The sequence below is a fragment of the Spinacia oleracea genome, chromosome 5 (assembly GCF_020520425.1).
Source record: "Spinacia oleracea cultivar Varoflay chromosome 5, BTI_SOV_V1, whole genome shotgun sequence".
Classification (NCBI taxonomy): Eukaryota; Viridiplantae; Streptophyta; class Magnoliopsida; order Caryophyllales; family Amaranthaceae; genus Spinacia; species Spinacia oleracea.
This window is the reverse complement of record NC_079491.1, coordinates 123,307,895-123,361,670: the sequence shown is the minus strand read 5'-3', so window position 1 is coordinate 123,361,670 and position 53,776 is coordinate 123,307,895. Positions and strand designations below refer to the sequence as shown.

At 40.0% G+C, this 53,776-nt stretch overlaps 3 protein-coding genes across 3 annotated transcripts; 2 read left to right on the top strand and 1 right to left on the bottom strand.

Annotated features, from left to right (window-relative positions):
• Window positions 1–12,011: 12,011 nt before the first annotated feature.
• On the bottom strand, window positions 12,012–34,101 carry LOC110794987 (protein ABC transporter 1, mitochondrial). The gene is made up of 9 exons (XM_021999963.2): window positions 33,956–34,101; window positions 29,381–30,091; window positions 28,609–28,834; window positions 27,436–27,588; window positions 19,453–19,611; window positions 15,875–16,034; window positions 14,143–14,252; window positions 13,220–13,336; window positions 12,012–12,797 (listed from the first exon to the last, which is right to left on the bottom strand). Exons 2-9 carry the CDS (start codon window positions 29,932–29,934, stop codon window positions 12,405–12,407), a joined length of 1,872 nt encoding a protein of 623 aa, XP_021855655.1. The 5' UTR covers window positions 29,935–30,091; window positions 33,956–34,101; the 3' UTR covers window positions 12,012–12,404.
• Window positions 34,102–35,259: 1,158 nt separating this feature from the next.
• Window positions 35,260–37,619, top strand: LOC110794994 (mogroside IE synthase). The gene is made up of 2 exons (XM_021999968.2): window positions 35,260–36,184; window positions 36,711–37,619. The coding sequence occupies exons 1-2, from the start codon at window positions 35,474–35,476 to the stop codon at window positions 37,431–37,433; spliced, it is 1,434 nt and encodes a 477-aa protein (XP_021855660.1). The 5' UTR covers window positions 35,260–35,473; the 3' UTR covers window positions 37,434–37,619.
• Window positions 37,620–38,410: 791 nt separating this feature from the next.
• On the top strand, window positions 38,411–41,021 carry LOC110794986 (cell division control protein 2 homolog D). The gene is made up of 8 exons (XM_021999962.2): window positions 38,411–38,817; window positions 39,440–39,581; window positions 39,688–39,749; window positions 39,854–39,965; window positions 40,081–40,174; window positions 40,258–40,327; window positions 40,454–40,592; window positions 40,679–41,021. Exons 1-8 carry the CDS (start codon window positions 38,576–38,578, stop codon window positions 40,769–40,771), a joined length of 954 nt encoding a protein of 317 aa, XP_021855654.1. The 5' UTR covers window positions 38,411–38,575; the 3' UTR covers window positions 40,772–41,021.
• The last annotated feature ends 12,755 nt before the right edge of the window (window positions 41,022–53,776 follow it).

Below are 53,776 nucleotides of genomic sequence, written 5' to 3'. Positions count from 1 at the left end.
AGGTATCAAGTATGACCTGGCACGAACTTCTGGCAACCTGCAAAACAAGAATATTCCCGTAGGAATATTCCCTCCGATGCTTAAGTGTAAGCTAGAGAGATAAGTAATTTGTAGAGAGAAGGCAGAGCAAAGATAGGTTTTCTGTTGCTGAGCCAGAAAATGATCCCCTTTTACCTAGGGATTTGCACTATTTATAGTGCTAGGGTTACTCGGGAACTGGTCCCGCATGATTGAGAGTTTACCCAAGATTGGGACACGTGTCCTGCATTGGTTCTGTAGGCTTGTTTAGGCCCAATGTGGACCTCTTTATCGCTTGGGCCTGGGCTCTGTGCAGTTTTGGAGAATGCCCGTAGGCAAGCTTTTGGGCTCTTTCTTCTGGGTTTTGATATTGCAGTTAGGTGGCATTTTTTTAGGCCACATCATTTGCCCCTCAAGGAGGATGCCCCTTGTCACTGTGGGGTAGGCTGCTTGATAGGGAGGAACGCCACGTGTGAGGGCTTCTCCGAGCTTAGATTTTCCTTTAAAAGCTTCAATTCCCCTTTCATTTTTCTATTGTTACTTCAGAGCGATTTTTTCTTTTAGAGAGAGAAAGTGAATTCCGTTCTGCCAAAGATCTGCTGGTGGCTTGAGTGTTCTTGGATTTGCTGTCCAGTGTTCTTGAGGGTTTAGAGAATTTGCCAAGACTTCTCATCAGTTTGATCATTTTCTGGTAAGTTTTCTATCAACACCTTGTTGTTTGCATGCTTGTGGGACCTCTCTCATTTATTGTTTATAGTATTCTGTGGAGGCGTCTTGGGGGTTATGACACCTATCCCTTTCATTCATTGCTAAAGTCAGACGTCCTGTCCCTTATGCAGGACGGTATGGCTCGAATTAGACAGACAGCTAACGTGCGTGCATGGGCTGCACCGCGAGAGGGGGACGATAGGGTTCCTTTTTCGAACCCGTCCCAAGGAAGTAGGAGTGGAGTCTATTTTTCCCATGATACAGGAGACGGGGCCACTAGAACAGCACTTTCTCCTAGGAGAAGAAAGAATGTGGCTTCCCGTCCCCGCGTTCCCTGCGAGGATTTTGAAGATGACTCCTCTAGCTCCTCAGACGAGGAGTTTGCAAAAAATCTTCCTCCTATGGTTCGGGGGAAGGAAGATGTCAATCTGTTCCCGTCGGATATCTTTCCCAGCATGAAATGGCTGCGGTACCTGAGGGAGCAGGGTCGCGATTTTGAGCGTTTTCTGCTCTTGCCTCCAGGTTTTAGCCTTAGGAGCCCCCGACCTCATGACTCTGTGGACCAACTCTCCCAAGGGGAGGTAGCCGTTTATACTGCTGCCTTTAGGTTGGGCCTTAGATTTCCATTGCACCCTTTTGTGATGGACGTTTTAGAGGGGTATGACATTGGCCTAGCTCAATTGACGCCCAACTCCTGGGCAAATGTCTTTGGTTTTATTGCCAAGTGTGCTTTGAGCGGCGTCACCCCTTCCTTTCCTGCTTTCCTTCGTCTCGTAGTTATTGCCCCTTCTTCTCGTTCTCCCCAGGGATGGTTCACCCTTTACAGCCGTCGGGGATATAAGACGGTGGTGGGTAAGACATCTAGTTGGGCTTGGTGGAGGAAGAAGTGGTCTGTTGTCCGAATGGAAGACCTCTCCCTTTCCAGACGTCTTTCTCGTTGGAACCGCCGGCCCCGTTATTTGTCTAGAGCTGACGCCTACCCTCGCCTCTCGTCCAGGGAGTGGGGACTAGTGAAGCCCTTGTTCCAGGCTGAGATGTATCGGCTGTCGTCAAAAAGCCATGCCTGGGTGCCTAATGCTTGGCTTCCCCATGTCGGCCAGTTTACTAATATAGTCTTTCTTTCGGCCGTCGGTCTTTGTTCTTTTTTGAGTAGAGGTAGTTCCCCAGTAGATTTTCAGACATGTTTCTTCCATCTCTTTTTTTTTTTTTTTTTTTTTTACTAACCCTTGGCTTTGTAGGTTCTGCCATGGATCGCTTATCTCCCGAAGACAAGGGTGTAGTGGAAGTACCTGCTTGGCTGTCCGAAGTATATATATACCGAGGACATTCTCAAGGCTGTGGAGGCCAAGAAGAAGGACTCCTCCAAGAAGTCCAGTGAGGGCCTCTGGCGACGTCGCCAAGGTAATATATATATATATATATACTTTTTATTATTATTATTTTTTTTATTTTTTTTTTCATGATTTGGTCGCTGATTTCTTTTTCTTTTAGGAACCCATCTTGCCGGCTACTAAGAAGCGTCCGGCATCTTCGACGGAGGCTCCTAAGCCCAAACGACCCTTCTTTAAGAAGATGGGTCCGGCCGACGCTGTTACCAAGCCGTCGGTACCAAAACCGTCTGCTCTCCCAGCTGAGGGGGAGGTTCCTCCTATCCAGACGCCCATTCCTCCTCCTGAGCAAAAGGAGATTCCATCCCAGATGGACACCGAAATGGATGATTCTGTCGGAGCAGCAACTGACGAGGCAGCAGTCGATCAGACTGCGGCGGCTGACGCCGCCGCCTTGTCCAGAGAGGACAAGGGTAAAGGCAAGGAGACTGAGGCTCCTTCTACTGATAATGCCTCTACTCCTCTTGCAGCTTCGCCAATTGGTTAGCGTCTCTGTACTTTAAATTTGTGATAATCAGGTTGGGATTTGCACGATATTTATTAATCTTGGTGTTTGGTTCAGTTGAGATGTTCAAGCGGATGCGTCGGGCCGAGGTGGCGAGCATCCCTCCTTCTGCCGGTTTTAGCTCAGAGGCGAAGGATAAAATCCTTGCCGATGTGTATGCGGCCATCCCTAAGGAATACGTGAGGTCACTCCCCGGGATTGACTTGGGATTCTTTGGGTCCATTCAATCTCTCGTCCTTGATGTGAGACACTTACCCCTGGATTCCTGTGGTTATGATTATGTGTACGTTATTTTTTAATTCTATATTGTTTTTGGCAGCTTTTCATTCGCTGTGCCGAGAGTAGGAACTACCGGTTTGATATGCACAAAGAGATGCTCAAGCACAAGGACCAGATCGAGAATCATGAGCAATATGCTGAGAAGACGGCCAGGTTGATCAACTTGGACGAGGATAAGAAGATTGCCCTGAAGACGGAAGAGCTGAAGAAGGCCGAGGAGGACGCTGAGAAATATGAAGAGAAGCTGCGAGAACATGAGGGGCGGCTTGTCGAGCTGAGAAAGGAGTACTCTTCCGTTTTAGAACGGGTGACTGACTTCTCTTCCAAGGTGAATGCTCTGGAAGGTCAGCTCAAGGCCATGCAGGGGAAGATCGAGGCCGTGCGCAAGGAGGCTGCAAGCTCTTTTAAGTTGGGCGAGGAGTCCATCTTGGAAAGTGCCCAAAAGGCGTGGGATCAGTCTATGGATGGGATGGATTTTTCCTGGTTCAAACGCCGTATCTCCCACCAGATAGCTGTTTCGACGGCTAGGCGCTTGGGCTTAGATCCTCCCGAGTTTGTTAGTGACGGGGAGGAAGACGTCGAAGAAGACGAGGTGAACTCCCCTGAAGGCCAGGACGTCCAGGACGGGAGTTCCATTGCCCCTCTTCCTTGAGCAGGTTTTCTTGTAATTGGTTTAGATGACGCCGTGGGCGTTTGTAAAACTTTGGTGCCTTCGGGCATTTATTTGATTTGGTTTGTTTGCGCTTTGGGCGCTATGTATAAACAGTCTGTGCCGTTGTGCACTGTATTTTAATTTTATCAGTTCGGTACTGATTTCTTAAAATTTTTTCTTTGGGTCCAAATGTTGGACAGAAACCTCACTGTTTTAGGTGATCAGCCTAATTTGAAGCGCTAATCTAGGCCACTTCTCAGGCCGTCAAACGAATAGTCTTTTTAGACGGCATCCCAGGAGGAGGTCTTATGTCTGAATGCTTCGCGAGCCTATTTTGAGGTGCTAATCTAGGCCACTTCTCAGGCCGTCAAACGATTAGTCTTTTTAGACGCCATCCAAGGAGGAGGTCTTAGGTCTGATTGTTTTGCTCTTTGTTTGAGTCTTTTTGGGCGCTTTTCAAAGAAAAGGCGTCATGATGGGTGTCAAAACCCTTCGTGGTTATTAGCACTGGGTATTGTTTATTTAGCGGATAGGGACGTCAGTTTAGGAACTGTTTTCTGGTGAGTTTCTTTCAACAGAGACTTGTATTCGTCAGATAAGTGTTAATTTACTAAATTGCTTGCTACATTTACCGCGTCTTAGACGGGTATTTACAGGCCGTTTTGTAGGCTCTGAGTACAATAGCTTGGCCGTTTTGTAGGCTCTGAGTACAATGGTTACCCTAATGATGTTCTACTCTTAGCCACCTTCTTCAATTTTGACCGCTTCTACTTGGACGGGTCCAATTTCTTTGGTGACCTGGGATTCATCTTCATGCTTTCGTTTTCCTCTGACTTCAGCAGGATCTTGCTTCCATGCTGACGGGTTGAGGGTCGTCAGGTAACAATCCCTAGCCTGTTGTTGATCTCCACGTATGGTGCCTATGACTCCATCATCGCACACGAACTTCAGAAGCATCAGATGGGTGACGACTACAGCCTTGATCTTGTTTAAGGTGGGTCGTCCTAGGATGACATTGTATGCCGTCAGATCTTTGACGATTAAGAAGTCTACTTCCATTTTCCGCCCATTCTGCCTATCTCAAATTCGAACTGGTAGAGTGATAACGCCAACAGGATGAATGATACTCCCTCCAAAACCAATGATGGGATAGTGAATTCTTTCGATGGCTTTGGGATCGTGTGCTAGGCGATTGAGGCATTCTAGACTCATTATGTCGGACGAGCTTCTCATGTCTATTAGTATGCGCTTAACTCTCATGTTAGCTATCTTGAATTCAACCACGAGTGGATCATCGTGCGGCGTGGCTATCCGTCCACCGTCTGACTCACATATTTTAATCTTTGGGAATGGGTCCATGGGCGCTTTGGCTGACAGCAGCACCTGCCCTAAGCGGCGAGCATAATCCTTCTGTCCTCTCATGGTAGGTCCTCCAGCGGCTGGTCCTCCAGATATGACGGCTACAAAGCCTCCATCGCTATGTTGTCCCTTAGTCGGCGAGGCAGGGGACTTGTTCCTTTTGTATTGGTTTTTTCCAAAGCCTTGAGCATTCTTCCGTAGGTAGTTCTTGAGATGTCCTTTGGAGGCTAGACCATCTAAAGCCCTCTTCAAGCTTCTACAATTCTTGGTTTCATGTCCTATATCTTCATGGAACTGGCAATATAACTTGGGATCTCGAGTCTCAGCAAGGGACTTCATGGGGAAGGGTCGATCAAGGTCGTACTTTGCCCCTACGTCTTTTAGTATGGTGAGAAGGTCTGTGTTGTATTCGAAATATTCCCGCTCTTGCGGCCGTTCTCTCTTGTGCCCCGGAGAGTTGGTATCATGCTCTTTAGAGAGAGCCCATGTGCCATTTACCCGTGGAGGTTTTCGGTCCACCTTATCCTTCTTCCCGGAGGAGTCTGTTGTTTCTCCAATCCTCCCTTCCTTTGACGCGCTGCATATCTCCGTTGCATGGATAAATGCTTCAGCCTCGTCTAGGACCTCTGCCATAGTCCTTACACTTTTCTTAACTAGGTCAAACTTGAAGGAGCCCTTCTTCAATCCCCTGATAAAGTTATCAAAAGAGACACCATCGGGCAAGTCTGGGATCTGTCCCGCCTCCAGATTGAAACGCTTTACGTAGCTTCTTAGGGACTCGTCCTTCCCTTGCTGGATCCGTCCTAAATGCATGCTAGTTTTCCTTTCTTCCTTGTGTGCCATGAACCTTGTAGAGAACAAAGTCTGTAATTCGCTAAAAGAGGCAATTGATCCTGGAGGCAGCCGTTCAAACCATTTAGACGCTACTCCCTTAAGCGTGGCTGGGAAGTATTTGCACCAGGTGGCTTCATTGGTTCCCTGTACGTACATGTGGTGGCGGTATGCGACAAGATGCATGTCGGGATCAGTGGTCCCGTCATAAGCTTCAATGGTAGGGGTTTTTACTTTGGGTTCCTTCGGGGTGTTCATAATCTCGTCAGAAAAAGGGTACTCATGTGCCTTAACGTCAGGTTGTTGAATCCTTGCTGAATATGATAGGTTGGCTCACGGCGGCTTGATAGTAGGCGGGGGCGCATGCTTACCCTATGGGGCGTCATCTGGGTTGGTCCACGTGTAGTGGGATAAAATGGCGGGTCTTCCATCACAGGGGTGGACCCGGTGTCTGACAGTTCAGATTCAGCCTCATAGTGCTCTTGACGCCTTGCAGCTGGTCGCAAGACGGCTGGGGGACTTCCCCTAGATGATGGTCGTAGGACCGGGTCCCTTCGAGGTAAGAAGGTGGGCGGGTCACGGCCATATTCTGAGTGCTCAGGCACAGGGCTAACTCCCCTGCTTGCTTGTGGACGAGAACCTTCTCCAGCTCTCCAGACGTTGGACTTGAGCGGCATTCTGCTTATCCGATTGACGCCTAGATTGAGGGGCCTCTGCGGAGCCGTCCTCTCAGCGCAATAGATCAACATGTTCTTCCGAATTTCATCTTGCAGTGTAGTGCTCATCTGTTGTAGGAAGGTCTGATTCATTTGCTGTTGGAATCCTGTTAAAATCTCGCGTAGGGAGCCCACCGATACTGGCAAATCTAGATTCTCGTCCAACACGACGTCTCGGACGCTAGGGCTTAGATGGCCGCCTGGCGAAGACGCCTCGGTTATTGGTTCTTCTTCCACCACCACCTCAGCTTGCATTCGTCCTGGTGTGTTCCCTGCATTTGCAATTCGATTCGCTTCTTCAATGTGCCGTCTTCCTTCTTCACTAGCATGCTCTCTGTCAGGGTGTAGTTCGGCCATGACACTGTACCTCCCCACAGACGGCGCCAAATGTTGTGGGAACTTTTACGATGCTGACGTGGCACGCGCTCCTCGGAGGTATCAAGTATGACCTGGCACGAACTTCTGGCAACCTGCAAAACAAGAATATTCCCGTAGGAATATTCCCTCCGATGCTTAAGTAAGTGTAAGCTAAAGAGATAAGTAATTTGTAGAGAGAAGGCAGAGCAAAGATAGGTTTTCTGTTGCTGAGCCAGAAAATGATCCCCTTTTACCTAGGGATTTGCACTATTTATAGTGCTAGGGTTACTCGGGAACTGGTCCCGCATGATTGAGAGTTTACGCAAGATTGGGACACGTGTCCTGCATTGGTTCTGTAGGCTTGTTTAGGCCCAATGTGGACCTCTTTATCGCTTGGGCCTGGGCTCTGTGCAGTTTTGGAGAATGCTGTGTCCTGCATTGGTTCTGTAGGCTTGTTTAGGCCCAATGTGGACCTCTTTATCGCTTGGGCCTGGGCTCTGTGCAGTTTTGGAGAATGCCCGTAGGCAAGCTTTTGGGCTCTTTCTTCTGGGTTTTGATAGTGCAGTTAGGTGGCATTTTTTTAGGCCACATCATCTTCTATTTTTTTCTTGAGAAGATCTAAAACATATTGCTTCTGCAAGTTGGACGGGACTCCCAAGCTTCGGAAGGAGAAGTGTCATCTAACTTAATAACTTCTTCCAACACAATATTCACTTTATCGTCAATCTTTTGCTCCCTGTCTTCAGGTTTGGACCATGCATTTGCCATAGTTCCAAGATTTGTATTGATGTCCTCAAATATTTTCCCAAAACTACTGAAAGTACTACGAAGAGAAGCTACTAACTCATCACATCAACTACTTTATGTTGTCCCTTTCCTTTTCCCTTCAAACCTTTCAATTTTTTCCTTCAATGGGTACATTATCAAACTCTTTCTTCATCGGACGTTTTTGGATCGAGTTGTAGATTGAGTTAAATGAATAGAATGATGGTAGAATTTATATTATTTTCTTCATCACTCTCTATTGTCATTGCATTATTTACATCAGATAGCTTATTAGCTTAGACATACTACATCTGTTCTCTGCTGCCGGACTAAAAAGAACTAAAGCCTACTATTTGTTTGAATTTTCAAGGGTCTGCTGTTAAAGAGACAGAGAGATATGGAAGCCTGCTAGGATGTTGAGGATGTTGTTCTCTAGGTATGTTGCTAGCATGCAAATGAGGTTTAATTCTACTAATTTTCATGTACTCGAAACACCTGAATTGCATCCTGGGTCATCTTAGAATCAGCATAATATATCATCAAAAACTCGAAATATGCGAATTCGAACCCTGGTCATGATGAACACCAACAAGAGATAGTTCTTAAGAGCAATTTTCTGAAGCAGATTATATGCAATTCTGAAGTGTTTGTGTTTTGTTAACAAAAGAATCATAAACCAAGACTATCTATCAACCAATCTGGGATCAAGAAGATATTATTGTGGTGAAGAGAGAGAAATGAGGGTCATAGAAAGCCAAAGGTTACATACTTGCATCTAACATAGACCCCACATTATTCATCATAAGATGAAATTCATGACATGTACAACAACTAACAGCGAAGGATATATCAGTCCACGACATTATGAACTACAACTACTTCAATTTTATCAAACTCTTTTGAGCATTTCATCGAACATGTGGCATGCAATACAGGAAAAAATTCGAACAACCCAGTTTAACAGTGATATTTCACTGAACATCAAATGAACAAATTGAAAAAACATAGATGAAAAAATAGCATATTTGAAGCACAACAGCTAATTTAAAAGTTAGTGTTGATTAAATTCGAAAACTGAACAGCAATGCAAGGATTTTATTGCACAAATAGAAAGAACAAAATTATGAAACAAGTACAAGAGAAAACTTACAGAAACTGTGTAATCCTGTGAGATTCAATCGAATTTTGGGAGGAAGAGGCGAAGAGCTCAAAGGAGAGAGGAGAGGGGGAGAAGGAGGCGGTGTGCACTCTGCAGTTGTTGTTTGAGGGAGAAAGTCAGAAATGGTAATTGTTACCGTGGGCTTAACAGTAAAAAACTAGGGAATAAATTACTTAGGGGGTGTTTGGAGGAAGTCTTGGAAAACTTAAGAGTTTCAAACTCAATACCTCAAAATAGAGGTGGTTAAAATTCGGTTAGGGCCGAGTTTTAATACAAATAAATTTGGTGTGAACTTTTCAGGCCGAAATATTTTTTTAGGTCGAGCTCAAACTTTGGTCTACAAAAGCTTATTTGAGGTTGTCCTAACATGTACTCTTTCGGGTTAGGCCAACGAATTGGATTATAGTTGATCAGGTCTATCTCAAACCCCAAGATATGGAGTTTAGAAACCTAAAGGGGAGCAGTGGGTTTGGCTCATACCTTTACTCCACGTGTCAAATAAAAGGAAAAAACTCATCCTCACACTAAACCAAATACATGGTATTAAGAATCAAGTTCTAAACCCATACCACATAAATATCATTTCTGATTCCAACCCACAAGTGTGCGAACATAACCGGTATTTACCAATTCTTCCAAACCAAACTTATAACATAATCGGTTATCTGAATCCATACCAAACATCCCCAGAAGATCCATTTACTTTTAGAGGACGTCAAGCAGCTGCTGACTCATTTCGACTATACTGATTCACCACATGTTTACCAAGAAGCCAAACGTGCAGCCGACTATGTTTTATCTTTAGATCATCTTGTTCATACCAATCAAGATATTGACCCCTTTTTAGATTAAATTTTTTCTTATTTTCTTTCTTTAGATAAGTTAGATTAGTCTCGAGAGAAGACTTTTCAAACTTATGTATTTTTTTTTCATTGATTAATTTGAAATTGAAGCGTGTCAGCAGGTCTGCAGATCAAATTAAACGGGTCGGATACTTTTTACTTTTGAACACCCATTGCCTTTTAATGCTCTTCCCGTGACTAATCTATATAATTAAAGCTAAGTGGTGAGATTAATGAGAGGTGAGCAAACCCTCAATACTCCCCTCTATTACTACGTAGTATGTATCAAATAATATTTCTTTCAATCCAAAATTCAATTAGCAATCGTAAAATAATACAGTAGCATTAACCACTCCTATAAGAGTATAACGGTTTAAAAAAATAAAATAACTAGCATGTCAAGTACTAAAACAATAAATTACTTTATTTCAACATGACATTTTTTTTTTCTTAGGCGCAATGTTTAAATTGAAACATTTTAATTATTTGTAAAAAGTATCTAACATCGTAAGAAAAAAACATCGTTTACAAATGTCAACATATCCGCCGATCCTTGATTTTTAGTTTCATAACTACTTTCTATTCACATTATTTTTAATATTCCTAGTATACGAATTTTTTTTAATATAATTTAATGCGTAACTTTATAATATTGAAAAAATCCGGTGCTAATCTAGTTTAATTTTGAGAAACCAAATCTACTTGCATAGATTAAACGTTTCATGTTTCACTTTATTTCTATTTAAATAATATAATTCTTCCCACTTTTAGTGAAAAAACGTGAAGAAATAAAACATGATTGTTTTTTTCCCTTCCTAACCATCCCTAGTTCCCCACATCCTTTTTTGTGTTCTTATTCAACAAATAACATTAAATTTTGTATATTTCCAATAAAAGTACACAACAATGATTGATTTTTCTTACACATATTTGTCTTTTCTTAATACATGTGTTATTCACCAAACATGAAAAGTAATAAGAAATATAAGGAGTAAATTAATATTACGAATTAGTAATCCCCACACACACATGGTTATCAAACAAGGGGCAACAAAGATATTAAAAAAATATAATGGTATTATGGTGAAATAAAATATACTAGTACATAAAATAGAAATATTCAAAATTGGAAGAACTTTATGGAATACCATAAACATAATGCATAAAGAACAAAAGAAAACAAAGGGATCGAAGTATTATTACATATTAGGCGATCAATATTATTATTTAAATGTATCATCAATTAGTGTTAAGCAAAAATAAAACACTGTTTAAATTGTAAGACAATTTGCATAATACGCATGTCAATTAGGCAAACTGAATTTCATCAACTTTAACCAATATTTTGTCCTTTTGTAAGAATCATTATTATAATATAGAAAGTCACAAAAATTATCTCTATATTTTCAATCAAGAGTATTTGACATAAATATAGATATCCCGTGCAATATGCAATAGCACAGACACAACGTTTCAAGTTAATTCAAATCAAGTGAAATTCTCCAAACTTAAAATGGAAAGTCATGTACAAAACAACACTGAATGGTTAACAACTATGTTACTTAGACACGGGTGTCGGTGTCGTGTCCGACACGGGTGTCGGAGTATCTGACACTCCGATCCAAATATTTTCAGACACTCCGACACGGTCAAAGGAGTGTCTTGACTTGTTTTTTAGACACGGTTTCTATATAAAGTGTCGAGTATAAAAAGCGACACTTTTTATAAAAATACAAAAATAGTTGTTAAATTAAAAGAACAGGAAGATTAAAATATTAATAAAAGTTATTCAAAATATATAAATGCAAAATTTATTAAAGATGTGAGAAAAGTGAAGCTAATGAAGGAAAAAAAAAATTGGGGAAAGAAACCAAACAGAGTCACGTGGGTTTGTCCCACTACCCACTGCTACACACTACACAGTTCCACATGCCTATGTAGATGTGGTTGATGTGGGTACCTACCACATAGGATACCCTCCTATTCCAGATTTCCAAGTACCCTCCACAATTATTATTTATTTTTATTGTATTAAGAGAGTAAAGAACAGTAGATCGGCAGAAGCACACCAGCAGTTTTCCTTCCTCTTTTTTACGGTCATCGGCAAATAGGCCGGCAAGATGGCCACCAGATTCGATAAAAATTTCACCCTTGCACTCGCCTCAACCTCGCAAACAAAAGCCCTAATATTCCAACAAATAATCGAATATACAACCCTTCAATTTCCAGATCTAGGGTTTAATACTCTACTGTATCGCCGATTTCGACACTCAAATTTGGATCCTTTTCCGACATCGGTGTCGACACCTCCCCGGACACGTGTCGAGTGTCGTGTCGCGGGTCGGGTCGTGTCGACACCGACACCCACCTCCCACCGGAGTGTCGGAGTAACATAGGTTAACAAACAGAAAACTTTGTATAATAACACAGCATAAAAGAAATACCGGACGGTAAATGTTATACATGTTCGATTGTTCATTGCAAGGGGTTAAACTCTAATTCATGTGAAGAACATCAGCAGAATGGATGACCTCGTAAAAGGTGTTATCTTCAGCTCATCTATATATCTCATATGAATTAGGAGGGGATACAGTTTGTTCTGCAGATTGTGTTCTTCAGAATGTAACATATGAAAGAACATCAATTCTCCACCTCTTTTTGTATTAAGCCTTCTAAAAAACAAATCGTAATTGCAAAATTTCATCAGCTGAGGGGAAAATGAAAAAAAGTCTATACAGTTGAAGGACGCCCAATTACATCCTCAAATTATTACGTATAATAATCAATTGATCTAATGGCAGATATACTAGACATTTGCAGCTTCACTAAACTGATTCACTTGGCAAGATCTGACCACTATCTTCTCCAAAATTGTAATGCTCATATATTTCCAACAGCAATTCTCTACATGGCACAACAGCACCTAGCTTGATGCAAGCCAAAAAGGCACCAGAAAGTTTCCGGTGAAGACTGTAGGCTTCATCAGGAGGAGGCGACAATCTATGTTTTAGCATTGTTGCGCCTAGATTTGAGAGGCTGTGAGTAACATTGGTCGAGCGGAAATCATATCCACCAGATTTTGAGAAAGGCAGGCCAACAACAAAACCAGCCTGAACATGAGCGTCCAACATTATATCCGATTCCTCCCCCGCCAGGAACCCAAGTCTCCGAGACATTTCTAACACAGCATCTCTATCGCAATTCGCACAAGCAACCACCTTAAAAAAAAAAAAAAAACCTTTTTCAGATAACTGAAATAGAATTCGTGGATCGATAGTATTAAGCAGTTGTATTGTATCTAGAAATTTTAAGAGAGTTGGACAATCATGTTCATTTTGGTCTAAAAGAGTTCATAAAAATGCAAACATTTCTACATCTCTCAGAACTAAGCCTCAAGCCTCAGTCTACCACGTTTCAAATGTAATATGCAATTCCAGTCCAACACTCTCCTACACCTTTTTTTTACCCGCTGCTTTATTTTCATCTTTTTTTTTTTAATAGAAACTTCCTGATTATTGGATTCATGAATAACTTTTTACAAGATCTAGACAATACTCTGTATAAAACCAAGAATAATATAAACCTACTGCAAAGATAACCATCCCCCTTAGGTGGATGAGTGAAAGAACTAAGAATTTACCATTCTTAGATAATTATCTACAAAGGTCTTGGGATAATCTCGTGCAGCTCCGAAGTCAATCAAGTTGATCACTCTTGCTTCTTCATCATACAAAAAGTTGCCCCAATTTGGGTCAGTCTGCAGTGAAGCAAGGACAAATAAGAATATTTTCAGAAAAGAAAAAGGTGTGTTATTTGCAATAGAATAATAAGAGATGAACTAGAAAAGAACTGCCAGAATATTTTAGTTTACAAAATTACATAACTACAAATTTAGCAGAAAGCATCAAAGATGAAATTATGAAAAAGGGAACAATTTCCCAAATGTAATAGTAACACAACATGAAGAAAAAAGATTCACTATTAAATCATTGTTGTTTTAAAAAAAATTATTTAATCTTAATTTATTACAGACTTGCCTAGGCCATAAATTTTATAATACCAAACCCCATCTCAACACCACTAATGGGTAACCCTGAATGAGCAAAGCCCAGGCTTCAAATCACCCCTTCATTGCCCATAGACAACTGAGGCACCCAGTATAACGGACTCCTGGATATCTTAAAGAAAAAGCTCCTTTGTTCACATAGTAACTGCAGCCACCAATCTATACTTTCTTTGCGGCTAAACAACTCAAGACAGGTTCATGATCATGACCTATCATAGTTAAGGCAGCCCCAAGTTTTATATTTGGCATTAAAGCTAAGGTATAACCGTATAAAGACCTATCTTTCATAAAATAAATAAAGTATTATCAGTTGTCTTCCCCCTATCTCCCCCCTTTCCACAAAAGAGAGGATCTCCAAAAATGAATGTGGAAGCTAGGGAATCAAACTCGTCACCTCCATGTTGCAAAATGGAGTTCAAGGACTTCAATAATTAGTTATTACAAATATTCCTTGACAGACAGAAAAAAAAAAACCGAAAACGTAACACATAAATTACCTGCATGAAACGGAAGATAAATAACTCCATCAGAGTCAGCTCCAACAACTTCTTTCCAACGTCATTTCGAGTCTCCTGATCTAGTGATGCCACTTTATCAATGGGAATTCCTGTTAACAGTATTGCAGAATGTAACAAATTAATCAATAATGAGATTCAACAGAACTCTGACAAAATTTGCTGGAAAAGGTAATAACCTCACAACAATAATGACCTAGTATGACTGTATGCGATATACCATGGGCGGGGTTCTAGGTAGGTCAAATCGTATGCAGAGATTACAGTCTTACTCCTAACTAGCCTTGCCTCCCATAACAAATCTTTGATCGAGATACCTCCAACCTTGTCTTGTAAAAACTAACTTCAACTTTATGTCTAGGTAAAGGTTATATGATTCAAAGATCAAAATGATTTGATTTTGACTTTTGTGTTAGCATCATGCAATTCATCTAGGAATTTCCGTTTTTGGTGGAATCGTCAAGATCCAGGTTTGGGTAAACTTAAATTTTATTGTGTTGTTAAAGTGTGTCTCTCCTAAGTCTTCATATCAAAAAGAGAATTCTTCTATTGTCTTTCCTGCAGCACATTTTACCTGTAACCCACAAAATCTCAATCCATTTTCTTCCCCATGTCTTTATTTTTATTGGAGAATCAGTGCCCAAAAATGATCAAGGTACTTAAGGGGGTTATCGTTTAGTTAGAGCCAAGCTGAACTTAGTGGATCTAATCCTGTAAGGTTGTAACCTATATTTGTAATGGGGAGTCAGGGAGTGTGATAGTCATATGTTTGGGTAATCTGGTCTGTGTTCCTTCGAGTAAAACTTTGCGAATATCAGGTACAGGTGGAATTGTCGATGAGCTTTTGAAGCGTTGCAGCCCTTGTAGATCTGCTACTTTGGGAGACACGAGGGCAGAAAATCATTAAGACAGTGAGATAGCTCAGGGTGCTGTAAGCCTGCCATTGGGAAAAAATAACTGAAACTAACAGATCTCTTTGTTGGGAGTCTTTGTTGGTTAAACTTATGTTTCTGACTTCTTTATTGACTCAATCTAAAAGGATATTTTTAGCTGAGGTCTGAATATACACAGCAGGACTGGCACTCAATATTCTTTTATTAGGTCCTAGTGCAGATTCCTGATCGTCTTTTTCCATTCTTATTAAACTATTTTCAATTCATCTATAACTTTCTGAACCTAAAGATATAAACACAGAGAATGCATGTTTGCAAGACACACACATACGTAAACACAATGCATCATAATATACTTTCTGACTCAGCTCCTATGTGAATAAGTTAAGCAATACAAGACAGGACCACCAAATTACCACCCCTCCCTCTGCATTACCTCACAAGTAAAAAATAGGAACATTGCCACATCTATTCTATAGTTCAATACCTCTATGTTTCCCCTCGAAATTTGATAAATGTTATGGGTTATACAATTAGAGCCATCGTAATTTACAGTACTCAAATAGGTTTCGTGAGAGATCTTTGTCCCAGTTAGATCTAAGCGGAGGTGATTCCATGCATGCACATAACATGTGATCTTTAAGAACTCATAGCAGCCTTGAGCAGAAAAATATGGACTGCATAGGCAGTGAAACTCTAGATAACAAAATTTGGTAACTATTATCTTAGAATGACCAAAGTAAGATGTTGTACCAAAATTTCATGAAGCAGGACAATGTATTCAACGTAAAAACATTGTAAATTTAAGATCAAATAACTACCATAAATAAGTTCCGTAGTCAGGACTCTTTTGCTTGATAACTCATCCACAACCAAGGGTACATAAAGCCCTTGTTTTTCTGAGAGGAGATTCCTAAATAATTTTTGGTTACTTGCTTCCAACACATAGTCACATTCACGTGATAACTCTTCCCTTGCAACCTGCAGCAAATTAAAACGTAGGTGAGCTGAGAAATAGAACACTATCACAAATTTAGGAAGTCACTTAAAATGTCATCCACCATGACACCATCAAATTCAAGCATCTTTCATTCCACTATCACATATTGCCAGAGCAATGCATCCAAGGATTCATGCTACCACCAAGATTTTAGTATGGAAAGACCTAAATTCTTCCATACACAAAAATTGGGGTTTTGTGAAAAACTACCTTATAAAATAAATGTTGTAACTAACCATCTTATAAAAAATTGATGTTGTAAGGTACTACCTTTACCTGGATTATGAATGTAAAATCAAAATTCCGTGGTTGATTGTACTGTGTGTATCTCACGTGGCATCTCACGAAAAAAAAGTATAAATGGCACGTGAGATGCATATTGTAAAGTCAATCCCGAAATTTTGATTCAATTTTCATAAATTCGGCTAAAGGTACTATATTACAACATAAACTTTTTATAAGGTAGTTAATTACTCCCTCCGTCCCGAAATACTCGCACCGCTTTTCTTATAAAGCCGTCCAGGATTACTCGCACCGTTTCTATAAATGGAAAACTTTTATTATTTAACATTATACTTACCCTTGGACCCACCTATATCCTACTCCCTAACATTAAAAAGTGAGTCATTTTGTACTACCCCTTTAAAAAGTTGACACATTCACCACTATTTATATTAAAAAAATACCCCACTATCAACTACCATCTAATTAAATAATACGGTTTTTTCATGAAATGCCCCTGAGGTTTCACGAAATTCACCAAATACCCCTGCGCGTTTCAAAATACATAGTATACCCCTATTTTTTTCATACTGTTCACCAAATACCCCTATTATGACTTTCCGTTAGTCCTCCGTTAAGTCATGTTTATAATTCACCAAATGCACATATTTATAAACTTTTTGCATAATATACACTTATTTGTAAACTTGCTTGAACCAAATACCCAATCTGCTTTTAAACTGCAAAATTTGAATCTAACGGCTAGTTTACATATCTAATTTTCTTCGCAATGAAGTAGAGCAGTTTGTAAAAAAATTCCAGCAATAAACATAGATTATATTCCATCAATAAACAGGGATATTACAAAGTTAAGCCTCCTGTAAATTAAGAAATTGAGTATTGTATTCTTCCAAGATCACTTTAGATACATGACATTGCTTAAAAAGCTTTACAAAAATCTTCTTTAGGTTCGTTAACAAGATAAGTAAGACTAATGTTGGTGATAATCCAAGAACTTCTAGGCCTGCTGTCATGAAGACTGCAGCTTCCTCGACTGCCAAATTGTCTCTAAGGACTTCGAAAGTGGAGGTGAATAATCTTAAGGATCAAAAGCTGAGAAGCCAAGCTTTTTTCAAGAATCAGATAATAGCTAAAAGCTAAACTAGTGTTTCCTAACGATGACAAGGGTGAGGAAAAAACATTGCATAGAAGGAGGACTACTTATCAACTACCCCAAATGAAGGCCTCTTGGATCAATCGCTTTGGTCGCCAGAGTCACTCAATTTATCCTCCCAAACAAATTCTCTCTCTTTAACTTCTCATGGGTGAGATTCGGAGTACACGGACAGTGTGGCTGAGGTCTCGGTGTCCAACTACAGTAGTTCTGGTGATTCAAAAGCAGCCGATAGCTTAAACAAGGGAAAAGAATTGACCCACGCCTCTTTGGCAAACCACCACCACCTCGCAAACCTGGCCATCGACTTAACCTCGGCCCTCCCAGAATTTCCCAAAGCTGAAATAACCGAAATCACCATGGCAGTTTTAGGACTCAACCCATTCCCTGAACCACACCTAAAACCCGCAATGCCCTATCAACATCCCCTGATTTCAAAAACCCTATAACTAAATCATTCAAAAGCTGAAAAGATCTCAGCCAAGTTACAAATACCACCAAAGAAATCACCTCACTGTCATCTTCAGTGGGACTCGTTGGACCAGAGTTCATCTCCTTCTCTTCCCTCGAATTCTGTACAACATATGAGACAATTGTGCCAGAATTCATCCACAATTTAAAAGGAAGAGATGAAACTGAAGAAGAACTGGTGAATGAGCCGCCTCACAATACCCTCATTCGTCCACAATTTGGGCACCGATAATGCCATATCATCCCCCAATAATCCCTCATCTTCGCGGAAATACTCATCGGACGATTGATCAGAAGCCGTCAAATTAGCAGCAGCCGAAACAGGCGGAGATAATAAGAGGCTGAATGAGAGTGTAGCAGCAGCTATGGTAACACCAATTGAAGATTTTTGAGGCGATTCTTGATGACTGGAATTGAAATTAGGGTTGTAATTGTTGGTGTAGTTGTTGGATACTCCGTCATTTTTTGTTGTTGCCTTGTTGGTGATGATAATGGTGGTGTTGCAGGGGTAGGGTGAAATGAGAGAACAAAGACTCATCTTTGGAAAGTTAGGAAGAAGCGACGGTAGCAGGGGAAGGTGGTGACGACGGTGAGGAGTGGTTTTGGTTCAGTGGGAGGAGAGAGAGAGAGTGTTTGGGTGGGTTGGGTGGGATGAGAGAGAAAGTTTGGGTGGGTAGAGCTGTTGAGTGGGGATTTAAGTAAAGAATCGTACAAAACAACACATAAGGGTAAAATGGTAAATTGCAGCTAACGGAGGACTAACGTCCGTTAAGTCTAGGGGTATATTATGAACAATATGAGAAAATAGGGGTATACTATGTATTTTGAAACGCGCAGGGGTATTTGGTGAATTTCGTGAAACCCCAGGGGCATTTCATGAAAAAACCGTAAATAATAAGTCAATTACATTGCATTAAACACTATGCCGGTCAAACCGGTTCAATTATTCCGGACGGAAGGAGTACAACATTTAATATGATTTTACAAGGTAGTTTTTGACAAATTTGTCTTATACTAATGGAAAACCACATTATTTTAAAAGAATGTCAACAAAAGTGCATGCAGCCAAACAATTTTTTTAAAATTTGGGCTTAGCGGCTAACAAACAAGTAGAAAATTGGGACATCCAAAAGAGCGAAAGGATAGACCAAAAATTGGGATATAGTCCGTGTTACTAACTAATCTGTTTGTCCTTGTTAGGGATTTTGTTATTTTGATATACTCTCTCACCTCCACACCATCCTTCCCCCACCCCCTATTTCTTACCTTCCCCTCACCAATGATGTTGCTTTCTCTTACAAAAAAGGTCATGGCCCATGAGGTCATGACAATATTATAATTATGCTCCAAGATACTGCCGCACTGCTACATGCAGCCCCTAATTAGTAAACTACAGAGCATTTTCTTTCATAAGAATCATAAAGAACGTCTATGAATCCTACCTTTAAAAGACTAACCAAATTTCTCTATTCCCCTTAACAAAAACTTAAAAGGGTTCTAGAAATTCGGTAATCTAAAGATTTCTCACTCACCTTCATAGCTTGGTCTAGATAAAGTCCCTTGGGAATCAGGTTTGTATAGTCCAACAACAGCTTCACATTCTTGATGTCACTTTCAATGCTATCTGCTACCCCTGGGTATTGAATCTTCATCGCTACATGCATACCATCATGTGTGACAGCTTGGTGAACCTGAAGATTCCAACAAATATCAAAATACTGTTTGCTTTGTCAGAACAGGAAATCAAGATATCATATAATTACATTATAATAACATGATGTAAACAATTGACTCAAACAAACATCTAAAAGCCTTGGAAGCAAGTGCCAAACGGCCAACCTCATGTGAGCTCACAGGAAAAGAATTCCCATTCTTCAAACATAGTACAAACAGAGCACCATGAGATGTGAAAACTATATGACACACAGGGAAGACCCAGCAAAACAACACTAACTTCCAAATTCTCCCAAAAAAGAGACATTAACCTAATCCTAGTGGTTGCTCAATTGGCAAACCCTGGAATAAATTTATGGAGCACGCGGAGTGTATCACGTTATGTCAGTAAGTTTAAGTGTTTGACAAAGATAAGTTGCAAAATCAAAGTCTTATTTTATCATTCCATCCACCAGAACTGTATGTACTATGTACCAATACCATAATCAGGCCTTACTCAAACTTTATAAATGAAAGAGGTGAAGAGGAGTGGATTGACTTATAACGGTTCAAGTTCAAACCTCTCTAGAACTTCCTCTTTTAAGGATATTCCGTCGGAGGATGTCGCATCTTTGTGTAAGTAATTAAATAAATAGGGATGTAGTTTCCTAATGTCTAGCTAAAATATCAGTTGCAGATTTTGGTGTTGCTTTCCTATCTAAAGGCAACTTTGAAAGTGCTTCATTTTGGTAAGAGAACATATTATTAACGGTTTTTTCATGAAATGCCCATGAGGTTTGCAAAAACGCACCAAATACCCTCGCGTCTTTTGAATCACATAATATGCCCCTATTTTTTAGTACTGTTCATGAGATACACCTTCAGTTAACAGACGTTAGTCTGTCGTTAGTAGTATTTTACTATTTTACCCTTAATACATGTTTTTCGACATAAATTCAAAAAAAAAAAACTCTAACCTCTTTCTCTTTCTCTTTCTCTCTCCTCTCAGATGTTCTTCCTCCTTCTCTCTTGTTGCCGCTTGATTTAGATATCGATCAGAGTGGCTTGCCCAATTCTGTTTTGGTAAATTGATCTGCAATTGCAATTGTGTAATGATCACATTATGAACTATGGGCAGATCTGATACTCCCAGTAGCAAGCCTGCTTCACCTATGCCAAGAGTAGCCAAATTAGGTAAGGCAAGATCACTTAAATCAGATGCTGATGGTGGTCGACTTGGCTTCGCGGAGGGTGGTCGTTCTCCGGTGGCCGCGTTGCGAAGGTTATCGATTCTCCGGTGGCGCGGAAGTTTCGCGGCGGTGCGTTGGCTGGGAGGGGGTTGCTGATGGCTGCGACAGTAGGTTGGTGGTTGCTGATGGCTTCCAGAGTCTTCTAACAAGGTCCAATTAAACACCCATTCTTTTCTTTTCAATCAAATTTATAAGTTGTTTTATCATTGATTTTGTTTCTAAATTGCTTCGTTTATCTCTATTGCACCCACATCGTGATTTCAGTGATATAAGAGTAAATCTAATCTGGGGTTGTTGCATTTTTGCATAAATTTTGTTGCTTTTGATCTAATTCCTATTGATATAGCTAGGTTAATTGCATTTTTGCTGCATCTTTGTTCTAATCTATCTGAAAGAATGTTGTTCATAGTTGGTTGCAAATGCCCTAATTGTAACTTTTGGAGGGTGTTCTTGATTAATTTTTAGTGTTAATTGAAAATTAAAAAGATAAGTTTTGCCTAAAATGGTTAATTTGATGCAGCTGAACTCTGGGAAAGTGGTTGTTGTGGGTCCTGGAAGTGTTATAATGTGGGAATAGTAGTTTCAGACTACTTGCAATTAAATGGGATTTGTAGGAATGTAATGTGCTTTGATATGAATTGGTCTATTTTGTTATTATCTAATGTCAGTTTTCTGTTTTTGATCATTCAGAAGCCACTACCTCGTATGAGGCTAATGAGTTGAAAGAGAAGAATCATGCACTCAATGAGTTGAAAGAGGCAAATAAATAAGCAGATGAGGCTAATGAGAAACTTCAGGAGTCTTTGGTGGCTCAAAAGAGAGCTGAAGATACTTCAGAGATTGAAAATTTTCGAGCTGTTGAATTCGAGCAAGCAGGATGAAACAAGCAGAATGGAAAAAAGAGTTAGAAACTGTGAGGAGCCAACATGCCTTAGATATGACTTCTCTTCTCACAGCTAATGAAGAGCTTCAAAGAATCAAGCAAGAGCTGGTCATAGTTAGGGATACTAAGAATCAGGTGGCTGCTTGATTTAGATGTAATACTGCATTGACTAATGCACTGATTGATATGTATACCAACAGTATAATTCAATTCAATCAATTTCTTATTGGATTTGTTGTTTGAGCATTTCAATTTTCTTTGATTATTACTTCTATTTTTGTTTTAGGTTTAACTTTTAGGTTGATTAATTAGGTGAACGATTAGTGGAAATCAAATTCTGAAGTTTAAAAGCAGTTTGAGTATTTGGTGCAACTTAGTTTCAAAATAGGTGTATATTGTGCAATAAGTTTACACATAGGGGTCTTCTGTGAATTATAAACACGACTTAACGGAGGACTAACGGAAGGTCGGTTTAGGGGTATATGGTGCAAACTTGGGAAAAAATAGGGGCATATTATGTGATTCAAAAGACGCGAGGGTATTTGGTGCGTTTTTGCAAACCTCAGGGGTATTTCATGAAAAACCCGTATTATTAATGATGGTCTTTCATTTCTGTATTTTTTTTTAAAAAAAATTTACTTGGAATATAATTCATTTATTCCCCTTCAAGGTATTTAAGCTCCAAAAAAGTGGACAATCCGAAATATTTGAGCACTTAACCAAGAAACAACCTCGCTGCCTCTTCTACTGGACACACATTAGGTGTTGGGATAAATACAACATACTTCGAAAATCGATCAACCACCACCATTATCGAACGTAGCCCGTTCACATTGGAAATCCAGAAATAAAGTCCATCGAAACCGAAATCCATGGTTTTTCAGCAATAGACAATGGTTGGAGAAGTCTCGTCTTTTTCCGACGCTCAATTTTATCTAACCGAAACACATGGCATGGTTTCACATATACTTCAACTTCGGCCATCACATTGGGACAAAAGTAACTTATTTCCAGCATCGCTTGCGTTCTTTCCTAACCAGGGTGACCGGCCCAAACAGAATCATGAACTGATCTCAATAACTCGTGACGCAACTTGGGGAAGGAACATATAACCGCCCCTCTTGTGCCAACAAGGGCCCAGTTTTCATCCAATATCTACGAACAAAACCATCTTTAACTTGTTCACATAACTGGAAATACTCAGGATTATCTTTGCACTTACACGTGGTGCAAATTTTTCTTGAGTCTTCCTACTTAACGCATCAGGAATTTGATTGTGTCAACGAGGCTTGTGTTGCCATGCAAAGTCATTTCTTCCAAAAAAAAAAATATCCCATCCAACAACCCTGCTTCGACGATAAAGTCTTTTGTGATTGAAAGAATGTGGTTGGCGACATTATCGGTCAATAAAGTAAACTTTGTTCCCAAGAAATATTGTCACCAAATACGAAGGCAATGAACAACTGGCAACATTTCCTTTTCATGTGTTGAGTACCTCTCCTCCGCCTCTATGAGCTTTTGTCCATCGAAAGCAACTGGACGTCCATCTTGAATAAGAACCCCACCAAGGGCTCTTCATGACGCACCAGTGTGCACTTCAAATGGTTTATCGAACTCCGAAAGTTGTAAATTAGGTTCGGCTGAGATCATTGTCTTTAAGTTTTCAAAGGCAGATTAACACTTGTCGAGTTGTCGGACCAGGCCTAACCTTGTCCTTTTTTAAAAAATATCCATGAGTAAAGATACTTTTTGTGAGTAGCCTTGAATTGGCCAAACCCAGAAAGGATCGTAACTCAAACGCCTTCACTATAGACTCATCCATCCCGCTACTGATCTTATAACAATGGAAATTTATCTTCGTTCATGCGAACTCACATGTTCCTTTTTTTCACATACAGTTCATACCTTCATAACTATTTGAAAACTAATCTTAATGTTCCACATGATCATCTAAGTTATTTGAATACACTATAATGTCATCAAGATAAAAAACATAGAAACAATCAAGATACTCGTAAAGCACATCATTCATTAAATTACATAAAGTTGTCGGGCATTGGTTATCCCAAAAGGCGTTACAACGAATTCATTGGCTGACTAATGCCCCGACAACTTTCTGTAATTTAATGAATGATGTGCTTTACGAGTATCTTGATTTTTTTGTGTTTTCTATTTTGATGACATTGTAGTGCATTCAAATAACTTAGATGATCATGTGGAAGTGTGGAACATTTAAGATTAGTTTTCAAACAGTTAAGAAAGTATGAAGTGTATGTGAAAAAAGGAAAATGTGACTTCGCACGAAAGGAGATAAATTTTCTTGGTCACAAGATCAGTAAAGGGAAAGTCAAGATGGATGAGTCTAAAGTGAACGCGATTGTCAATTGGAACAGCCCATGTCTGTCACTGAGTTACGATCCTTTTTGGGTTTGGCAAATTACTATCGTAAATTCATTCAAGGCTATTCCCAAAGTATCTTTACTCACGGATCTTTTAAAGAAAGGACAAGGTTAAGTCTGGCCCGATAAATGTCAATCTGCCTTTGACAATTTAAAGATAATGATCTCATCTTAACCTGTTTTAAAACTTTCGAAGTGAATGGTAGCTGACAATTGTAAAAGTAAACAAGACAACTTTATTTTAAAAAAATATATAAAAAAAGGTAAAGAAAGGTATGTTTGCATCCCCGAAAGAACGCAGCCTCCCTATCTCCTCCTCCCCCTCCCTACAACATACATATATATCTTTATCATGCAAACACCATTTATTCGGGCGAACACACCGGTGGTCTCGCACCATTCAGGCGAGCAAAAACCTATGCTTTTGAGCTTCACAACTTTATCAAAGTGCTTCAATTGTAGATCTTGGGTTTTCAATTCGGTTCGTCCCATCCGGTTCGAGGCCATGTACCACGAACCGGGTAACGATGTGCTAAAACTTACACTCCAAATTTGGAAAAACATCAATACCAAGGCGGGAGAACGATCCCTGAATATGAGGTACGACGACCCATTCGACACCGTTCAGAAAGTTGGTACAACGGCCTACAGATGTTGGAGGTACATCCAACTTTTCATGTTAGTTAGTAGTTACTTGAAGCCATATCATGAGGAAGTAGAGGCCCTACATCCGATTACAAAGAGGAATCCACCCACAAGTGACAACCAAGAAGCAATTTACAAAGGGTGTTACAGAGAATGCTTGATCAATGTGTATTAGGGAAGAGTAAGAAAAAATGCCGCATTGATTGCTTGGTCCAATGGTAGAATGGCTCCGAGGCAGAAGCATTGTGGGAACGTGATACTACGTTGTAGAAGTTCGAGACTCTCATTGAAAGGTATCTTACGAGGACATCAGCGTCTCCAAGTGGGGGAGGTTTGTGAGAACTCTTTATGCCCACAGCTAGCATGGCGTGCTCTTGGCTCAGGCATGTCGCATCTTGCCTTGAAGAACTGAAAGGCAAGTCTATACTTACTAGTATTTGGAATGACTATGTGGTGAGTGAAGCTTGTGGCAGCTCAATGTTAGCTCGTCTAAGTTCTAGGGTGCAGCTGAGCTACTAATACGTAATGACAGTCAACACGGAGGACCTCGACGAAGTGATAGTGAGCTGGAAGTTAAGCATGGGTTACCTAAGAAGAATTCCCTTGAGCTGGATCAAGGTAATGTGGTGTGTCACTAGGAGCTGATGCTACTGAACTGAAGAGTGGCAGCTAGCTAGTGGTGGCGGGTCACCTGGCAGTGGTCGTCGAGCTCAGTCCGGGAGTTGATCAAGCGTGTGGGTGAGCTGACTAGCTGGAGTACCGTGGAGTACTGTGTTGCTAGCTGGCAGTCCGCAGGTGTTGGGCGCGTGCCTTGGGTGCGTGCAGTTACATGGCAGTTGGCGAACAGGCGCAATGGCAGTTTGTGGCGGTTGAATTTAACTCGTGCGCTGAGTCAGCAAGCGGTTGGGATTAAAGGATAAGAACACCACGCTGGACATGGCAGTTGTATTAATTATTTAAACGCGTATTTGATTGTCGTTTAGGCTTGTAAGTTGTAACTGCCACCCATGAGAGGGGCTTTGTCTCTCTCATTCACCTACCTTAGGAGTTTGTCCAAGGCATCGAATTCCACACTTACGCAGCTATGCTGTTGGAATTCCGCCATGTAAAATGTTGTATGTTTGGTGCCTTGTGAAATAATGTAGTTCACAATTAAGTGTTTATCGCATTATTATTCAGCAATTACGTACAAGGGTTGAATTACCCTCCTTAGTGCGTGAGTAGGCTGATTAGGGAGTGCTTCCTAGTGTCGCACAGTTTTAAAATTTAGGTCGTGATAGTAGGCCGCTATCCTACCATCACAAGCATTGTTACTAAATAAACAAAAAGATTAAAACATGAGTAGCTAGACATCCATCCACATGTAAAACCATAGCACTGGATCAACAGAGATACTTGCAACAACTTAATGGTATTTTATTTTTTATTTTGCTATAGCATTTGTCAAACTTTGATCTTAAAGTCTCTAGCATATGGTCATAACTAGAGTTATATAGTAGATACACTGTCCTAATTGTATTTCAACTAAATCATAAACCATTGTATAAGAGTTTGTCAATGATCCTACGAACTATCAAATACAACTGAGGACACCATCAGCCCTACCCTTGGTAAAGGTGGCTAGTGGGCTAAGTCAGGCGCCCAGACCACCTTGAACTGGCAGCGTTTTACCCCAACTGAGCTAGGCCCAGTCTTAAAACGGTTCAATGCAGGGCATGAACTGGGCGGTTAAAGCTACGGATTAAAAAAATTCACAAAAGGCAGCTTGGCCTTAGGTCAGGCTGGTTTGTTGACCCGATTGTTCAATTGAAATTTTAAGAAAATAAAAGAGAAAACATAATGTACCTCAGACTAATGTGATCTTCCGGTATTAGTCAAATATAACGACCCTTTTTGGTTAGGAGCTGTTAGCTGGTTTGACTAGCTGTTAGCGGTTAGTTGTTTGTATTAGCTGGTTTTACTAGATGGTTGAATTAGTTGCTTGTGTAAAAGTGTTTGGTAAATTAGTTGTTAGGTGTTTAATATGTAAAATGACCATTATGGACATTGATATTATTTTATTATTGGTTAGTTTGTTTCTTATTAATATTAGACAAATATTTTATTGTGTTATTTATTTTCCCTTTATGTTTTTAATAGACATTGAATACAAAAAAAAAAAAAAAAATTCAAAAAAATTATTCTTAGTTTAACAATTTAAATAATATACATTCTTTATTTGCAAATAGAGAAATGTCACTAATGATATTACAAGCATGACTGCAATAGCTTTCAAGTGTTTCAAAGTACTAATATAAAGTTTATTACAACAAAAAACGAGTCTAGTAAATAGGGTGAAATGAAGAAGGAAGCGAGAGTAACGGTTTTAGGAGGGAAATAATGTAGGGTACCAAGGTTAGTAGTGGTTGTAAATTTAGGTAATATTAGGAAAAAAATAGTCATTTGACATTCACTTTCTCAAACCTCTAATTACAAATTAGCTTTTTCACCCCAAAACTCTCTTCCAAACCTCTCATAAACAAACACTTCCAATTAACTTTTTCTAAAGGTCATACCTCTAATTCACTCCAACAAAATTCTTTTTCTCTCAAACCTCTCCTAACCAAACACCCCCAATGTACCTCAAACATACATTCATGGAAATTCAAAAAGCAAAAAAAATGCAACGTAACAGCCACAACATACCTGGCCTATACTTGCAGAAGCCAAGGGTTCATAGTTAAAACTCTTCAACTTTGAAGACCAATTAGACCCTAATTCGGCATCCAAGACTTGATTAATTTGGCTCCTTGGCATCACGTCAGCACCTTGACGGACTATCTCTAAAGCAGCCAAGATCTAGCAATGAAGGATGTAACCAAATACATCAGAACACCATGATAACATGATTCACTATTTTCCTTGAGTTTCAGATAAAGCGAACGTGATATATGATGTATCAGAAAAGGAAACAGTCCATGAAAAGAGAACTTAACTGTAAATTATTCTTTACTATTTACTTTAGATAAACGGAGAATTTTATTAACAAAAATATGAAGAGTAATCACAAAATAAAGAGAAGCCTTCACATTCAGAAGCATGTAGATTGTGGGTCAATCACGTTGCACAACAGGAAAAATAGTATTGTTTACTTCAGGTGGAAACTCAAATTTTCCAGAGAGAACAAAATTGACAAGAAAAAAGGTCAACTGAGAACCTTAACATTCACTAATCCCAATGAAGAAGAGAAAGAAGCTGGATCCAAGGCAATGGTGTTGACAACAAGAAGGGGGAGGGGGGGGGGGGGGGGTGGCTCAACTCATAGTTTGATGTTCCTCAATTTCTCTTCTCATTGCAACATTTCAAGATGTAGGTGTATCTCATTAGGAAATATACAACTGCTTTGCTTGTTTCAATTCACTTGGTGGCAAAATTTATGCACCGGTTTTGGGGTTATCTTAATTCATTGACAACAACAATACTGAAGGGTGTGACTCAAGTCACTCAAGTGATGGTTTGATAATCCTCCATATCTCAACTCATAGCAGCATTTCATGATGTTGGGGTATCCTACTTTTAGATAAGTACAACTCCTTTGCTTGTTTCAACGGCATATGTGATATGATGTCACAATTTAATGCACAAGAGCTGAGGTTAACTTTTACAATTGACAAAAAATACATAGGGGAAGCTGCATAAGGTTACTTTTCTGAATGAAGAATCCTTTTGTATAATAAGTATAAGAAGAAAAGCACCACTAGAGGAAAGGAAGCCCTCCAAAATCAGAACTATAAAGAAAACAAACAAACATCAAAACCTAAAGCTTCAAAGAAAATTAAATGATCATAGAAAAACTACAGACAATAAAAAGGCTAATACCGGAGCAGGAACGAGAGACTCGTCTTGTATACTCAACATCTGCCCTATCTTCAATGCTGCTCCACGCATTCTACAAAGAGCAAGTGCCAGCCGTTCTGCATTTTTTTCAGATAGAAATGAAGACGGGCTAGACTGCTTATCCTGTGTATCAGGCCTTCCTAAGAAAAGCGTCTTGGCAGATTCTTGGACACTTCCCCAGGCAAGACCAGCTCCTAGACTAGCAAACCTGCCAATTAGAAGGTATCTCATAGCGCTTAATGAAATTTAGTGTGATCCTGAGTGAATACGCAACATGGAAAGAGAGAACATATGTACAGAGTAATTTTCATTCATTATCATTACCCCATTGCCTCAAAGACGCTCCCACAAGAAGCGGGGTAAGGGGGGGTCAGGTGTAAGCAACCTTACCCCTGCAACTGCAGAGAGGTTGTTTCCAATTGACCCAAAAGCGATAACGGGACGACAGAGTAATTATCAACAGAAAATTTAAAGCATATGTACTTTAGTCTAGACAAGCTCAGCAAGCAACATGCACAAACACTCCCAAGGAGTGGTGAATACTGATTTACTGACTAGTGGGTAGTGTCGTATATGATTACCAATAACAACCGTAACTCATAAGCCATAACAATAACAACCTAACCTAACAGGATATCACATGTTTTGATTTAAATGAGAAGTTTGAGATCAAGTCAGGCAAGGCTGCATATGGTAAAAACTTTAGTGAACAAAACACCCAAAGGGAAAAGAAGGGAAAAAGAAATATACTGACCCAAGAGCTCTGGAGAAAGGTGTAGCAGGCACTTTTCTTTCTCTAGGCTTCCGCCTCTTTGAAGGGGTGGCAATGGTGGAGGCAGAGGTGGGAGTGTTGGCATTTTGAGCCTCTCCCACACCAATCACTTGATCAGCCACAAAATTAGCTCTTCCATCTGCGCACAAATCAGGCTGATTCAGAGATTCCAATGCTGGATTTGAGAGAGATTGTTCAGAAGAAGCAGCAGCAATTGAACCATCAGTAGAAGCTATCTCTGAACTTGACATGACCTCTTCCCTGGAGGTGGAACTACTACCAGTAGTATAACTAGCATCACTATTAAAGTAAACAACAGAGTCTTCCATATCCTTCATTGGCTTACTACCTAATGGTTCACGTTGGTGAACCTGTACCTTTCCTCTCGTAAGGCCACATATGCTTGCAGATTTCTTAATGATAGATTGTAGTGCATCTCTTGAACCCTCACTTGCCCCTGTACGTCTCACAACCTCCCTGGCTACTAATGATAACCCCTCAATGATCCTACGCATGTCTCTCATTTTTGAACTCATGGAGTCTGTATGCACCTTTTAGTGTCTAATGTACAATGCAGACACGAATTATGTCTGATAATATTCCTGCATCATCATCCTCACCCTCATTCCGACTGAAGGACCATCTTCCTTGACAAGACTGTATAATCTCAAGGCCGATCTTTATGGTAAATATCTGTCCATAAAGTTTAAGTACTCAGTGAACATTTTAATGCAAATGATGCATAATAAACAAGCATTGCGTGAAGATTTTAAGGGCTTCAACAAATGGCTGCATAAAGTAGCGCTGGAAATGAACCTCGTCACATTAAGCTACACAAAAATCAAATTGGGATATAGTGATTACTACATCACTTCATCCTACAATCCTAGTATTCAAAAGGCGAAGAGGGGATGAAGAAGAAAAAAATATATATAAAAAAAGAATAGTATTTCTGGAGTAATAAAACCTACCAACTGTGATCTCTAAGGTTACCCACAAGCTACAAATTTACAGAAACTTGAACAGGTGAATTTGATTCACACCGCACCTTTGTGAATTAAAATGAAGCATGAAGTCACATCAGGCTGTGGGTTGGATAGTTAGGAAGAACAATGGAATAGCCGAACAACTCAATACTCGAGAAATAAGAAGTAATCAAAGAAAAGAAACTAAGAAAATAAAAATATATAATTACTGGAGAAGAATAAGTGAGTAACAAGAGGAATGGTATTCCAGCTAATGTATGGACTTCCGTGGATTTCATCAGACTGCACCTAATGTTGGCTGAATGAACATTCAATATCATGCCACTCTGGGAACACCTTGACGTTGTAGAAAGTTCACATAGAATTACTTGGACATGTTATACAGGGATAAACAATTCAACGATTTGAAATACATCACCATAATTGGACGGGATATAAACTGGCTAATAGTTACAAGAGGTTAAGTTTCAAACTAGATCCCGGTTTAGCAAAAGGGATTATCTTAACCATGAACTAGCTATGCAAGGAAAACAGAAGCATATTGTATCCTTTTGTGTATGTGTATATTCTCAACTGGTTACCTCACACAATTAAGAAAAGAACCTTAATAAAACAAGACTGCAAGACCTTGATGTTTGTACATTGTTATGGGAGAAATTATCAATGCTGACATGGCACTTGGGCATGGATCGATGACATGGCAGGAAGGAAACAGAGAGGCGCAGATCAGTGATGTGGTGCTTACCTCGATCACGTGTCGCTTACTGGGCAGAAGTGGAGTCGTGCTCCAGTAAAACACGGTCAGGTCAGTAACATAGAGAAAAAAAGCGGATGCGGTCGCGTTCGTGGTAAAGGTCGCATTGTCGCGGAAACCGCTTGTAACTGAAGAATAGAAAAGATCGCGGCTGACGCGATGTGAATTTTTGAAAAAACCACATTAACATGTCTAAGCCTTATTACATTTTTAGTCTAAAAAGTATTATATCCACACAATATAACCAAATCTATCCTAATATGAGTGAGTATTATATTCTGTGAACAAATAAGCACTCGAAATATCATATTTCATAAACTACATAACTAATTAAAAAATACTTTTGGTCAATTTATGTAAAAGAACGGTGTAACGGAGAAAAAAACGTCAGGCGCGGCGAGTCACCATTACGTGACGGACGACACGGGGAGAAATACCTGATTTTTGTCAAACCGTAACGTAACGGGTTTTCGCGGAACGGCAAATCCAAAATAGGTTACAGAGCGGCCGTTACGTAACGGAACGGCCGAGTTTTAGTTCCATGGGTCAGTTGACAAGATAAGGAAGAATTCCTAGAATCACGTTACGTAACAGAACGGCCGAGTTTTAATTCCATGGGTCGGTTGACAAGATAAGGAAGAATTCCTAGAATCACGGATAGAAGACGGCTCCCTAACGGCTCTCTATGGAAAATATTATGACTCTAGTTATTTAGTATAAATAGACGATTAGGCGTAGCATATTTCCCTGTAACACACTGAATTCCAATTGTTCTCTACAATCTTTGCTAAAATCCATTGCTGAAATATATTCTCATTGTTCTTGTTTTTTATCTCACATTCAGTCTTCATAACCGCATAAGGAAAATGTATAAGCAAAGAGAGGTGCATTCCTCCACACTATAAAAAAGAACAAAGATTTGTACTTGTATTAATATTTCGCTGTGACGCTACTTCTACAATTTACACTATGATGTTCACAAAATGTACGTATGTAGCTTGAGTTGGTTGCTCAAGTTGTATAAAATCACTTGTAAATTGGAGACATAATGTGCAGAAACTAGAGAAAACATATTCGGTTGAGTTGAAAGTCATTCCTTGTTTCACAAAAGTGTGTTGTACTCACAGGGGCGGCGCTTGGGCGGTGCGAGCAGCGCGACCGCGCAGGGCCCCCCAAAATAAAGGCCCCCCAAATTAGTAAATAACATTATTGAGTTGCTTAATGTACAAGGAGTTATTAGTGGCGCAGTGGTAAAGAGAGAATACAAGCATGCAATGTTACCGAGGTTCGACTCCTAGTGCTTCCCTTTTTCCCGAAAAGATGCCATCTATATTTTCTCTCTCTTTCAATCCAGCTGTACTCCAAAGTCTTCAATACTACTAACCTCTTATTATTTCATCTCTTTTTCCAAGAATATTTTAGGTGCTTCCTATTAAAACTGAATTTCTAGCTTTCAATTTCTGAAGCTTTTAAAAAATGATCGATTAATACTCCGCATTTATTATACCTTCACTAATTTTTAAAATTTTTACGTTTAGTATCATGAATATGGTTTAACAACACCGAAAAATGAATTTAACTTCTTAAAATAATAATCAATTGTCACCAATTTTAACACGATATTAGGGGCGTAATTGTCCATTATGTTACAATATAAAAGAAAATATTTAAAACGTAAAGATTTTCTATATTTATGTGTCGTAACATTAATTTGTTTGTTAATCCTTTCAAAAAAAACTTGTGTTAGTTAATGATGGATAATTTTCTTAATAATTATTTTGTTTTGAAATATTTTTCCAAAAACTAAAAAGAGTACAAAGTATTAATTATTACTCCGTACTTTTTTACTTAAACAAATTTGTCACGTTATTTACAGTATACAAATGATTTTGAAAACGGGACATCCAAATACTTAATAGTTAAGTTATACGAATTACTTAAAATACAATTGTTTGTTGGTTCAATGGTGATTAAAGCTGAACTTGGTAGGGAGGACTCATGTTCGATCCCCACAACAATAATTGAGAGGGAATTGGAACCTATCCACCCACAACTCGCCTCGAATTCGGATTAACCCTAAGGGTGAACCGGGTGCTAACACAAAAAAAAAAACGAATTATTTAAAGTGAAACTTATAATACTTTGTATACACTTGTAATTTTTTTTATCCTCTTTACATATTTATTTTGATTCATAAAAAGGGCCCCAATTTGCAAATTCGCACAGGGCCCCCATTCACTTTGCCACGCCCCTGTGTACTCATTATGACATAGTTGGTCGAGTTGAAGTCATTCGTTCTAAAATCCTTCAACTTACGACCGGGTAATCACACCGGAAAATTGATCACAATATACGTGGTGAAGATATTTCACAAAATATTTCAGTCTTAGAGAATGCATAATCATATGGGCTACTTATGCTCTTTCTACAGGGAGTGCACAATTTACAAATTATCGGCAGGAGATCTCCTAACAAGTCCCAACAAACGTGAATATGCAACAAAATTCATCTTTAACGCATGCCAAAGAATCAAAATTCCGTCATAATATATGTCAAAAATTCAAATTTTCACAATACATGTAGGAAAACTGAACTGTTATTGCTGATTTCCAACCAAATGAGATCATATTATAAAATCAATTATAAGCCAGAATAATCAATTTGCTCATCACTATGAGATAAACCTAGAAAATTATTGAGTTCAATATGTTCATCCAAATTTGAAGAAATGGAGCTCTAAATCAGGCAGCTTTGTGATGGAATGTTTATGTAATGTTGTTAGCAGTTGAAGAGGAGAGAGAATTTGAAAAACATTACCTTTCCGACGGCGGCAAAGAGCAGCGGGAGATCACAGCCGGTGGTTGGCGGTGGTGGGAGAGAGGACGAGAAGAGAACGCGGGGTTGAGAGGCAGCCACAAGATGACAAGACCCACAAATTTTCCTCTAAAACTAACTTCTAAAAATATACTGACGAAGTAAGTTTCTTAACCTATTCTTATACAATAATGGGTGTACAATAAATATTGTACACCAGAGTAAAAGTTGACTCAAAATGCTTAAAAGTTACATTTATATATGTAAAAGTTATCTATTTTTTAATGATATATTTTTTTATTTGAATAAAAATTATTTCTTCAAAATCACTAATAATGTATAAATTAATCATTTAATCCTTTAAAATGTTTATCTATCAACTTTTTAATTTTATAATATAAAAGTTACAGAAAAATAGGTTAAAGTTACAAAAAACTGCATAAAAGTTATCTTGGTGTACAATAAATTTATTGTACACCTTGTGCGCGCAAGACCTTTTGTATGGAGTATTCCAACTTTCAACCAAAAACTAACACTACGTTTTCTCCTCGTATATAACTCTCTTTTCCGTGATCAACAACGGCTCAGTAATAAAAAATCATAATTGAGTGGTTGGATATGATTATTTATTTATTAGGCTTTTCTCGCCATTATTCATTTTCCCTTTTATGTTTTCATCTATGATCGATTAAATTCGACATCCTTGACAAATTTTTTGCACAAGTCAAAGGCAACAAAATGTTGAACTCTCTTATCTTCAGATTGGTTTACAAACTGGTTAACATCATCGTTTACTTTGTTGCTCACTCAATCTTATAACCTATTTGTAGCATAATGATTGTGAATCACTACACTCCACTACTCCAGCATAAATGACTAGACATTGTTATAACAATCAATCGTTTATCAATAAATCAATAAAGAATATTTATTTTTTGCTTAATATTTTTCTCACTTTGTCATCTACTCCTCTACCGGTTGCCTTAACTTAAAATATACTTTGTACTATATTATTTTATACCTTTTACCCAATGATGAATGATAAGTAAGTCTATCAAATAATTACTAGTTTTTGAGTTCAACTCTGGGCTGCTTTTGGTATCTTTGTAAAACTCTTATGTTCACCTATGAGGTTTTAGACACCTCCTTATAATATATTTTCTATTTTTGCATTAAAAAAAAAATTATTTGGTAAAATCTCAATGAAATCATAGTACGTTTGACTTTTTGTTTGGTAAATAGTCCGTAATTTATATATTTTTCTGTTGAGTTTTGCCGGTGGTCCACAGTAGAGATATGATTTTTGATTTTCCCTGAAAGAAGGTAGTTTAGTTTAGGTTGCGTATAATAAAGTATGTTTTGGATTAGTTAACAGAAGAGGAGTAAGAAACGTGTGCCACGATTTCCTCGCTATCATTTATATATGCAGGCAAACTGAAGAAGAGTCTCAGATTTGATTCAAACATTCACATCTTTCAATTGAATTCACCTTCAAAATCCAAAGAGAATAGTGAAGAAAGAATGATGGAGGTGATCTTGATGCCATTTCACAGCCAAGGTCATATGAACACCATGCTCCAATTCGCCAAGCGTTTAGTTTGGAAAGGCGCAGGCACCATACATGTGACTGTCGCCACCACCCTTTCCACCACCCAAAAAATGTCCAATAATAACTTGGAATTCATATCAATTGAGAGCATCTACAACGACACCGTCAACCAAGATCGTCTCAGCAACTTCAAAGCCCGTATGGATGAATTCGAGGCTGAAGCCTCACTCCAATTAAGCCGCCTAATCAGTATCAGCAGCAGCAGATCAAAGAAATGTCTGCTGGTTTACGACGCCAGTATGCCGTGGGCGCTGGATATAGCTAAAGAGCATAACATACTGGCAGCAGCATTCTTTACTCAGGCCTGTGGTTTTATGGCCTCTGTTTACCCCTTGTTCATACAGGAGTATCCTCTTATTGCTGCTGCTGCTGCTCATAATCATGGACATTCTAATTATCCTCCTTTGTTGTTGGACCAAACAGTTCTCCCTTCAACAGATGATCTCGAACGAGGTTTGCTCAACATTCTAAATCTATTCTCAAAACCTGATCAACCTGCTGCTTCTACTGATACTGCTAAGAAGCCGATTAACCCTGTCATAAAGATGGCCATTTCCACTATGAACAACCTTCATCTTGCTGACTACGTCCTCTTCAACTCCTTTTATCACCTTGAGGATCAGGTTACTTCCCTTTTCCCTAATTGTTGTCTTTCAGTATTGCCTTTAACTATATACAGACTACTTTGCACACTCACAACTCATAATAGTCACAATTCACAACTCACAAACTAAACCTGAACTATTCTATGATTTCTCGTTATTTTTTATACCTGGTTTAATTTCATATTAGTACTCGTACTTGATTTCGTGAATCCGTGATCTGTGTTTCTTTAGGATCGCTTAACAAAACGGCCAAAGTTTCAACTTTGCCTTAGTGATCAGTATAACATGTGAATTAGTCCTTAATTATAAATTTAGCCTTGAGTTGCATTTGGTCTTTTGTGCTATTTAATACATTGAATACCATTTCGGCCTTTGTAACTGTAGGTATCAGATTTTGTCAGCTATCAATTTTTCTTGTTTTTGTATCCATAATTTTCCAAAATTACAATCTGAAATCAGTCTGTTTATTTCAAAATCTTTTGTTCTGTTATGTTATGTAAAATTCCACTGCTATTTCTAAAGGTATATATGAATAACACTGCAGGTTGTCAATTGGATGCAAAATATGTGGAATGTGAGGACTATTGGACCTACAATTCCATCTGCATACCTAGACAGGCGTGTCAAGGATGATACTGACTATGGTTTTAAACTCTACAAGCCAAACAACGAAGCTTGCATGAACTGGCTAAACGCGAAACAAACTGCATCAGTTGTGTATGTTTCATTTGGCAGCGCAGCTGTTTTGAATGCAGAGCAGATGACAGAAGTAGCAGAGGCCTTAAAGAAAATCCGAAGCAGTTTCTTGTGGATAGTAAGGGAAAATGAACAGAAAAAGCTCCCAAAAGATTTCATTACAGAAACATCAGATAGAGGTTTGGTTATGTCTTGGTGCTCCCAATTGGATGTCTTAGCACACGAAGCAGTGGGATGTTTCATAACTCATTGTGGTTGGAATTCGACAATTGAGGCATTGAGCTTTGGGGTTCCGATGTTGGGAATGCCACAGTTTATGGACCAACACATTGATGCTCATTTTGTTGATCAGGTTTGGGGTGTTGGAATTAGACCTAATGAAAACGAGGAAAAGTTGGTTACTCACGAGGAAATCAAGCGTTGCCTTGAGGAAATTATGCATGGACAACGATCAGAGAAGGTTAAGGAGAATGTAGCAAAGTGGAAAGCCTTGGCTAAGGAAGCACTCAGTCAAGGAGGCAGTTCGGATAAGCATATTGAGGAAATCATCAACCGACTTACATCCTCCTAACTTCTAAGGGTTGTTATATTTTAATTAATATTTTCGATCGTAAGTGTCGGTCTCTGATTTTATTTAGCTTGATTTGTGAGAACATTCAAAAATTGTAGACTTAATTCAAGGTCCATTCAAGGATCTTATGGTCTTATGGCCTTGTCAACTTTTTTAAAAAAAAAAACTTATTATTGGACATGATCATCTTTAGCCCGGTCCAAAAAATAACGGACTTTTTTGCATATTTTTAGGCCCTTTTTATGGGCCAGACCCAACCGGGCGAAGGAGGTAGTTCAGAACTTCATATAATTAAGCATATTGAGGGAATCATCAATTGGCTTACATCCTCCTAATTCCTAAAGATTGTTTTAATTAACATCATGTTCGATCATATTAAAAATTAGGTGGTAGTTGATAATGAGATTTTTTTTAATATAGTTAGTGGATAACGAGCCAACCCCTTTGAAAAGTAAGAATACAAGCGAGTCATTTTAAATGAGAGAAATTATATAAAATTAGTAAATTCATGCCATTTATAAAAAAGGGGGCAAGTAAATTGGGATGATTTTATAAAGAAAACGAGGGAGACTTGAGACTTCTGAATTATTAGATAAATGTAAATTTTCAAATCAGTAGACAAATGTTCATTTCCAAATCATTAAATATATGTCCATTTCCAAATCAGTAAATTAATATTTATTTCTAAATAAAAAAAAGTAAATGTTCATTTTTAATTTTTTTATAAATGTTCATGCTAAACAACACCAAACGACATCATTTTGGAGGGGTATAGCCAACGCGGGATGTAGCCAAAAAAATTGCGGTTCTAGGCATATGGGCTAGTTATGTTGGTCCAAATCCAATATCGCAACGAATAGTCCCCTTTGGGCTTTAGCAAGTTAGCAACACAACAAATCGAATAGAAGTTTCAAATATCTGAAGTTGCCCCCCATATTTGAATTTCGAAATTAGAGCCGTTATATATTGGGGAAAAAGAACCTGGGTTAACGGTCTCTCACTCTCTCCCCCATATATACTCGATCTTCTTCATTACTCCGCTCCTCACTGAAAACTGGGGCATTGATTTATCTGTGTTAGGGTTTTTTATTCTGAAATTAAATCATCTGGTAAAAATTGAAGAGAGAAAAAAGAGAGCAAAAATGGAAGCAACAGCAACAGGAGGAGAGAAAATTGCATTGTCCGCCATGGATGCGTTTGAGAAGCTTGAGAAAGTTGGAGAAGGTACTTATGGCAAGGTTTATCGTGCTAGGGAGAAAGCTACTGGGAAGATTGTTGCTCTCAAGAAGACTCGTCTTCACGAAGACGATGAAGGTGTTCCTCCTACCACTCTTCGCGAGGTCTCTTTGCTTCGTATGCTTTCTCGCGATCCTCATGTCGTCAGGTTTCTTCTCTCTCTTAATTTCGATTTCAATTTGTTAATTTAGGGTTTTCTACTGTTTGAATTTTCGATTTTCCAATTGGGTGCGTATGTTAGGGTTTCACATCACATTTCGATCTGATTTCTCAAAATTTACTTGTTAGATCACCATTTTTCTTAAGTATTAGAATTCCGATGTCTTTATTTATCCATATTTTTGGGCTTTGAGTGATTTTCTGCAACTACTGGTTCAATTTTAGGGTTTCAACAATCCATTTCGCAAATTTCATTCTCGGATTTCGAGTCTTTCAATTTGTTGAATGATATTTATAATCTACGTATATCATATCATGTAGTTTTAATTGAATTTTTGCAGCTGCTGCTTCAATTTTAAGGTTTCAATTTTCTATTTTAATGAATCCATTTCACAAATTACATACTTGAATCCCCAGTCTAATTGGTTGAAAAATCCTGCTGTATTCTGTAATTGGAATTCTTTTTTGAATTGCTGATTCGATCATTGTTGTCGTCATCTATGCCATTTTGTGATATACCAGGGCGTATATCTTAATTTTAGAATAATTGATATAGTAGTGGAGAATATATGGTTTTGAAACGGTTGTTGGTTTGTGTTGATATTACATAGGTTGTTGGATGTGAAACAAGGGCAAAATAAAGAGGGGAAAACTGTTCTGTACCTCGTGTTTGAGTACATGGACACTGATCTTAAGAAATACATCCGTAGCTTCCGTAATACGGGGGATACTGTCCCTCCTCCCATTATCAAGGTATTTTACCATGGAAAAGTTCAGAGAAATGCATTTTCTAATTTAATTGACTAGGGTTTTGAATCAATTTGATGATTTTGATTAAGAACTGTGTTGGATAATGTAGAGTTTGATGTACCAACTGTGTAAAGGTGTTGCTTTTTGCCATGGCCATGGTGTCATTCACAGGTATTCAATTTTTGTCCTGCAATTTTTTTTTACTGTCATCATGTTACAAGGAGTGGTCTTTGCTTCTTCCCATGATCTCATTTGCTTCCGTTCATGTCGTTTAGGGATCTTAAGCCACACAATCTATTGATGGACCGTAAAACTACGATCCTTAAGATAGCTGATCTCGGCCTTGCTCGAGCATTTGTCATTCCCATCAAGAAGTACACTCATGAGGTAGGTGTTCAATCGCACAACATTTGTGATTTGTTCAGATTTTGAAGGAGTCTCACATTGTTGGGGATTTTGTTGTGATGTTAAATGAGTTAATCCTTACTTTGCAAACTTGCAGATCTTGACATTGTGGTACCGAGCTCCAGAAGTTCTCCTGGGTGCTACACACTACTCTTGTGGTGTTGACATGTGGTCTGTTGGCTGTATTTTCGGTATGATCTTGTGTCCAATTGCCTATCCTATTACACTGGCTGTGTAAACGACCATATAACGTTGACTGGTTTTGAAATGGCAGCTGAGCTCTTGAACAATCAAGCTCTCTTCTGTGGAGACTCTGAGCTGCAACAACTCCTTCACATTTTCAGGTCTGTGTTGTGCACCTTCTTCTTCTTCTTCTTCTTCTTCTTCTTCTTCTTCTTCTTCTTCTTCTTCTTCTTCAGGTCTGAAGAAGTTTTATGCCTAATCTTTCTTGAACTGCAAATGTGTTACAGGTTGTTGGGTACTCCAAATGAGCAAATATGGCCAGGAGTTACGAAATTGAAGGATTGGCATGAATACCCTCAATGGAGCCCCAAAGACATTTCATCAGCTGTCCCTGGATTGGACAAAGAAGGACTTGACCTGCTATCTGTAAGTATTGAAACTGAAGTCTGTTTTGATTTTGTCTTTCTATTGTTTGATGACTATTCTTACATATTGCAACCTTTTCTGTTCAGAAAATGCTGATCTATGAACCTTCGAAGAGGATCTCAGCGAAGAAAGCTATGGAACACCCGTACTTTGATGATCTGGACAAGACCCATCTGTAGGAGCTTTTGATGTTATGATATAATGTGGGTTTTTCTGTTATTAGCTGACGGCCCCGTGCTGAGACAGACAAGATTGCTTCTCTCAAGCATCATTAGTAGTCCTTAAGGGGTTTGATTTGTAGCACAATTTAGTTTTTTCTGTAATGCTGAAAGATTTGTTTGGACTTGTAGCATTCTTTCTGACTGTAGTATAGCAGGGAATGTAGTGACAAACCGATCTCCATAATGGTCTTGCTTCCAAGTAAACAAATCATTTGGTGTCATAATAGTTATTCCATGCTGCCAGACTTAAAATCTGTAATGCAAGCAAATCCATGGCTACAAAACTAAACTAACACACTCCTGTCTTGGCATTTTAAGATAGAAAATAACAAGTACAAACTTCACAAGAGTCAGGTGTGCTACATAAATGTATGCAAGATTCAAATTTAAAGCAGCCATGTTTGCAGCGGAACCACCAAAAGGTTTAGAAATACTATCACCTCCTAGCAACCACCAACAGCGTCAAACAGATTGGTAATCTAATAGGAGTATTTGTTTTACTTTCTTCTACAAGTATAGATATCGACTCATGGCTTGTCTTGCTGTTTGTCATCAACCAACTCCAGTCCTCCGATATAGTCCCAATTTCCATGTTCCATACAACAATCAAACCTTGAAAGTTATCAGGATGAAGCTAGACGTCATGCACTTGTTAGCCAAACTAGTGCATTCACATGTACTAATGTACAACGTACAAGTTTCATTACACAACTGACACAAGAAACCTTGAAAGTTTCAAACCATCCATAACCTGTTTGGTCTCTGTTGGTGGATCAATGTCCGTATACATCTTAATTATATAGGTAGTCACACGTCTGTATCACAAACAATTAAACAAAGCCGATGAAATTAAATGATGTACCAATGAAGTCCTTTGAAACAAGGCAGAATCCAGACTCATATCAATATCACCAGTCACAAACTGCTTCCTGTAACTGTGATCTGTCAAACATCACAAGTCTTTCAGGAACACCAATTTCTACCTCATTAGTACCATTCAGCCGTTTTCACTTCAATTTCCCTGCAAAGAAAATAAAAATTATAGTAATAGTTAGTGTTAATAGTGTACATGATCATAATGACTTGTAAAAAAGTTGCAAACATTCATATTATTTCAAACATAAATATCTTATTATACGTGATGTGCTTGTAATTTTTACAGGAGCTATTAGAGATGCATTTGTTTATATGAATTTTAGCTTAGATTAGTTGCAATTAAAGGAATTCCTAATTCCATGTCTTTTTTTTTTACCGAGAGTTTATCCCTCCCTCTTTTTAGGCCAAGTTGTGCGTTGGAATTGGATCCTGCTAAACTAATTGAGAGAAGAACCACGACTTTGAGGACCGAGAGTTGCCCTGAGGCCCTCTTAATTCTCTCCCTCGTCATCATCACCATCACGGACTCACAATGGAAGAAGCGGTAGAAGAAAATTCTCCCACCAAAATCAATCCAAGGCCCAATGCCTAAATGGGCCCAAATGAGCACCTCATCATTCTAGAGGCGAGGAAAAAAAAAAGGAGCAACCAAAGGCACGACCTATGCAAGGTCATGCAACCCTCGTACCCCCGTGCTGATAGGAATCTTAGAAGTTGGAGCATGTTCAAGCACGGGTTGTGCAAAATCTTTGTACGACCACACTTCTCACTTGCATGGTCCTAGCACGGGCCATGCTCGACTCCAAGTTGCGCAGAACAAAGAAGAAGCACGGTCTCTTGCACGGACCATGCCGCTGTTTACCGTACTAGGCGTTATTTGAGGATCGTTCTAGGTTAAAGACCTCTCAATCTCACCATTTTGATTTTTAAATTGCTTTATTAGATTAAACACTTTGTTTAGTTAATTACATTCAAACTTTCAATTGGTGTAGAATTTCTAGTAAGATCTCTGATGTGGGCTTGTAGACACCTACTTTTGTCCTCATTCCCGAAAGGGAAGGTTCGATGATGAAAACATAAATTTCCACTTGACAACGCATCTCCTATAAAAATAACGAATCTCAATCACCCTTTTCGTTTCACCCGAAACCTACTATTTATAGAAACCTGCTATTTATGGAAACCTGCCAAAAATAGTAACTGCCGTAAAGGGTAGCTTCTAAAAGTGGCAAGTCATAAAAGATAGAAACCTGTCGGAATTAGGTGTTGCACTCCAACATAAATCCTAAATGAGATAGAAAACTGCGAGAATCCTATTCCTAATATGATTCGTAAATAAGAGTTACGTATTAATTAAAATCCTAACGAGCCTAGAGTTCGTAACGGGCCCAGACGCATTCCGTCATGAAATTGATACGCACTAAAAGACTCGATTAAGTCTCAAACACTACGGATTTCAGGAATCCGAATCTGACTAAGAAAACAGCCCAGACCCTATTTTCAACGCCTGGCTCTGGGCGCCGAAATCTTCGGCGCCCAGGCCTGGGCGCTGGAATTACCTGGGTACGTGTTTTTTCCTAATTCTTTGTGGATTAGAGCTCTGCAATTCTATCTTTCCACAAACTCTTTTCTATAAATATAGCCCAAGTTTGACGTGAAATGACAACACACAATTCATATTATGAGTATTGACTCCAACCCATAAGCCTAAGCCTCACGCTGCGAAATTGATCACACGTTCTGTCGCAATCGATCCATAAATCGAACAGAACGTATCCCGTCCCATAATTTGAGATTCGTTAAATAAAAAGGAGAAAAAGCAAAGTCAAAGTGGTTAGTTTTCTGAGAACCGTGACGCACCTCTCAAGGGTGCGTCGTAATGTGTCCCTTTTCTATGATTTAATTGCTTTCCTCGCCCTTTTTATGAACTGTTAAACTAGCTAAATCTGATTGTTCTATCACGCTTAATAAATATAATATTTTTGGGAAATTGGATTATCATGCTAGGTCCCTTAATGCAATCTAAATCAGATAATCGCGATCGATCTAGTATTATATGTTGCATATTGCTAAAATCAACTCAGATTAGTTTAATAGTTAACGCATGTCCCTTCAATTATTTATGCTGAGCTAGTAAGGATATCCTGCCTCTTGAGTTATCGACGAGCGAGTACTCCTCTCGGTAGTTACAGTCCCCCGAACCCTCAATCTCTACCCTGCGGGTGTATGTTGAGAGATCCCCACACCAGGGATCACAAGGGAACCTACAGCCGTCGTGGTCAAACATAATTGCACTCCCTTTATGTCACGATAACCGGGTTTTGTCAGTTTTTCTCATTGTCGTTAAAAACTGAATGGCGACTCCTATATTACTAGTCAATTGGGTGTAAACTCACAGGAAATCCAATTACACTTGATTGAATAAAAAGAATCGTCACACCCACGAGGGACGAGGTCACGCATTAGCCTCGTGCTTTTTCGACACCCTCACAGTGGCGACTCCACTGGGGATAGTGAAGGAAATACTCGTGCTTGTAGGTAATCAAAATAGCCGAAGGGTGAAACGATCCTACCCCGCGTTTATTTCCCAATCAAGTTGGGACGACCTGAAAATCAGCATATTAATGTGAACGGACAGAACCGCATAACGAATCTCGGCTCCCTTGGTGTTTCATCTTGGGAGTTGGGACTAAGGATACCTTTTTTCTCCAATAGGGGGGTGCATACGCCGCGCATGTTGCCCACTCGGTACTTGTGCAGGTAGTACACCTATCCCGAACCCAATCGCTCGCTCATTAGGTCCCTCTCGCCTGCATGCCCCCTTGGCTTGCACTTGCGGATTGGCCTCTTGAGCGAAATTCGTCTGTTGAAGACACTACCTCGACCGGGGCATGTGTTGGATCTACGATAGAAGCGGTACCAAGCCAGGCGCAAATAACTACCCATAGAAGCCTATCATAAACTACATGACATGTTATTATCGCCTCATGATGAATGTTAGTTATGTGTAGCGAAATATGTGATTGTGTGTGACAAACTATCCTAGAAAACCAATGACCTTAAAAATTGCCCAAACATTCATAGACTAATTTGCCAAAGAGTTATACCGAAATACGTGTTCCGCAAACCCGAATGATCGCCACAAAATAAGCGACGCTCGGGATGGCCTGTAACGAATCCCACAAAACGCTGCACAACGCGTAAAGGACGTTATTAGGCAAGCACGCAAATTGAATTCGCATAAACAAAAGTAGACGCAAACAGGAAACGAGAATCAGCCAGGGACGCATTTTCAACGCCCCTGGCTGGGCGCCAGAATTTCTCACGCCCGACGCTGGGCGCTGAAGTTGCTGCTTGGCCTTCTGGTCAGGCGCAGCAGCCTCGGTGCCCGCGCAAAAGAAAAAAACACGTAGCACTAAAAAACGTTCGTAAAAAAGGAATTGCGACGAAGGCGTAAGAAAAAGCACTCGATTCTAGAGGCGACTTAAAAAAAAACAAATAATAAATAACTCTTTGTATCGTCGACAGGCCTCCTACGACGACAATGTTTGGCACCGAAACCGAACACGCTAATAACTATGAATGTCACACGGGCAAGTGTTTCGAAAATTCAAAGAATGACCAAAAAAAAAAACCAAAAAGTGTACCAATAAAAGAAAGAGAAAAAAACCAATAGAGAGAGTCGAAGTCTAGACTAAGTAATGCTTGAAACTTTGGGAACCTAAACTTTAGCTTATCTTATGCCTAGGACTGGTCCTGCCACTTGGTGCAGATCAGGGAATCAACGGTTAGTGCGTCTCGAAGATACATCGCCAACATCAGGTTTAGTGACTCCAAGCTCCGTCCGTCATCCCTCATTTCAAGGATCTCCGCTTCCCCAACCTCGATTCGCACCTTCAAACATGTCCATCGAAGATTTGCGAGACCAGATGGTCCAAATGACCCAACTTATGGGCCAATTGAAAATGGAAAATGAAGCTTTAGCGGCTGCACAAGCCAAAAATGACCTCGATAACGAGAAGAGGATTGAAAAAATGGTCCTACAGCAAACCATGGGGAGAAAATACTTCTCCCTCGATCCTGAACCTTTTCCTGGCAAGCTACCAGAAAAGTTCAGTTCATCTGACTTACCAAAGTTCAAGGCCACGGACAATCCCCGTGATCATCTACTGAGCTTTGTGAATGCCATGAACTTGAAAGGCGTGGACAAGTCCATGTATTTACCTGCCTTTCCTTTGTCCTTGGAACCTGTGCCGCTCAAATGGTACTATCACCAGGACCCTAAGCTCTTCCCCACTTGGGAAGACTTTGTCAATGTCTTCATCAAACAATACTCGTCGAACATGGATTTCCAAGTCACCATGCGCGAGCTGGAAGTTCTCTTCCAAAAGAAAAATGAGGGTTTCACAACCTACTTTGCTAGATGGAGGGACCAGGCGGCCCAGCTAATCAATAGGCCTCCCGAAACAGAATTGGTCCAAAAATTCATTGACAACCTGGAACCGGCTTACAGACAACACCTTAGGTACCTGGGACTTGACACTTTCAAAAGAGTTTATGATGTGGGAATAAAGATCGAGGACGACCTCGCCAAAACCATACAAAGCAAAACCACATATAAAAACAACACCTATAATCGGGGTAACACATCCCAAGCCCAAGAAGTCCATGCTGTAGAAGAGACTCCCGCCTGAAGAAGCCCTGGAAGATGGGTCCGAGACCGAAAGTTTGCCCCACTCGGGTCGACTTTGGTACAAGCCTTTGAAAGATTAACCAATCAAGGAAAGTTGAGACCTATAGGCCCCACCCGTGACACTCCTGTCAAAAGCAAATATTGGGTCGAAGGTACTTACTGCAAATTCCATCAAGGAAATGGGCATGACACTGAAAACTGCTGGAACCTAAAGAATACCATCCAGGACATGATAGAGGATGAAGTGATACCTCTCCCTAACGTTGGCAAACCCAACAACAACAAGAGCCCACTCGGCTCTTGTCACATCTCTCTCGACCAACCAGAAATTGAGAACTTCGACCCTACGGTGTACATTACACCTCGAGGTGCACCACTCGATGTGGTCCCTATGGATCGAATCGAGAGAGAAGTGTGCGGTGTGTGGGATGATGATGCTGAAGATATCTACCTATCTCAAGTGTCGGGCCAGGACCTCTTTACTGAAACTTGGCCCGGGTATGCTCTCATCGACACCACCACTCAAGAACCCGAAGTCGACAACCTCACCAGATCAGGAAGAATATACCAGCCTGACATTCGCCCACCTCCTATGGATGATATCCCAGTCAGGCAAGCTCCTGAGAATGGACGGCACACCACCGTCGCAGAAGTCATTGAAAATCCTCTTTTGAAAAAATTGAAAAGAACCAAGGCCGAAATCACCATCTGGCATCTCATGTGTACCTCAAAAGAACATCGCGAAAAGCTTATTCGCTCACTTGACCTCATCTCAGTGCCTACAGATATCACACCTGACTCATTAATTAACCACGTCACGAGAGATGCTGGAGAAAAGGCTATAGTTTTCACTGACAAAGATTTACCCAAGGAGGGGGGTGCCCATAACAAAGCCCTCTATCTAGTAGTTGGATGCAAAGGGCAAAACATCCCCCTAGCGCTCGTAGATAACGGTTCGGCGGTTAACGTTTGCCCGTTGCGAACCGCCCATTGCTTGGGACTAGGAAGCGATGACTTCCAAACCTCCACACAAGGGGTACGAGCCTATGATAACTCTCGAAGGCCTGTGTTGGGAAAAATCAACCTTACCATACAAACCGGGCCTGTGGCACGCACCACGGAGTTTCAAATAATCGACATCAAGCCCACTTTCAACCTCCTATTGGGGCGACCTTGGCTCCATGACTTAGGAGGTGTGGCTTCTACCCTGCACCAAATGGTTAAACTTAACCATAACGGGGTAATACTAGAAATCCGCGCCCCTCCTCTCGACATCAGTTGTACTATGGTTGGAACGGCCGAAACTGCAGACGGCCTTTATGGGTTTCAAATGGAAGAAGCAATCCAGTTCATTGAAGACTATGATCCAGCATTCCTAGACCCGCATGCATCCCGGGTCATCCCTAGAATGCTGCTAGCTCAAGGTTATTTCCCAGGAACCCCATTGGGCATAAGGAAGAAGGAATGCACATTCCATCCTTTACCCAACAAATCTACTCCCTTTGGCTTAGGCTATGAACCAACGGAGGAAGATATTGCTGACCGCCTGTCTGGGCTACGCCTTAACAAGGCCAAACAAACCACCCTCCTTCCCCCGTATCAAAGAAACCTTAACGGGATGTTCGTTCGGGAAGGAGAAGAACACCCATGCTGCGATTTCCCTGAACCCTTTGTTCAGGATGGCTTGCTAAAACCCGGATTTGAAATTTTCCATGACTGCCACACCTTGGATGAGGCACCCCACCTCACCAAGACTAAAACAGCTGAAATATTGGACAACCAGGCTCTATGGACATTGTTTAACGAATCGAGGCCTATGGAGAACGAGACTGCGATGACTACCCTAGCTTTACAAGATGAAGGTTTCGATCCAACCCGGTTAATCTCTCCTGCATCAACACTAGAAGAGATCGAGAACGGATGGGTGAAGACATATCAGTGGGTCAATGCAAAAGGAATAGAATTCAAGATGAGTACCGGTGAAGGACCGAAGTTTTATGAGACTAAACCCCAGGCTTGAGCCACATAGAGCACCATTAGTAAAAGCGCCTAGTAGTTCTTTTGGTAGAAAAAAAATAATAGAGACTTTAGATGGTCCTAAAGCCCCTTAGAATATAGGTCAGTTTTATTTCAGTGTGTTTTCCTTACTTTCCGAATCAATAAAGGCGTAATATTTCTCCTAAATTTTTTATTCTAACACTAAATAAGCACCAAATGTACTTGCAAAATACAAAATACAGAGGCGGCCCTCTCTAGGCCCAACAAACAAAGCCCACTCGGTTTTGAAATAGTGCCATGGGAGCCAATTCCCGAAACCCACAAAATAAACCGCACCATCCCATTCATATCCCCAAAACATAAAAGTCAACCAGTGTAACCATAAAAATCAACCCATACAACCCAAAGAAGTCAAAGGAAATCAAAATCCGAAACGAAAGCAAATGTTGCTTAAAAGGGGAATTAATAAAATATAACCCCCACCAATCCTTCAAAAACTACACGCACCTCAACCCACCTCAAAATCCTACACAAAGATCTTCATAACTTCCGCACCCTAACTCCATTTTCAAAACTGTTTCAAGTCACGAAAAGAAAAAATTAATCCGGACAAAAATGCATTTCACGCTAACAGTAAAAAAAGCCTCCAAAATAGCCTCAAAATTGACTTTAAATACAAGCAAAAATCAAGGCACAAAAAAGAAATAAATGCAAGAACATGTGAAGCAAAACGTCAAAAACGACCGCCAGAAATCATTTTCAGCGCCCAAGGCTGGGCGCCGAAATTCTGACGCCCCAGCCTGGGCGTTGAAACTCTCTGCCTGCCAAAAATTTTCTTTTCAGAAGTGCTCGTCATTTTATCCGCACACAACGGAAAAATAACGAACACTTGGGGGGTACAGTACGTATCCAAATAGGCTTACCAAAAATATAGCCATACAAATTAGTCGAATTTCATTTTTACGCGACTTATGGCAAAAAACAGCAGATGAAAATAATGATAATACTTCACTCATTTGACCGATTAAGTAATATGCTTCCACCTCAGGGCATATCTACCGAAATCCGGCATACTAGAACTTATTCTAAAGCTAGAACTACACGCGACCTGATTCTGACAAGATACGTAGGCAATCCTTACCAAGGATTCGGTCCAATATAAAAAAAAACAACATATTCTTTGTGCAAAAGTGTTAGACATATAAAAACATAAAAAAGAGGAGAAACAAAAATAAATGAAAATGGAAAATAAAAATACGCCTTTATTGAAAAAAATAATAAGAAGGAAAACAAAGTGCTAAGAATAAAAACAAACACAACTGAAATAAATAAAGGGCACCTACACCCTAGCAAGAACTACACTACTCTAGTTCTTCCGGATCATCAAATAAAGTCTTGTAGAGGGCAATGTTCGCAGGATCCACCCCCACAGTCTTCTGCGCTGCCCCAATATCAATCTCCATAAGAACCGGCTCCTGGACACTAACTTCCAAAGATGCCAAGGCTTCAGAAACATTCTCAGTTATAGCCCGCTCAGCCTCAAGGGCACAGACAATGGTGGGAGAAGGATTATTATCATCAACTAGACTAGCCACTGTTTCTACAGGCGGCTGAGCCTTCCTAACCCATACATTGTTCCGGCGACGATCTCCGCGAGAGCTTGCATTTCTTTTAACAACAGCAGGCCCCTTCATGTTAGGCATCTTTTTAGGCCTGAAACTGGAACGGGGAGGAACTTCCTTTCGCTTTCGATCAGGACGAGCTTTCACAGTCTTAATACTATAGGTACGAGGTTTGGAAGAATCAGGACCCTCATACTTAACACGAATACGAGGTATCAAAAGCTCAGTCGGCTCCCCATTTCGAGCCTCGGTCGTCACATCTTTATCATCGGAGCTCATCCACAACTTGTAGTTTTCAGAAAGACCCACAAAGCCATTTGTAGCTACGGCCCAACGCGGGAGACCATCATAATACTTAGCCCACGCTAGAACCCGTGCTTGTGAAAAGGCCGCTACCTTAGGTGGTACCGTATCAGAAAAGGGGATAGTCTGCCTTAAACCATATTGACGCATGACTCGGTAAGGGAAAATATAAATGGGACGAGATAGCCCCAACAAAGAAACATAAACCGATACATCAGAACCCCCTGTCATAGTAGTCAAACCCCACCATGGTACCACCCACTTAATAGAACAAATGCCATAAGTAAAAAAGGAGGTCCATTCGGCCTCGTCCTGGCCTTGGTGCAAGTATTTTCGGTTACCCAAGGCTATAGGGCGATAATGTTTAGGATCGGCAGGAGCTTCCAAAAGTCTAAGCCGTTCCACGAGCCAAATCTGCAAAAAACGGGCACGATAAAAAAATAATAAAAGAAAACGGTTCCTGGGGCGCAGTTTCGACGCCCAGGACCAGGCGTCGAAAATTCCAGCGCCCAGCCCTGGGCGCTGAAACTCATTGTGTACGCAAAAAAAAACGTGTATACGTGCGCAAGGAAAAATCGATTACCTGCAGTAATAGGAGGCTTCCCTTAAAATGTTCAGATTTGGCATCCTTCTTCAGCTCATCCGCACTCAGCAAAGTCTCGGCAACAACCAACGACATAATAGAATAGCAACTTTCCATCTGGCTAATCAAGGGGATCAACCTTATGTCACCGAACGCGCCATTGTTATTCGACAGCAAATAGTGATTCAACAAGCAAAATACAAGTTCTCGAATATTCAATTTCTGTTCGGTCATATTCTTACTAGGCCTAAAGTGATGTTTTACAAGTTTTGCCAAGTTAACCTCGTCACCTACAACAATTTCAGCAAACATGTTATCATCAAGTCCTAGGAAAGCCCCTATGGTTGTTTTACCCTCTTCAATAATGCCAGGGGTAGCAGGAGTAGCATTAGTAGGATAACCAAGGATCGCAGCAAATTCATCTGGCAAAGGACATATTTCGTTGCCCCGAAAGGCAAAAACATGATGATCGGAGTCCCAAAAGCTTAGGGCAGCATGCAGAAAGTTATAATCAATATTAATTTGTTGTAAGCCTAAAAGTGCGTCTAAGTGGTATACTTTTAACAAAGCCTTTTCTGTGGGAGCAAGGGCCCGTAGCCAACGCCTAACAGTCCGTTGGAGTGAGAAAGTAGGGATCGACATGGCAAAAGCAATGAGTAATTAAAACACAGCAAAAAAGAGAGAAAGAAATTGAGAGTGGTGGAAAATAGGGACGTATCTAGCCCCTATATATAGCTGAACGCACCCAGTGACATCCTGATCCCATTCGGAAATGTGTTAGGAAATCCGAAAGTCAAATATCGCCAGGAAAAGACTTCCAGCGCCCATGGCTGGGCGCCGAAATGTTTAACGCCTAGCCTTGGGCGCCGGAAATGCAGCCCAAGGCCCAGATTTCACAAAACGCGGAACAGGAAAGGACTTAAAACCGTGTTGCTAAACACGAGGCCCTATTGCAAGTAGGATCAAGCCCAAAAGCACCTTTAGCTCCCAAATAAGCAAAAAATAAACATTAAAACTTGGTCGAAACTTAGACTTGTCTCAGAAAATGCTTATGTACACTTTTCAAAATAAATATCATGGTCATTCTTCGAAACACCAGAAATGTGTGTCGTTACGTCGTTGGTTTTCCAAATAAAAAATGTTTGTCTATCAAAGGATTAATCCGGGCCAAGCTAAAACCGGATGTCGCCTGATAACTGAAGTCGCACTCCACGGCTTCGCTAAAGTAGCACACTACTATAAAAGGTCGCTCGCACATATGAGCATGACCCCAAACATGATTACAAGATGCGAAAAACGACCGACAAGCCCCAGTGCTTGGGGGCTCGCGAAAAAATATACTCCAACAAGGAGCGCACAATCAAAATCACATTCCCGGACTACGCCATACACCATCTCATGTTTGGATATCTCAAAAAAAGGAGGTTCGACCTCAGAGAAAGGTCGTCATTGACACTTGTGCATGGTCCTCTGTGTTAGGTTATGATACATATGATATTACATAAATCATGCGGAAACAACCATTAACCCAGGATTACATATTATTTACACATAATCATATAGCATAATTTAGATGCATACTCTTTGTTGCGTGCCCTCCCTAGCTGCGCCCGAACCGAACAAGAACAAGTCTTTAGGACTCCAAGTGTCGTCCCTCCGTAGATAGTCCACAGCACGTCCGGATCCGCCTTGACCAACTAGAATCGCCCTTAAGGTACTAGAATTTTCGGCACTTTTGAGCAAGATGTGTGACTGAATTTTTCTCTCAAAACTCACTTTGAATACTTTTAAAACTCATTATAAATTGTGAGCCCAAGCCACATAATTATAGGGGTATGGAAAGGGAATTGGAATCCTATTCAGATACAAATTAATTAAACCTAGAATCCTACAAGAACTCTAATTAATTAATTTATCAAATAGAATTAGGAATTTAATCATTAACCGAACTCTGCACGTTTTAGGAATCGTGCATGAACACAAACACTTACGCACACACACACGGCAGCCACGATGGGCCGTCCATGCGCGTGCGTGCGAGCAGCCCACGCAGCGAGGCCTACGCGAGCTACAAGCCCACGTAGCTCCTGCGCGCGCTGCGCGCGCTGCCACGGCCTGCTGGGCCTGGCCTTGCGCTGGGCCTGGCGTGGCCTTGGCTGTTCGTGTGGTGCGCTTGGCTTGCTGGGCGATGGCCTGGCTTCGTGCTGGGCCCTCGTCCGGCAGGCCTCGTCCGATGCTTATTCGTACGATACGCTTCCGATTAAATTTCCGATTCCGGAATTCATTTCCGATACGAACAATATTTAACATTTCCGATTCCGGAATTAATTTTCCGTTTCGAACAAATATTTAATATTTCCGTTTCCGGAATTATTTTCCGATTCCGATAATATTTCCGATTCTGACCATATTTCCGTTTCCGGCAATATTTCCGATTCTGGTAATATTTCCATTTCCGATAATATTTTCCGATACGTACCATGTTTCCGTTTCCGGCAACATCTACGACTTGGATAATATTTATATTTCCGATACGATCCATATTTCCGTTTCCGGTAATATCATCGTTTCCGGAGTATTCATTTCTTGCCTGTGACGATCTCAGCTCCCACTGAAACCAAGATCCGTCGATTCCGAATATTCATAGATGGAGTATTTAATGCCATTAAATACTTGATCCGTTTACGTACTATTTGTGTGACCCTACGGGTTCAGTCAAGAGTAAGCTGTGGATTAATATCATTAATTCCACTTGAACTGAAGCGGCCTCTAGCTAGGCATTCAGCTCACTTGATCTCACTGAATTATTAACTTGTTAATTAATACTGAACCGCATTTATTAGACTTAACATAGAATGCATACTTGGACCAAGGGCATTATTTCCTTC

Coding starts and splice junctions, on each gene's coding strand:
- LOC110794987 (XM_021999963.2), bottom strand. CDS start 29,934: ATGAGTTCAAAAATGAGAGACATGCGTAGGATCATTGAGGGGTTATCA. Junction 14,253..15,874: donor GACTACGGAACTTATTTATG/GTAGTTATTTGA, acceptor TACTGTTAACAG/GAATTCCCATTGATAAAGTG. Junction 13,337..14,142: donor TTATCTTCCGTTTCATGCAG/GTAATTTATGTG, acceptor GCTTCACTGCAG/ACTGACCCAAATTGGGGCAA.
- LOC110794994 (XM_021999968.2), top strand. CDS start 35,474: ATGATGGAGGTGATCTTGATGCCATTTCACAGCCAAGGTCATATGAAC. Junction 36,185..36,710: donor TTTATCACCTTGAGGATCAG/GTTACTTCCCTT, acceptor ATAACACTGCAG/GTTGTCAATTGGATGCAAAA.
- LOC110794986 (XM_021999962.2), top strand. CDS start 38,576: ATGGAAGCAACAGCAACAGGAGGAGAGAAAATTGCATTGTCCGCCATG. Junction 38,818..39,439: donor CGCGATCCTCATGTCGTCAG/GTTTCTTCTCTC, acceptor GATATTACATAG/GTTGTTGGATGTGAAACAAG. Junction 39,750..39,853: donor GGCCATGGTGTCATTCACAG/GTATTCAATTTT, acceptor CATGTCGTTTAG/GGATCTTAAGCCACACAATC.